The sequence below is a fragment of the Zingiber officinale genome, chromosome 7B, assembly GCF_018446385.1.
Source record: "Zingiber officinale cultivar Zhangliang chromosome 7B, Zo_v1.1, whole genome shotgun sequence".
Lineage (NCBI taxonomy): Eukaryota > Viridiplantae > Streptophyta > Magnoliopsida > Zingiberales > Zingiberaceae > Zingiber > Zingiber officinale.
In genome coordinates this window covers 28,957,573-29,029,661 of record NC_055999.1, presented here as the reverse complement: position 1 = coordinate 29,029,661, position 72,089 = coordinate 28,957,573, and the positions used below count along the sequence as shown (strand labels likewise).

At 35.3% G+C, this 72,089-nt stretch overlaps 4 protein-coding genes and 1 pseudogene across 8 annotated transcripts; 4 read left to right on the top strand and 1 right to left on the bottom strand.

Moving 5' to 3' along the window:
* Nucleotides 1-23,577: 23,577 nt before the first annotated feature.
* On the top strand, nucleotides 23,578-26,246 carry LOC122005616 (probable receptor-like protein kinase At1g49730). 2 transcript variants are annotated; one of them, XM_042560724.1, is made up of 7 exons: nucleotides 23,580-23,885; nucleotides 24,822-25,074; nucleotides 25,173-25,225; nucleotides 25,291-25,358; nucleotides 25,487-25,576; nucleotides 25,695-25,764; nucleotides 25,845-26,246. In XM_042560724.1, exons 1-7 carry the CDS (start codon nucleotides 23,819-23,821, stop codon nucleotides 26,144-26,146), a joined length of 903 nt encoding a protein of 300 aa, XP_042416658.1. In that variant the 5' UTR covers nucleotides 23,580-23,818; the 3' UTR covers nucleotides 26,147-26,246. The 2 variants fall into 2 exon arrangements, with proteins under 2 accessions (XP_042416659.1, XP_042416658.1); XM_042560725.1 differs by lacking the exon at nucleotides 25,695-25,764 and having other exon boundaries at nucleotides 23,578-23,885.
* Nucleotides 26,247-27,052: 806 nt separating this feature from the next.
* LOC122005615 lies at nucleotides 27,053-37,893 on the top strand (annotated as a pseudogene).
* A 696-nt stretch (nucleotides 37,894-38,589) lies between these two features.
* On the top strand, nucleotides 38,590-47,324 carry LOC122005614 (putative hydrolase C777.06c). Of its 3 annotated transcripts, none has more exons than XR_006118441.1 (9): nucleotides 38,591-38,952; nucleotides 39,481-39,613; nucleotides 39,763-39,875; nucleotides 40,144-40,291; nucleotides 40,374-40,479; nucleotides 41,123-41,187; nucleotides 46,539-46,574; nucleotides 46,667-46,891; nucleotides 46,967-47,324. XR_006118441.1 is itself a non-coding variant. In XM_042560722.1 (9 exons), exons 1-9 carry the CDS (start codon nucleotides 38,744-38,746, stop codon nucleotides 47,022-47,024), a joined length of 978 nt encoding a protein of 325 aa, XP_042416656.1. In that variant the 5' UTR covers nucleotides 38,593-38,743; the 3' UTR covers nucleotides 47,025-47,324. The 3 variants fall into 3 exon arrangements, 2 of the variants coding, with proteins under 2 accessions (XP_042416657.1, XP_042416656.1); XM_042560722.1 differs by having other exon boundaries at nucleotides 38,593-38,952; nucleotides 46,667-46,776; XM_042560723.1 differs by lacking the exon at nucleotides 46,967-47,324 and having other exon boundaries at nucleotides 38,590-38,952; nucleotides 46,520-46,574; nucleotides 46,667-46,777.
* A 351-nt stretch (nucleotides 47,325-47,675) lies between these two features.
* On the top strand, nucleotides 47,676-61,697 carry LOC122005613 (putative hydrolase C777.06c). Its single transcript, XM_042560721.1, has 10 exons — nucleotides 47,676-47,915; nucleotides 52,784-52,919; nucleotides 53,127-53,254; nucleotides 55,897-56,044; nucleotides 56,125-56,230; nucleotides 59,112-59,170; nucleotides 60,552-60,587; nucleotides 60,670-60,779; nucleotides 60,978-61,039; nucleotides 61,476-61,697. The coding sequence occupies exons 1-9, from the start codon at nucleotides 47,698-47,700 to the stop codon at nucleotides 61,033-61,035; spliced, it is 999 nt and encodes a 332-aa protein (XP_042416655.1). The 5' UTR covers nucleotides 47,676-47,697; the 3' UTR covers nucleotides 61,036-61,039; nucleotides 61,476-61,697.
* A 1,700-nt stretch (nucleotides 61,698-63,397) lies between these two features.
* Nucleotides 63,398-71,293, bottom strand: LOC122005612. 2 transcript variants are annotated; one of them, XM_042560719.1, is made up of 6 exons: nucleotides 71,095-71,293; nucleotides 70,539-70,704; nucleotides 69,649-70,383; nucleotides 68,829-69,267; nucleotides 67,475-67,556; nucleotides 63,398-63,839 (listed from the first exon to the last, which is right to left on the bottom strand). In XM_042560719.1, the coding sequence occupies exons 1-6, from the start codon at nucleotides 71,122-71,124 to the stop codon at nucleotides 63,633-63,635; spliced, it is 1,659 nt and encodes a 552-aa protein (XP_042416653.1). In that variant the 5' UTR covers nucleotides 71,125-71,293; the 3' UTR covers nucleotides 63,398-63,632. The 2 variants fall into 2 exon arrangements, with proteins under 2 accessions (XP_042416653.1, XP_042416652.1); XM_042560718.1 differs by lacking the exon at nucleotides 71,095-71,293 and adding an exon at nucleotides 70,837-70,992.
* Between the last annotated feature and the right edge of the window lie 796 nt (nucleotides 71,294-72,089).

Genomic DNA, 72,089 nt, shown 5'->3' with positions numbered 1-72,089 from the left:
TACTAAGCTTCTATGGTGGAGTCCAGATAAACACCTATGCCTATCACTCTTCCATAGTTATGACTTTACCTCCTAAAGTAAACACAAAACCCCGAGGTTGACTTAATATTGTCCCTGTCCGATTGGAAGTCAAAATCCATGCAACCCATAGGGACCAAAATAACTGCCTTGTAAACTAGCATATAATCTCTAGTGCCTCTAAGGTACTTATATGCTTTATTGCAGTCCAATGTCCTTGTCTAGGGTTACTTTGATATCTACTAACTATGCCCTTGGCAAAATAGATTTCTGATCTCGTGCATAGCATACATTAGGTTGTCTAACTGCCGAAGCATAAAGAACTGCCTACATGTCCTCAATCTCCTTTGATGTCATCGAAGACATCCCTTTAGATAAAGACACTCCATGCTTAAAAGGTAAGAAACCTTTCTAGGAGTCTTGCATGCTAAAAATGAGCAAGGATTTTTTTGATGTATTAAACTTGGGATATATCTATATATATATTTTTCTTGCGATCCCTTATTACTTTGATCACAAAAATATATATATTCTCCCAAGTCCTTTATATTGAATTATTTGGACAACCATACCCTTACTTCTGACAACATTTTGATATTGTTTCCAACTACCAAAATTGTTATCTACGTATAGTACAAGAATCACCACCACGTTTCCATCACACCATTTGTATACACAAGACTTATCCGTTTACTCAATAAATCCAAAGGTCTGGATTACTTTGATAAACTGGATGTTCCAAGACCTTGAAGCTTTGCCTCAGTCCATAGACTGATTGAGCTTTCACACAAGATGCTCTTAGCCCTTTGTAATGAACCCTTCTGGTTTGCTTTATGTGGATGCTATCTTCAAGACTTCCATTAAGGAATGCTGTCTTGACATCCACTTGCCAAATAGATAAAAGAATCTGGATAGACTTAAACATGGCTACCAGTGAAAAGTTTCCTTTTTCATCAAGCCTTGCTTTTGAAAGTTTCCACCTTCCTGTCTATCCCTCTTTTCCTATTATAGACCTTTTTACACCCAAAGGCTTTTACACCATTTGGTGTTTCTACAAGCTTCCAGATTTTATTAGAATACATATATTCTAATTCTGTTATTCATTACTCTTTGCCAAGATGTTGCATTTTTATCTTGGAGTGCTTCGTCATATGTCCGGAGATCAGGTTCATGTCCTCCAGGGATCAAGTCAAAAAACTCTCCCAAAACATGAATCCTTTTAGGTTGCTTATCAACCCTCCCACTACGACAAGGCACTTTCTGCAATTGTGTATCATTTGTGATACGTGTTGCAGTTTCCTTGTGGTATCTCATCTTGTACAGTTGGTACTAGATTAGACATGTCTTCTATTATTTCCTTAAGAACAAATTTTCTTATGAGCACGTGGTTCATTATATAGTCCTTTTCTAAAAATCAGTCATTGTTGCTAACAATGACTTTCTGATTTTTAAGACTATAAACCTACTTTTGTTTATCTAGGATAACTTACAAACAAGTGGACTCCTATCCAACTTTATCATTGTCTCTCATATGTGCTGGATTACCCGAATCCGAATATGCTTCAAAATAGGTTTTCACCTATTCAGCAATTCTATATGAGTAGAGAGTTCTATCTTGGAAGGTACTATGTTCACTTTCGTTTTCAGAGTTTATCCTTAAAACAAATTTGGTAATTTTCTGAATAACTCATCATCTATCTAATTATTCCATAAGAGTCCTTTACCTTCTTTCTACTACACCATTCTGTTGGAGTGTACCAGCTGTAGTTAGTTGGGATTGAATCCCTACTTCTGATAAATGACTCCTAAATTCTCCCAAGAGGTACTTGCCACTACGATCTTCAGTAGTGTCTTGATATTTTACTTTGTCGTTTCTCCACATCACCTCGTACTCTTTGAACTAATCAAAGCACTTAGACTTCGGCACATCAAGTAAATATATCCGTATCTCAAATAGTTATCTATAAAATAGATAAAATATTTGAAACAACCTCTTGCCTGGATGCTCATAGGATCACACAAATCAGAATGAACCAATTCCTATATATCTTTGGTTCCATTCCCCTTAGACTTAAAAGCTCCTTGGTTATTTTCCTTCCAAGTAAGACTCGCAGGTTGGAAAGATTTCCACTACTAATGAACCCAAAAATTCATCAGCTACCAATGAATCCTACTCAAGTATAACCTAGCTTTTAGATGTCAAAGATATAATTGGTTCATTTCCGAAGGTTACTTTCTCTTAAAATTAGAAGATGTGTTACTAATTTCCATTTGTTGCATCGTGGGAGTTATTGGATTATAAATTGTCAACTACCATACCAGAATAGATAACTTCCCTATTTTTCTTGATAACAACTTTGTTATCAAAATAGACACAATATCTATAATAGTTTAGAAACTGAAGTCAGGTTCTTTCTAAACTTGGTACGTAAAGACAATTACTTAAAATCCATATTTTATTCTTATCAAAGGATAAACATCTCCCACTACAACAGTTACCACTTTTACAGTAGTGCCCATGTGGACGGTGATTTACCTTTCATTTAGTTGTCGGGTTTCCTGGAACCCTGCAATGAATTGCAGACATGATTAATGGCATCTTGTATCTACACTCCAGGTTCTGGTAGATAACACCACTAGACATGTTTCAACTAATGAATTAAATACACCTAAATTGTTCTTAGTTCTAAGAAGTCTACCTTAATGTCCAAGTCCTATTTCCAATCATTACAATTGGGACTACTAAGTCTTTTTCTATAGTATGACTACTAGGGATTGACAAACATCCTAAGAATCACAAAAACATTTGGTCAAGATCAACTCCTTAAAATCTCCATGAATTTTGTGTATACAAAATCGAAGAGGAGATTTTATTCATTAATTTTATTATCTCGTCAACTTTACTTTATGAATAAAATTAATAGTTGATCATCTTTGATCAAATATTTGGTCAAAACTCTTTGAATTTAAAATAACATTGATTCCTCAAACAATATTATTTAAATTTACCAACACCTCAAACACCGTGAATTTTGCATGCCACGTTAGTGTGGACGTATACACATTCAACATTTGGAAAGAGGGTTTCACCCATTAACTATCTTGTCAACGTATCTTTATGACAAATAAAATTATCTCAAACACCGTTAATTTTGTATGCCACGTTAGTGTGGACGTATACAAAATCAATCATTTGTAAGAGGGGTTTTAACCCTTTAATTTTATTATCTTGTCAACCTAGTTTTATGACAAATTAATAGTTGGTTTCATTTGGTCACACAAATAATAGCAGTGACTCCGATGGGGAGGATACTATTAGATATGTCTAAGTGTATACCATTACTTGACACTAAGTCCATTAATAAGATTATGCCCCTTCCGTTGGGGAAGATCACACGCTCTTAATTAACTTCCTATAGTCATCCAAAAATGGAAGTCTGTTCTAGTGATCCACAAACAAGCTCATCCGTTATGGAGGAAGGCACTCAGAGCCAACGCGCAAGCTTGTTTGCATCACTTACAAACCAGTAATGGAGACCATGGGATTTACTTAAAAATCCCTCTCCCACTTAGTTATTTATAAATGAGGAATTTTAACTATGCTAGCCTACTAAATATGTGTAACGACCACCCTTCATACTGCTACTACACTCTAAGGATGACCATTACTTGACTACTAACTCTACTTAACCGGTACGCTACTTAACTACGAGGAATCCCTACCGAAAAATTTCGACAGAATCTCCCCTGTACCGGTGACCAAATCAGCAATACAAACAAATAATAAACCATCAGCCACATGCGGCTGGTATAAACACTTCACAACCACGCAGTAATAATGTCACAATAACTAAAAGGAAACTATTCTAGCAATAGTAAACAAATAGAACTCCAACGATAAGGCATACCAAGCTACAAGTGCGGAATAGACTCAATTACAATCTCAACTTCATCATAGCATTAAAAGAGAACTAAAATAACTAAACAGAAAAGTCTTGGCAATTTGCCAGCTCATTCTGGATCTCTCCATAGTCCAGTCATCACACACCTTCATCACCACCACCTTGTCGCCTTCCTTGCTAAATCTTTTCCTTTCCTTTATCTGCAGTAGGAGGAAGGTAGTATCTATAAGCATAAAGCTTAGTGAGCGCTATCTACTCACAAAAACTCGATATGCATGTATATAAATAAAAACATGCTAAAACTGAATGCTAACATGTAAAGCTACTCATGCTCATACATAGCAAAGGAATCATGCTAACTGAAATACTGAACATGTATAGTTAATCATGCTCATAAGAATGAAACTATAAAAGAAGCATACTAAACATGTAAAGCTACTAACATGTAAAGCTAAACATGTAAAGCTACTAAACATGTAAACTACTAAACATGTAAAACTACTAAACATGTAAAGCTAAACATGTTGAATAATCTAGTAGCAAGGAAACAATTGAAACTACTACTGCATGCTTACTAAGAACAGCAAGTAAGTATAACTAACTGAAATACTAACATGTGAAGCTAGTCATGCTCATAAATAGCAGTAGAAAGTCTCAATGGCATGCTAATATAAAAGAACTAACTTGCTGAATTTTTAGAGATAGAAATGACTATCTTGCTGAAATAAAACTAAGACAGTTAACTTGCTGAAATTGAAACAAAAGAACTATCTTGCTGATTTCTGAACTTAAATTAAGTTTATTTCTTTTGTTCTAAAAGCTTATATATATATATGTATATATATATACTTCAAAATAGATAATAAACTTCTTTTGGGCCCGGCATTGTACCACTTTGCGCGCATTCTTAGTAAGAATCGAGGTAGCTAATCCCGAAACTACTAAGATACTTCTAGGCCATGTGCCTAGGGGCAACTTGGAGCCCATCCCTTCTAGGCCATGTGCCTAGGGGCAACTTGGAGCCCATCCCTTGGATCTTGTGTCCGGTACATGCCATTTAAAAGTAAAATACTTTTTATCTTTAAATACTTCTTATAATAAAATGCCTTGGCATTTAATAAGCACCTTGTGTGCTAAAATCCCTAAAGTCTTGAATTCGGGATTTTACTTAAGGCCTTAGCCTTTTCCCTTTCTTTTCTTTATCTTCCTTTTACTTGTTAATACTTCTAAAAGTATTTAATAGGATTCTTATTTTTCCATTAGAATACATGGCTGTTCATGCTTGTTAAAATAGCAAATGGAAATAACTTTGAGCTTACTAATCATGCTATAAAATAGAGCTAAAGAAAGCAACTTTAAGCTTACTAATCATGCTATAAAATAGAGCAAAGAAAGCAACTTTAAGCTTACTAATCATGCTGTAAAAATAGAGCAAAGAAAAGCAACTTGAGCTTACTAATCATGCTGTAAAATAGAGCAAAGAAAAGCAACTTGAGCTTACTAATCATGCTGTAAAAATAGAGCAAAAGAAAGCAACTTTAAACTTACTAATCATGCTATAAAAATAGAACAAAGAAAGCAACTTTGAACTTACTAATCATGCTATAAAATAGAGCTAAAGAAAGCAACTTTAAGCTTACTAATCATGCTATAAAATAGAGCAAAGAAAGCAACTTTAAGCTTACTAATCATGCTGTAAAAATAGAGCAAAGAAAAGCAACTTGAGCTTACTAATCATGCTGTAAAAATAGAGCAAAAGAAAGCTAACTTGGACTTACTAAACATGCTGTAAGATAGAGCAAAAGAAAGCTAACTTTGGGCTTTCTAAGTATGCTGTAATAAAAGCAATATATGTCACTCTACACTTTCTATCATGCTGTAGAAACAGAGCATGGAATGCTACTTTAAGGGCTTCTAAACCTGCTATTAAAACATGACAAAGAATACTACTTTAAGGCCTTTAAACATGCTGTACCAAAATAAGGTAACATGCTACTTTAAACTTCTTAAACATGCTATATACGAAGCATAAAGGAAACTAATTTCTTGGCCTTCTAAGTATGCTGTAATGGAAGCAAAGGAATGCGACTCAGGTTTTATAAGCATGCTGTCCAAAATATTTACTTATCAAACTTAAGTATGTACAACATGACCCTAAAGCAAAGAGGTTCATGAACAACATACACTCAAGAATAAAAATGCATACAATTCTAATTAGCACTAAACCATTCTACTTGCTCAATTAGCCTAGATGATGCTTGGAGTTCCCTGTGCAGGTCACAGCATAAACCCAAACTTCATGTGCAGGTCACGGCAAGTATCAAGGTTTCCTGTGTAGGTCTCGGAAGCACTAGGATGGCACCAAAAATCCACCCACTTCAACCCCGCAAGCTCAAATCATGCTATACTTAGGCTTAAAACCGAGATCTACCAACCCTAATGTTAAAGGATGTTGTTCGGCTATAAACAGGGCATGGAAAGGAAAACAAAACCGAGCTTACAATTCTACACGGCAAGCAAAAATCCGAAAGCAAGGAAAGCAAATCGAAGCTCGGAGCAACTCCTACTGCAGGTGAGAAGCAACTCACCCCTTGCTCTTGCACTTACAACCGACGGAGGAAGCTTTAGGGCTTCGGTTAGCTTGGATCTTCAACCTCCCTTGCGCCCGCAGACCTTCTCGACGAGGGAATCACCACCGCAGGTGAAGATCGGCCAGAAAAAGCCTTCGCCGGCCACCGGAGGGAGGAAATCCTAGCTCCGTCGTCTTCTTCGCCCAAGCACAGCGCCGTCGCGAGAGAGAAAGAAATCGTGAGATTAGGTCACGGGAATAATTCCTTTCTCCTCTTAACTTATCCCATTTATAACCTAGGTCTAACTTTGCCATTTACTATAACTTATATATATCCCGCTTCATACTTATTAACAAATCACGCGCAGCCCAGTTGGTTAGCTGCTTTTGACCGGAACCCTTGGTCACGGGTTCAAATCCTGCTGCAACCCGTTTTTCCCTCTTTTATTTAAAATGTTCCGACTATAGCTTAAATCTATTTCTCTCCATATAAAGTTAACAAAAACCGTGTAGCTCAGCTGGTTGCGTCGGTTTTGCTTGGGTCAGTCCGACCCGAGATCGTGGGTTCGAATCTCACCTTCAACGTTTTTTTTTTTTTTTTTTTAAACTTCTTTCTTTTTGTAACCCTACTAAACGACCTCCAAAAATTACGTAAAAATACTCTAAAAATTCCTAAAAATCTCTAGAATATTTTAAAAGTATTTTCAAATATTTTTATGGACTTTTAAAACTTGAAATAGGGAAAATTGGGTCGTTACAATATGTAAACCAACATGCACACACAGCACAATATAAAAGCAATAAATAGAAAATCTAATTTTCAACTATTATGGCTTTTATCTCTAGTTGTCCTCCGTGTGTTGTCATCCCAAGCTGCTGCCATATTTGGCCACCGCTACCGGGTCTAGCTGTCGCATCCATCTTGCTCCTAGTTCCGCTGCGCCTCTGGTCCTCAGAAGGTTCCACGCTTTGCAAGATTAGATCCGCGACATAAATAGAATTTTACATTTTTGATCCTATATTCCATAAAAGGAATGTACATGTATCTAGATCAAAAATAAAATCCTAATAAAACTAAATACAGCTCCTGCTGTATTTTATAATACAATCATGCACACACAATAAAATGCCCTTGACATGTCCAAGGGTCCAATCACACACATAATAACTATAAGCCATAATAGTTGGATCCTGCATCCACAAAGTTAGCACATCCTACTATTAACCTGCCTAAATTATGTATGACATGTGCATAATTAAACTAATACCAAATACAGAGGCAAAACCCTAGCTCTGATACCAATTGTTGGTTGCTACTCGGAAAACCTATAGGTTCCACTATACAAAAATTTTGTACAAAGGTCTGAACCTTTTCCTAGCTACCATGTGTTCTTTTAAATTAAATTTTGGATCGCCTGCGGAACTTAACACGTTTGATCCAAAACTTAATCTATTTGTTCTTTTAGGTTTTGACTTGGATCTCCTGCGGAACTTAACACGTTCGACCCAAGTCTCCTTAAGTTATTAATTCCATTAAATATTAATTTCCATAAAAGGTTCCCAGTACTGACGTGGCGAGGCACATGGCCTTCTTGGATATGGGAGCAACCACCACCGACTAGACAAAACCTTTAATAGAAAGCTAATATTTAATTTCCTAAAATAACTTTAGGTTAACCAAAGAGAACAATCAAATCACAAGGAAAAGAAAGAAACAAAAGAACACAACTTCGAAAAACCATATTCGAAACACTAGAACGTAAGCCTCTTGTATTTGGTATTATTTCCAAAAATAACTAGTATGATGCGGAAAGAAAAATTACTAGTTAAACCTTTTAGAAAAACCTCTTGATCTTCTACCGTATTCCTCTTCTTATCCCGGACGTCGTGTGGGCGACGATCTTCCGAAACGAGAACCACCAATACTCCAAGGGATCTTCAAGATGAGGCTTCCTCCTCTTCTTCTTCTCCTTCCTAGGTCCGGCCACCAACAAGAGCTCCAAGAGATGTATGGTTCGGCCACCAAAAGAGAAGAAAGGAGAAAGGCTAGGGCCGGCCACAAGAAGAAGAAAAGAGGGAGAGAAAAATAGAATAGATTCGTTAGCTATGAAGCCTCCTCTACCCCCTCTTTTATAATCCTTGATCTTGGCAAATAAGGAAATTTTAATAAAAACTTCCTTAATTCTTTTGCCATTGAAAAGGAAAATTTATTTAATTAAAAATAATTTCCTTTCTCAATTTTATAATGGCCGGCCACAAGAAAAAAAACTCCAAGCAAATAAAATTTTAAACACCAATTAAAACTTCCTTATTTGCTTCCGAAATTTTATAAAAATTTCTCAATAATTTTTATCCCTTCATGATTGGTTTATAAAAAGGAAATTTAATAAATTAAAATCTTTCTTTTAAACATGTGGATAAAAAGAAAGTTATCTCTAAAAATTAAAATCTCTTTTAATCTACAAATAAGGAAAGATATCAAATCTTTTCTTAATCTCTTGTAGAAACTTATAAAAGAGAAGATTTAATTTTAAACTTTCTTTAAATCATGAATATGTTTAAAAGGAAAGTTTTCTTAAAATTTAAAATCCTCCTTTAATCAACAAATAAGGAAAGATTTCAAATTTCAAACTCTCTTTTAAACATATAGATGATTTACAAATAAGGAAAGTTTTACCAAAATTAAAACCATCCTTTTAAACTACAAATAAGGAAAGAGATTAATCTCTTCTCTTAATCTTTTGTAGAAAGCTATAAAAGGAAATTTTTAATTTTTAAACTCTCTTTTAAAAACATGATATCCACATGAGAAATAATTTTAATAAAAATCCTTTTTAATATTCTAGTGGCCGGCCACCTAAGCTTGGGACCCAAGCTTTGGCCGGCCACCAACTTAACTCATCCACTTGGTCTTGGCCGACCCTAGCTTGGGTTCCAAGCTAGCTTGGCCGGCCCCATTGGATGGGTAAGAAGGTGGGTATGCGGTGGGTATAAATCTCTATATACTAGAGGCTACGATAGGGACCGAGAGGAGGAATTGATTTTGGTCTCCCGATAAAATTAAGCATCCCGTGTTCGCCCCGAACACGCAACTTAATTTTATCAATAATAATTTATTCCACTAGAGAACTATTATTGAACTACCGCACCAATCCCAAATTACATTTTGGGCTCCTTCTTATTATGAGTGTGTTAGTCTCCCTGTGTTTAAGATATCAAATGTCCACTAATTAAGTGAGTTACTGACAACTCATTTAATTAATATCTAAGTCCAAGAGTAGTACCACTCAACCTTATCGTCATGTCGGACTAAGTCCACCTGCAGGGTTTAACATGACAATCCTTATGAGCTCCTCTTGGGGACATTATCAACCTAGTATCTCTAGGACACAGTTTCCTTCTATAATCAACAACACACACTATAAGTGATACCATTTCCCAACTTATCGGGTTTATTGATTTATCGAACTAAATCTCACCCATTGATAAATTAAAGAAATAAATATCAAACATATGTGCTTGTTATTATATTAGGATTAAGAGCACACACTTCCATAATAACTGAGGTCTTTGTTTCTTTATAAAGTCAGTATAAAAAAACGACCTCTAATGGTCCTACTCAATACACTCTGAGTGTACTAGTGTAATTATATAGTCAAGATAAACTAATACATAATTACACTACGACCTTCCAATGGTTTGTCCCTTTCCATTTTAGTCGTGAGCTACTGTTTATAATTTATAAGGAAACTGATAACATGATCTTCTGTGTGTGACACCACACACCATGTTATCTACAATATAAATTAATTGAACAACTGCATTTATCATAAATGTAGACATTTGACCAATGTGATTCTTATTTCTAGATAAATGTTTATACCAAAAGCTAGGCTTTTAGTATACACTCTAACAGTAATATCCAACTGAGTTCTGATTTCTATATTCGAAAAGTTTTATTGGTCAATTATGTGACTCTGGGTACTTAGTCACATTTTCAAACTCTGATTGCTTAATTAAAAGTGTTAAGAATCCTAAAATTACACTTAATGAAATTAGGAAAAAGAACATCTATACAATTGACATACCAACCTCCTCACTAAAGTATCTATTGACACAATAAGAGGAAACTACATTGTGGCACAGAAGACTGGGTCACACTCATACCAGACTCATTTCAAAAATGAGTCAAAATGGCTTAGTCAGAGGTTTATTAAAATTAAAATTTATAGAAAATACAATCCATAATGCTTGCCAACAGGGTAAACAAACAAAATCAACAAATAAGTTAACTAACTTAAATAGAACCAACTCAATACTTGAGCTCCTACACTTAGACCTGTTTGATTCACATAGAGCCAAGTCACTAAGCAAAAACTAATATTGCTTAGTTATAATTGATGACTACTCAAGATTTACCTGGGTAAACTTTTTAAAGACTAAAGATGAAACCTTTGAAATCTTTAATAATTTTTGCAAGTTAATAGAAAATGAAAAAGATACTAAAATTAAAAGAATCAGAAGTGATCATGGTGGGGAATTTGAAAATCATAAATTTATTGAATTTTGTAAAATTAATGGATATAAGCACAAATTTTCATATCCTAGAACTCCTCAACAAAATGGACTAGTAGAATGGAAAAATAGAACACTACAAGAAGCTGCTAGAACCATGTTAAATGAATACAACTTAAACAACCAATTTTGGGTTGAGGCAGTAAATACTGCAGGTTATATTCAAAATAGAATACTAATTAACAAATTTCACAATAAAACCCCTTATGAAATTTATTACAATAAATTACCCAACCTAAATTATCTAAAGGTGTTTGGATATATAGTCCACATTCTAAACATTAAAGACTACCTAGGAAAATTCACATCAAAATCAACCCCTGTAATCTTTTTAGGGTATTGCACAACCAGTAGGGTTTATAGAGTCTATAACAAAGAAACCCTAAAAGTTAAAGAAACCACTAATGTAATTTTTGATGAAGAAAATAACTCAATAAATGAAAATGTTAATCAAAATATAGAAAATATTAATTCAAGAAACATACAAGATGATGAAGATGTTCAAATTAAACCTAATGAATCACAAGAACCAATTGTTGACCTTAATATAAGACCATCTAGAATAAATATCAATAATCCATCTGATTAAATTTTGGGTGATCCAACTCTAGGAGTTCGAACTAGATCATCTTATAGAAACCTAAGTCAGATATCCCTTATTTCTAAAATTGAACTCAAGACTATAGAAGAAGCCCTACCAGACCTAGACTGGACATTAGCCATTCAAGAGGAGTTAGCCCAATTTGAAATAAACTAGGTCTAAGAACTAATACCTAAACCTATTAATAAAACCATAGTTGACACTAAATGGGTATTTAGAAATAAATTGGACGATAAGGGCGAACTAGTAAGAAACAAAGCTAGACTAGTAGCAAAAGGGTTCAGCCAAGTAGAAGGGTTAGACTATGATGAAACCTATGCTCCCGTAGCCAGACTTGAATGATGTTGGCCTATGTAGCACATAAAGGATTCAAGTTATATCAAATGGATATAAAATCTGTATTTTTAAATGGATTCATCATGGAAGAAGTGTATGTAAGTCAACCCCTAGGATTTGAAGACTTGAACCACCTAAACCATGTCTTTAGATTAAAGAAAGCTCTATATGGACTAAAATAAGCACATAGGACTTGATATGAATACCTATCAACTTATCTAATAACTAAAGGGTTTAAACAAGGTCAAATAGATCAAATTTTATTTGTAAAAACCCTAAAAAAAGATTTCTTCATAGCCCAAATTTACGTAGATGACATAATTTTTGGCTAAACTAATACTAAGTTTTTGAAAGAATTTATCAAATTAATGGAAAGTGAATTTAAAATGAGCTTAGTTGGGAAACTTAACTTCTTTTTAGGTTTACAAATTAAACAAACCAAAGAAGGAATTTATATCTTTCAAACAAAATATGCTAAGGAATTAATTAGAAAATTTGGCATGGAAAATTCTAAAAATATTAATACCCCAAGGGAAACTAATTTTAAAATTGACTCTGACTTAGAAGAAAAACCAGTAGACTTAAAATACTATCTAAGTGTGATAGGGAGTCTACTCTACCTAACTGCAAGTTGACCTGACATTTTGTTTGTAGTAGGTATATGTGCAAGATACTAATCTTGTGCTAAAGAGTCACACCTAACAAATGTTAAAAGAATACTTAGATATATTAAGGGAATCCTAAATGTAGGACTTTGGTACCCTAGGTCTTGCACCTTTGACCTAATTGGCTATTCTGACTTATACTATGTTGGGTGCAAACTAGATAGAAAAAGCACAAGTGGTAGCTATCAATTTCTAGGTTAGTGCCTAGTAAGTTAGTCAAGCAGAAAGCAACACTGTGTTGCTTTATCCACTACTGAAGCTGAGTACATAGCCCTAGGAGAATGTGCATCTCAACTATTATGGATGATGCATACCTTAAAGGACTATCAATTAGAATATAAAAATATAAAAAAGTTAATTGATAACATAAGTTCAATTAACTTAACCAAGAATCTGATTCATCACTCAAGGACTAAACACATAGAAGTGAAACATCACTTTGTAAGGGATCATGTAGCTAAGGGTGACATTGTACTTAACTATGTTGAGTCCAAGTCAAACATGTCTGACATTTTCACAAAACCCTTACCTGAACTTGAGTTCAGTGTACTTAAAAGGCAAATAGGGATGTGTTTAGTAGAATAGAGTCTATTTTAAAAATATTTTCCTCTTTACTATTACTATTTCAAAGTTTTATAAAACTTTTAGGAAAAATATTTTTAAAATTTTAATTTTATTAGTGTTTCAAAATTTGGACTTAGCCTATGTTTCTACCTCCTAGAAAGCATGTACCCTTAGGTTTTAGCCAGAGGCATCTCACAAGCACACTAGGATTACCTTGCTTGTGCATGAAAAATACTTAGAATTGTGTGAGATGCATAGGGTATTGCCTAGACTTCAGAATGCTTATGTATGTGCATCAATATAAGTCTGGACAATAAATATCAAATTCACATTAATCAAATTAAGTTATCCAAGCTTAGTCAGACTAACTAGAATACTTACTTAATTTGACTAACCAAGTGAAAGCTACTACCTTATGATAAACAGTTAGGAACTAAATGTTAGACATTTGTTTAAAGGTAAATGTTTTGTTACTCATGCTTGGACTTTAGAAAATTGGCTGACATTAATCAGGGGAAGTAAAAGAAGTCAAATTAAAGTCTTTTTACTTTTCAAACCTTTAGTTTTTTAAGTTTAATGTTTAAACAATTTTTTTAAGCTCAGTCCAAAAAATTATTTTTAAGCTTAATGTTTAAAACAAAATTTATTTTTAAGCTTAGTTTTAAACAAAAATATTATTTTAAGCTTATTTTCAAAAATATGTTTAAGCTTAATGTTTAAACAAAAATTATTTTTTAAAGCTTAGTTTCAAAAAATTATTTTTAAGCTTAGTTTTAAACAAAACATTTTTTGTGTTAAAACAAAAATCACTTTTAAACAATCTTTTAAGCTTGACATTGAAACAAAAATTAGGTTTCACACTTAGTGTTTTAACAAAAATTATTTTTAGTGTTGAAACAAAAATTATTTTTAAGTTTGATGTTTAAGCAATCTTTTTAAGCTTATTTAAACAATCTTTTTAAGCTGGGTGTTTAATCTTGGTGCTGAAACAAAAATCATACTTCTAAAGCTTAGTATTTAAACAAAGTTTTTTTAACTAAGTGTTTAAACAAAGTAATTCTTTTATAAAATTTTTACCTTAAGCTTTCTATAATTTGTTTAAATTACTTCACTCAGCTTTTATCCACATTTATTTTAAAAAAAAAGGGTACTTGGCTAAATTTTAAATTTTTAGTAAGTCATTTTTCAAAGCTAAGTCACTTTCTCTCTATTTTTATTTTTGATATATGACAAAGGGGAGGAAAAAGTGAGAGTTAAGTAATTAAGGGGAAGGAAAAAGTGAATAAGTGATTAAGGGGGAGATACATTTCCATTTAAATATTTTTAATGCACTTGATTTCTTGAAACTTGCTGTTACATCTTTTTGTCTTATCAAATTATGATTTACTTAACTTTGAATTTTGTTGCCATAATCAAAAAGGAGAAAATTATTGGTGCAGGAAAGCATTCGACTATCGAACCTGAGTTTTGATAATGACAAAGGGTTCAAAGTTAAAGTTATTTGTGATCTAACGAGTTTGAATAAGATTGCAGGAAAGTCCTAAGTGTATTTAGGCAAAAGTCCTAGCTGCGGTTAGATAGGTGAAAATGTTAGCTAGAGCCCTAGAGCCAATCATTTGATGATTGTATTTTGGACTTGTTGTATCATATTCTATATATAAATAAAGGCATTTGGTTTTTTGTTATTATACTTACTTGTATTGGTGCCAAATAAACTAAGTATAATAACGTCCTTGAGTAGAAGGTTCTTACCTATATCAATCGATTGGTTGAATCGATAGTGAGATGATATAGGGAACACTACTCTTAATCATTCCTAGTCGAGTATTAACATTTAGGGACAATGTTAATGCAATAAGATTAGCATGTATGTCAACTCGATGACTTGATCTCACAAGTCATGGATATAGAGATATCAAGTTGACACATGGGTATACATTAGAGAATGTATACTGAATGACCCGCCATGAGAAAGTATCATGGATCGTTATATGAGTGTCATATACTTTCTCATGTGGCTATTAGTATGACTACTAGTCCTTAGATCTGAAGTCACCATGGATCCCTACATAAGGAGTTATGTACTTTGGTTTCGTCAAACGTCACCCGTAACTGGGTGGACTATAAAGGTGATTACTGGGTATGTAACGAATTATGCAGAGGGATGTGAGTGATGTAGATGAGATCTATCCCTCCTATATGACGGGCGCGACATCGATATTCTTGATAGAGTGAGACCACGAAGTGCATGACCATGCCCAAATGAGTCAATATGAGATATTGAGCTCATTTGATTTAGTGAGTATACTTGGAGATCAAGATTTAGATTGGTCAGAGGATGACACAGTCTATGCCTCACATTGATCAATTTAGATGTCTAAGATAGAAAGACATTTGTCATATTTTGTGAGGAGTCACAATTAGTAGTTACAAGGTGATGTTGGATATCAACATTCTTGTAACTTGGGTAGTAATGATGTGTTGCTAGATACCGCTCATTACTTATGCTCCTAAATAGGTTTAGGGGCATTGCCAACGTTACAAGAACCTATAGGGTCACACACTAAGGACAATTAGATGAAGATTAGGTTCATATGATGAACCAAGAGGATTAGATTCATTTGATGAATCAAATTGGATTAAGAGTAATCCTAATTGGACTAACTTGAGTTGGACTCAAGTTGATTTATGTATTCAATGAGTCTAATTTAGATTATGACTCATTAGATCAACTTAATTTAATGAATTAGATTCATTATATTAAGTTGGCTTGAATCAAATGGTTAGATTAGATCAACCATGGAAGAGATTTGGTCAAGTTTGACTTGACTTAAGAGGAAGATAAAAGTCAAGTTTGACTTGACTTTATGCCACCTCATTGGTGAGTTGGCATTGATGTGGACTAATGATGTTACTCCACATCATCATGGGGTGCCACCTCATGGAAGTTACAAAGCCATTCTCTTTAATGGCTTCACATTAATTGCACTTAATGCAAAATTTGGGGGTTACACTTGGGCAGTGGCCGACCACTTTTGAAGGTGAAGTGAATTCATTTTTCTCATAAAAGTGCATTCACATCTTCTTCCTCTTGGAGCTCTTTCTTCTCCCTCTCCTCCTCTCTTGGCCGAACAAGACAAGGTGCTAGCACACCTTTGTTTGGTCTTCTCCATTAAGGATTGTTCGTGTGGATACTTCTAGAGGACCGTACGCTTGACGGTCTAGAGATCCGGCACCTTGGACGAGCGGGATTCGCGAAGGGCGCGCTTAAAGGTATAACATTTTCTTCATGTAGATCTAGAAGTAGATCTAAGTAGAAACTCGTACATGTAAATTTTTGAAATCTATCCTTCGCACGAGATCCAGTGGCATGGGTGATTCGGGGTTTCCGCGACGCGAAAACGCGATTTTGGTAGGGTACGGAGGGACAATTTTGGTCGATCGCATGTTGTTGTTGAATCTGCCAAAGCAGAGCAACACATACTATCTTGGTAGGGTACGGAGGGACAATTTTGGTCCCGCCTATCAACGCATGGGTGAGTACAACTCAATTAGATTGAGTAACTAGTTAACTCAATTGGATAAAGTTTAACTATAGGCATTATCCAATGGTTGGTAGATAGGTCAAAATCATGTTTATATTAACTCTTGGGCGTATTAGCCAAAGCTAACTCGAGTTTTAATATAAATGTGGATTTTGATCCTATAAACAAGAGTTGCATAGAGATGTAATTGGTAATCGTTACCTACCGATTATACTAAGTCTTGGGCGTATTAGCCAAAGCTAACTCAAGGGTTAGTATGATGTGGATCTTGTTCCACATGAATTCTAGAATTCAGTGGGAGCATCATTTAGTTAAAGGCCTAATTAAATGATTAAGAATATGATATTTATTTCTGCTTTTATTTTTGTTGTAGATTACCATGGCGTCGAACACGAACACCTTCTCCCTGCGATCTGTCCTCGAGAAGGACAAGCTCAACAGAACAAACTTCTTGGACTGGTACAAGAACCTAAGAATAGTTCTCACCCAAGAACGTAAACTGTACGTTCTGGAGCAGCCCATTCCGGAGGCTCCTCCTGCCACTGCCCCACGAGCAAACCGAGATGCTTTCAAGAAGCATCAAGATGACGGATTAGATGTGTCTTTTCTAATGCTCGCGACCATGAACTCTGAGCTTTAGAAGCAACATGAGTTAATGGGCGCTTACGATATGGTTGAACATCTTCGTCAACTTTATCAAGGACAAGCGAGGCATGAGAGATTTGAGATCTCAAGGGCACTGTTTCAGTGCAAGATGTCAGACGGGGCTCCAGTGGGCCCATATGTACTCAAAATGATTGGGTACATAGAGAACCTACAAAGGTTGGGGTTCCCACTTGGCCAAGAGCTGGCCATTGACATGATCTTGCAATCCTTGCCGGATAGCTACAGTCAATTCGTTCTAAACTACAATATGAACGAGATTGACAAGCCACTGCCCGAGCTGCTTAGTATGTTGTGAACTGCTGAGCTGAACCTTAAGAAGGCTAAGCCCAACACTGTTCTGATGGTTCAGAAACATAAGGGCAAGGGCAAGCCCAAAGGCAAGGGAAAGTCCCAAGCCAAGGGCAAAGGCAAGGCACTGAAGCCTAAAGGAGGGGTCGCCAAGGATGCTACCTGCTTCCACTGCGGTCAGACCGGGCACTGGAAGAGGAACTGCAAGGTATACTTGGAGGATCTTAAGAAGAAGCGAAGTGAGACTTCCACTTCAGGTATATATGTTATAGAAGTCAATCTATCTATTTCTACATCATGGGTATTAGATACTGGATGTGCTTCTCACATTTGTACTGATGTGCAGGCGCTGAGAAATAGCAGGGCATTGACAAAGGGCGAGGTGGACCTACGAGTAGGCAATGGAGCACGGGTTGCTGTTGTTGCTGTAGGGACTTACTTTCTATCTCTGCCCTCTGGGCTTGTACTAGAGTTAGTCGATTGTTGTTATGTGCCTGCATTAACTAAAAACATTATATCAGTTTCTTGTTTGGACAAGAAAGGTTTCTCGTTTACAATAAAGAACAAATGTTGTTCCGTTTATTTAAACAATATGTTCTATTGTAGTACACCTCTGATAAACGGACTCTATATTCTAGACCTTGAGAGCCCTATCTATAACATAAATACCAAGAGGTTCAAGTCAAATGACATGAACCAAACCTACCTCTGGCATTGTCGCTTAGGTCATATAAATGACAAGCGCTTATCCCAGCTTCATAAGGATGGTTTGCTGGACTCATTTGATTTTGAATCATATAAGATATGCAAGTCATGCCTACGAGGATGGTTTGCTCTTCTAAGGATGGTTTGCTCTTCTAATGGACCTTACTGGAGAGAGGCAATTACATATGAGATAGACTCTATCTTGCAAAATCACACTTGAGAACTTCTGGGTCTTCCTCCTAAAAGCAAACCACTAGGTTACAAGTGGATCTTTAAGAAACAAATGAAATCAAATGGCGCAATTGATAAGGCCAGATTGGTAATCAAAGGATACCAACAACTAAAAGACCTCGATTACTTTGATACGTATTCTTCGGTGTCGAGAATAACTTCTATTAGATATTGTTGGCTATCGTGGCTCTATGAAATCTCAAAAATACATCAGATGGATATAAAGACAACTTTTCTAAATGGAGATTTAAAAGAGGAAATCTACATGGAGTAACCTGAGGGGGTTTCTGTGTCAGGACAGAAAAATAAGATTTGTAGATTGGTGAATACATTATATGACTTGAAATAAGTACAGAAGCAGCGACATGAGAAACTTGATAATGCCATAAAGGACTGTAGATTCAGGATTAATGAATATGATAAATGTGTCTACATAAAAGTCATAGAGAGTGAATATATCATCTTGTGTTTCTATGTAGATGACATACTTATCATTAGAACTAATGATAAGATAATCAAATCCACTAAAGATATGTTGAACTCAAGATTTGATATGAAAAACATGGGTCTAGCTGATGTGATTCTAGAAATCAAAATTCTTTGAACCACAGAAGGACTTGTTCTTAGTCAGTCCCATTATGTGGATAAAATTCTTGAGAAATTCACTAAGGGTGATACTACGTTGGCACAAACGTCGATAGATAGGAGTCAACATCTATCGAAAAATCAAGGTGAAAGTATCTCTCAGCTAGAGTACTCTCGAGTGATTAGAAGTTTGTTGTATTTAATGAGTTGTACACGACCAGACTTAGCCTACGCAGTAAGTAAATTAAGTATATACACGAGTAATCGCAGTGTTGAGCACTGGAAAGGGATAACAAGAGTACTGAGGTACTTGAGATATACTCATGAATATGGACTGCACTATATGAGATATCCTACTGTGATCGAAGGATACAATGATGCGAGTTGGATATCTGATATAAAAGACTCTAAATATATGAGTGGATATGTATTCACTCTTGGAGATGCAATCATATCCTAGAAATCTTCTAAGCAAACGGTAATAACTAAATCTACGATGGAATCTGAGTTTGTAGCTCTTAACAAATGCGGTGAAGAGGCTGAATGACTACGACAATTCTCAGGAGATATTCCTAGATGACCAAAACCTGTGCCGACGATTTGCATATATTGCGATAGTCAATCAGCAATCGGTCAGGCACAGAGGCATCTATATAATGGTAAGTCTAGGCATATACGTCATAGACATAATGCCATTAGACAACTACTCTCAACGAGAATTATCACAGTTGGCTATGTGAAGTCAAAGGATAACCTAACGGATCCGCTCACCAAAGGGTTAAATCGAGAGTTAGTTGCAAGCTTATCACGAGGAATTAGTTTAATGTTGTTGTCAACGATCAGTGCAGAGGGTGCCCAACCTATGCTGACTGAAGATCATAAGAACTAGGTTCAAAGAGACAACTAATATGCACTGACTAGACATACTATGGGGATAGCCCAATGAAATAATGACTAGAGCAGGATAAGCCGATGTGCTTTTAATAATCAAGAAGAGTAGATGACATCTCTTGAGGGATCACCTATGTGAGAAAAAAGTTGGGCCGCTTTGAAGAGAATTAGAGGCACAATTCTTAGAGCTTCTCACAGAACCAAGCGTGTCCATAGCCAAGAACGAATATACTCATGAGAACTGAGTTGTATCAAAGAGAGTCTTGGGTGAGATTTGTCAATACTTACACAGATGGCAGTATAGTTCAAGGATATCGTGTCTACTATCAGCCAGTAAGCAACCAAATCTTCACAAGGAAAGGTTCAAAGGGTAAAACCTACCTATCATATACTTGACTCAACTGTTGAATGCTATCACATACCCTATCTCCATTCATGTGGGGGATTGTTGAATATGTGTGAATGGAGAAGAGGTGGAAGATGATAGAAACTTTATTGTGAATGAGATTTTAGTCTCACATTGGGAGCTTCAAGGCATGTTGGTTAGTTTATATCAATTCACATGCATTGAGAATGTGAACAAATGCATGGGGAGAGACTCTCTCTCACGCGTGGATGCGCAGGGAGGGTGCAAATCCAAGGTCCAGATTGCACTGAACCATGTTAACTCGTGTGCGGGCATGACCTACACGCCAAATATTGGATTGGTCGGGGCAAAATTTGCCTAAGTAGAACAACCAATATTTTGCCACATATACCTTTTGTTGCCGTGTAACGAATGCATTAAATTTGAAATTAATGTAAAATTAAAACGGTCGAGTGATAATGAGTGAAACGATGGACGTTTCACTGCTTGACGAATAATGATCATTAACACTGTCATTGATCTGAGCTCCTATATAAGGAGGTTGTGATCACGATCATAGACAGGGGGCACACAACAACACAAGTAGTGACTCTCCACCTTCATTCCCTCCTCCTCTGTCGTGCAACTCCTGCTCGACAGAGTGCCCGTGATGATAATCGGGTGCCACTCAGTTCGCCGTGACCACCAGTGTTTGGTGGGGATCACAGTCAATCGTTGTATCCTGAGAAACAAATGACCCAAGTAATTCTCGAAGCACAACCGGAGGTGGGCGAATATGTTTCAAGGAAACTGTGTCAATCGCAAGCCTCGGTCAGCTCGCCCGGCCTCTTCGTCTGCCTAGTCAGCATCTCCACTTGCCCGGTCGGTCTCTTCGACCACCCGACCAACCTCTCTGACCGCTCGGCCTGTATGCTTCGCTGAGCATGCCTACTTCGCTCGACCGACCACTTGCTCGGCCTGTCTCCTCTCCCGGTCGGCTTGTCTCCTCACCCCGCCAACTTATCTGCTTCGCCCGACCGACCACTCGCTCGACCCGCCTGTCTGTTTGCCTGACCTGCCTTTATCTAGGCCTGCCTACTTGCCCGGTCGACTCTCTGTTTGGTCGAGCTTGCTGGCCTTACTGCCCGGTCGGTCTCTCTCTGTCCACCTGGTCGACCTTTCTGCCCGCCCGATAGTACTGCTCGGTCAGCCTCTCTGATCAGATGGATGTTCTGCCCTATCGAACTCTGTGCTCTCGACTACTCGACAACACAGGCCTGCATCTCAGCCGATCTACCCGCTCGACAACACAAGCCTGCATCTCAACCGATCTACCCATTCGACAATACAGACTTGCTGCTCAGCCTATCTGCCCACTCAATGACTCAGTCCAATCTGTCGCTCTTCGGTACGTAGCAGAAACCTGCCCTTGCCGGCAGCATGAGATTATCCACTCATGTCATCTCGACTGTAAGTTGAATTTAATTCAGTGTAGTTTAAATTCAACTAATACCCCATAAATCTTTGACAACATATTGTTTCTTCCAACAATATATAGCCAAATTGATACTTGAGTGACATAGTTGATTCATTGGATAAGAGGCAATTCATGTGGGGTTCATTCCTCTAAGGATTAAATGCCTTCTCACTTAGGAGGTCGCTCAATACGTGATTTACCTCCCTTCATTTTGTTGTGAGACTGGCAATGAGATCCTCTCGAGATGAACATTTGGCTAGTGTATGAGTATTATCATCATGAGGTCTGGAGGTCAATTCCTAAGTTCTCCCATGCATTAGTCACTGCTCCAGCTAGTTACCACATGTGATTTACCTGCTTTTACATAATCTGGGGACGGATTATAAGAATATTTGGGATGAACGTTATCACCTTTTATCATCGGATTGACGATGAGGAATATTTGGAGTGAGCAAAATTAATTATTAAAAATTACTTAATCGATCTGTTTCACACAAAATACCCTTCTTGGATCTTATAAAAGCATAAAATTCATTACCTTTCATATATATATATATATAATTTTTTTTTCTAGATTTTCTAAAGTCAGTATATCATTTTCTAATTAAAATTTATTTAGAAGATTGTTCAAATTTGTTATATGATTTTAAAGAAGTAAAATAAAGTGAGGTCATAATCTACTTATTTTGAATTTTCTTGAGCATAAAGGGCTTTAAAATATTTATATGAACATGGGAAAAAATAGAGAAAAAAAATAAAACCGAATGATAATATAAATCAAACAATAAAGCAATAGGTGATTGTGTTGATGTTAGACGTCTCTCAGTTCAACCTCACCAGGACACTAGAGTAGGAGAAATACACTCTTATAACTTTAGAGGTGGCTGGTTCTACTTATCTACTATGTAAAGGAAATAAATTAGAAAAAAAAATTTATAGTAGGTTACAGTTAAAATTTAAACTTTACATATTTGATTAATCACACGAATGATCGGCCATTGTACTATAGCTCAGGAACATGGATATCCTTTTTTAATTATTATTTTTAATTGACACTTAAGTTTTAAGTTAAATTAATTTTAAGATGATTAATTTAATTCTATAGAAGTTTCTCATTGATTATCCAGGTAAATTGAGGAAATACATGTGGAGATCATCCTTATTGTCAATGTTCTCATATTAACTATCCATTGAGAAGAAAATCTCTCATAATATATCATGATTAAATTTCAAACTCCAAATGCTTAATCTATCATTGGAAGGTCAACCATGACACTTATTATTATTATTATTGATAATTTATATATTTAAATTTCATATCTATAGAAATGGTGCAGAGACCATAAAAAATAAATTCAAAAGCGTTTATAAAATTCCATCCAAACGATCAGTTTCGTATTTGAGGGAAGAATCCCCTACTACGCACCTTATTTTTATGGTTTTATGAAGAAAGAGCATCGTCCTCTTGATTTTTGTTTTTTTTTGTCAATGCTAATGAGCTATAAAGGCATCTTATTTTTTTTCAAATAAGAAAAAAAATTATTAGAGATGATTTTAATTTAAAAACGATAAATTGTAGGCAAAATGAAAGTATGGTGAAGGAGTGGCTAAAGAAGTAAAAGTAGAACGTGGGTTGGCTGGCGGTTAAAGCAAAGAAGATCCTCATCCTCTCTCTCGTTTGATCCCTCTCTCTGGTGGAGAAGAAATAAATGGTGGACCAAATCGATCTTGATTGGCCTTGGAGCCTTCCCTTTGTCCTTCTCCTCCTCCTCCTTTCCTGCTCTCTCTCCCAACTCGCTTCGCTGTGTCACTCCGAATCATTTTGGGAAAACTCTGGCCTGGGATCTATCCGTGATGGAGCACCGATTGCTCCGACGGATGATGGCCCTAATCTTGCGGTGGCGCCGCCTGTCGAGGTCAGGTAAAGTTCCGATTTTTCCTGGCGCTTTGCTTCCCGTGGTTGGAATTTGGTGGAAATTGCGGGCGAGAATTGTTGGATTTTGCCGAAATTGTGCGCATCCTTTCTCGTAGATATCCTTGGAGGAGTTGCTTTTTTTTTATGCCGACGGAGTTTTCCAAATTAGTATTTTCTTTTCTTTTCCTTTTGAAAAAAATCGCCATTTCTTCTTTTTTTTTTTAGTTCCATTTTAGCAGCTTTTGCTGCCGCTACAGGCTTTGGCTGTTCCTTGATGTATCGGAATAATTCATAGGACGTGTGTGGAGGATGGGTAATAAATGATTAGTACAACTTCAAAAGCTGGATTTTGTGCTTACATATTCGAGATATCAGTCATTGTACACCTGGTCTCATAAGATTAATTTCAAACCATATAACTTTATAGAATTTGTTGTATTCTCACTCTTCTTCAATACACCGAGTTGTAAGGTTCAGAGTGTCTACGTAATACTAATAGTTTAATCAATTTCTAACTGGTTTTCAAAAACATTGTAGAGACTTGAGTATCAGGGTTTCTGTATACACTAATACCGCATACTGGTAGTATACTTGATGAATTCTTTCCTCTCTTTTATTCTTCTGGACATGCTGTTTTTCAGAATTGTTGAAGGCATACAATATCAGAGGGAACCAATTTCCAATATAATGATTCTTACTCCAAGTTATCCAAGTTTGCATTATTAGGAAGTGATTTGGAGTAGTATTATGTTATTAGGAGAATACAGGACAAATTGCTTCCTAAAGACCTTTTCCTGTTAGATAATTGTCACTTAAATAGTTCCGTTAAGCGCAAATCAAATGGTAGCTGATTTAATCATTGCTCTGAATTCACTATCTATTGTACCTGTATTATTTGTAGACTGATAGAAAGCTAGGTAATGATTTATCTTCTTAATGAAGGCATACCATTTGTGAAGAGTTTCACATACAAGCAGATCAACAAGGCAACTAGTGGTTTCGGTGTGATTCTTGAAAGTGGTCCTCAGGGAACAATTTACAAAGCTCAATTTCCTAATGGACTTGTTGGTGCTGTTAGAAGAGTAAGATCACACCAACTACAGAATAATTCCTTCTTGAAAAATGTCCAACTCTTGGGGCGCTTGCATCATCGTCATCTTGTCAAGCTTAAAGGGTTCTGTGAAGGCAAAGACAGGTATGAGTACTTAGCATAGGTTTGGTCGAATCTCTCAATTAATCCAATAAGGTGAGTATACTAAAGTTTCTCATTGTACCGTGCCACATTTTGCTTAGGTTTCTTGTTTTTGACTATATGGAAAATGGAAGGCTGAAGGATTACCTTCATGGTAAGATTATGTCCAGTTAAATCTACAGCATTGCCTGTAATTTCTCACAATTTTACTCCTGACAGACCCACTGAAAACACCCTTGGACTGGAGAACTAGATTACAGATTGCTATTGACATAGCGGCTGCTCTGGTGGGTATCTGATCAGAATGACATTTTTTTTTACGGGATATGCTCAGCAGCCATACTTGGGAGTGAAGATCTTCAATCACTAATTTACTTTCACTGAAACAAAATTTTACCTTCCCTTAATTATGCAGGAGTACCTTCAGTATTTCTGTGAACCTCCTATATACAATGTGTCCATCAGCTCAAACAACATTTTCTTGGATGAGAACTTTGTTGCGAAGGTAAATTTTTTCACCCACACCTCTATTGGAAAGGCATATTTTCTCATGTGAGTTTATGTACCTTTTATCTAAGTAGAAAAAGAACTCTGTAGTAGCTACTACTGAACTTTTGTTTCAGTTATCTGATGTGGGCTTTGTTGATTGTGATTTAATCTGCAATGGTGAATCAAATATCACTTGTTCTGAAGGCCAGTCTCTTACACTTATAGCTTTGCTGTGTTTACATACAAATACTAGTACTAATAGTAGGAATTGAAGTTTCTGACAGATAACACTGAACAGAGAAATAGAAGACTTGTTTTCCAGTTCGGAATGCTACTTCTCGAGCTTATCACTGGGCAATCATTGCTTAATGAAGCTGAAATTGTCCATTGGATCCAAGAATCTGGATTTGCCTATTCAATCCACAAGATGGTGGACACTGATCTCGGTGATAGTTATGATTCCAAAGAACTTGGAAATTTACTTGTCGTGGCAAGATTGTGTACCAAGGCTGAGAATGATACATCAATCTCTATTCCCCAAATATTACGGTTTCTGCAGGGACATACAGGACATTCTACATTGTAATAGTGTGCGCCATACCGATATAATTTGACTTGCGAATTTGTATGCCCTTGAAGAGTGTAACTTTGGCTAATAAAGTTGAGAAGTTAGTGGGTTTTTTTAAGTGTGTTTCTTTAAATCTGAAAATCAGTTAAAAAAATTAGTGATTTTATGTTGAAGTGTGTAACTAGGCAATTTGGTTTCTGTTACATCAAAGAGTCAGTTAAGAATGCTCTTTTGCCTCATGTTTTAGTTTGTTAATAGAAGCAAATGAAAGAGAAGGTTGATTATTATTTTCAATAAGAAATATTTCCTGTGGTTGTCATCAGAGTCTTATTTTTCTCAATCATGTTGTGCCTGCTGCTAAAGCTGATTCTCAATCTTGTTATTGTAGATTTTAAGTACTTTAGGACCTCTTATTCGTGTCTCCATAAGAACGATTTCGAATGTCGACCATTTTTTTTATTTTTTTTTATTTTTTTATTTTATGTTTTGAAGGCCAACAACATAAACTGTGCCTAAATAAATCAAAAAGAAAATAGTCTACCTCCGATATTAATCAGGTGAAACTCGAACACCGCCTGGATTATGAAGAAAAAAATGACATTTTTAACTTCATTCAATATGATGATTTCAAGAACATTGTTGCTTCTCATTTCGTCAAAAGTTTTTAAAGTTTTAAAAAACAAATATATTAAATAAAATTAAAATTTCAAAAAAAATTATATTAGTAAAATTATTCTGATTAATAATTTAAATTTACCTCTCACTATATGTTTTCGAATTTAATAGCTCAACGGCGTCCATCTCCACCGTTTATTCTACTCATCCGACGGCGCAGAGGAACCATGACAATTGGAAGGACCAGATTCCACCTTAACGCCGTTAGCTTTGTTGGCTATAAAAGGGTGCTCGAGGAAAGTGAGGTGAAGCGACTTTTTTCCTTTCGTGTTTTATTTTTCGTTTCTCAGAGGGAGGCAGAGAGAGAGAGAGGCGGATGCGGGAAGAGGTGATTAGTTCAGGGACGGCGGACGTCGTCGCGCTCGCTAGATCTTCTTCTCCTCCTCCGACACCAGCAGCGAGGTCTTCTTTTTCTACGTCATCTTTATGGCTTGCTCTTTTACCACCTAGGGTTTCGCAGTTCGATTTTCGGTATCTTGTCAATTTTGTCTTCTTGTGCAATAACTCTCCGATCTGAAGCACTAGGATTCCACCCATGGCTAAAAGCCCAAATTTTAGCTTCTTATTCAAGCTCAAAATCCATACCTGAAACTTGTTTTTGCTAATGTTGGCTCGTTTTCCTTCCTCTGGCAAAGAGAATGCGTAGGTCTGTTGTTCTTGCTGTTGAAGTTCTATAATTTTAGATCAAACGTTGGCGTTCATGGTACAAAGTTTGACTAACGTAGCCACTTCATGCTCTGCTTATAGGTTTTGTTTTAAAGAGATAATAATTCTGATGAAGTCGCCTTTTTCAATATAGGCAGAACTAGAAGGCTCAACTGCAGATGAATAACCATTAACCACTCTTAAATGACAAAGTGCTACTTTTTCTGTCATGCTATTTCAGGAAAAAATATGTAAACTCGAAAATAAAATTTCAACTCTCATCACTTCTGGATTTTGAGAAGAGGGGATCTCTGCATTTAAGCTCAAAGGGAATTTATTAAAGGAAACAATTGTTATGCTGCTTTATTGTACAATCTTTCACTCTTTTTTTTGCCATTATTGTCAAAATAACTTTTTAAAATTTCTTCTTTTTTTTCTAGCAAAGATATCAAACTATCAACATTTGACAAGGTACACAATTTTAAACTTTTCAATATTAAATATGGTTTAGAATCCTAACTGCACTAGAAAGTCATTTCACAGCTATCGATCTAGAATTGTTGAACCTAACAACTTGGTTCTGAAAATTGTTTAGACAACTTATGGGATTCTAACAAAAATTTGTGGTGTTCCTTTATCAGCTGTGGAGCATCATGCACAAGCTGCTGACATAATTAAGACTTGTGAGCGCTTAAAGTGGTTCTTCAATCTAATTGAATCCCACCTTGCAGTCTAGAAGCCACTTACAATTTATAGAGGCACCTCAACTAACCTTCATGCAACAATCTTGTTTGCACATCCTCACATTATTGCCTTGCTTTCTCATAAGCACAACCTTCTAATTCGCATCAGTATTCTTGCTTGTTTATGATAACAATATATCATCCTGCTTATCCGAGCTTTCTTTTATAATATTGCTTTGCCTTGAGGCTGGAGCCACCACATCATTTGCGCACAACAACCATTAGGACTATGTGGTTGACTCATGTGCACATGTCGGATGGCTTGTTGTTGCTTTAATTGCAAACAACATAATGCTGAGCTGCACCACCATCCTATTCTTATGAAGAGGGTCTAATTCATTTTATCTATAGCTTTGAACAATTGTATTTGAAATTTCCTCATTAGAAAACAATGATGCTTCTCTCATTTTCTTGAGCCATTGACACAATAATTACTATCACCAATTGAGATGCACTTGGTTGGTATCCACTTCATTAAGGAATGTTGTCAACTTTGATTTGGTCCATCCATATCAGGGAGCAATTTTTGTGAACTTGTCAAATCATGCTAAGTTGAAGCTGTTGATATTTGTCACTCACAATTTGAAATGCTCTTTCCTTAATATTCTCCTTATCAAAAGATGGACTTGTTCATTAGCGGTTTGCATCCCAAGATACAAATTGAAGTTCAAATCAACCATGAGATCTTAATGACGGGTGGATTCCACAAGGTTATATGAGTGCCATGCAAACCACTATTGTGTTCTCACAACAATGACCATACGCTCTGTCCTTACTTTTAGTAATATGGTCTATCAGATCTAAGAAGGCCCACAAGGGTGAAATGTCAGAGCAAAAAGGAAATGCTTATGTTTTAATATTTTTGCTATATTTCCACTCCTATGAAGTAGGCCTTTGATCACATGTCTATCGAAACCATTGGGATTATCATTTCTCCAATTTTTACAGCATTGATAATAATTGTGGAATCATGTAAAACATCAATTATTCCTACATGGATGCAGTTCGTTCATATTCAATTGGTATACTCATGTTGATCTGAGTTCAGTCAATCAAATAGTTGGATTTATTTATATCTTTTTTTCAATCCATTAAGGAATCTTATTTGTAGTATGTAACATATCCCAATGTAATTGTCGATTCTTTGAACTCATTGGAATCTAACTGCATTTTTGAATAGGACAGCCCAATTTATATATTTGTTTTTGAGCTAAACGTTTAGGTATTAAATGCTAGTAGCTAATTCTGTCTCATTCTTTAACTTGTTTAGCTTGGTCAATCTACATCTTGTGTTAAGTTTGATTCTAGGATTCTTCATTGTACCACTAATTGTCTTAGGATTTCAGGCAACTTATGTTTTGTCAACTTTTATTGAGTGGAAATTAGGACTTCTCTTATATCAAGGTTGGAAAGATGACATTTACAAGTGCAACTACAGATTTCATTAACACTTCTGGCAATAGTTGCTTCAGTACCAAACTATTTTCTTAGAAACTTGCATGCTTGTGGAAATAATTATATTATTTAACTACTCATATCCTAGTGCTATTTAGTAAAGAGAATTTGTATAAACATACACGCCCTTTGAAGTGCTCTTACATATCATAACTTATTCCAAACTTGTTTGTGGGAGCAGTTATGCCTTGGTTAGGAAAGAAGCATGCAGATTATTTTGTGCTTGGAGAAACTACTTCTTAAGTTTAGGAGAGATTCAAATGATGGATTACTTACTATATGTGATTGTAAGTAATCCATATTAAAGCAGAACCTCCATATGAGAGATTCAATTGACTGTTTGTTGTCCCTTTAAAGCAGTCATTAGCAGAACCTTTCATATTCTATTCTGAATAGGTTGAATGTCTGTTTTCATAGGATTGGGTATTCCTATTTTTCTTTTCCCTGTATAATTACACATCTTATAGATAGGGAACAATAAATACACATTTCTTTGGCATCATCAATTCTATTTTAATAAGCAATGCTGTTTGAATGAACCTTTAGTTTGACATGGATATTGAACAGATTATATTTTATACTGAAGCATTTCAGAAATGAAATGTAGCTATCTTCTTCTCAAGCATATTGCCACTTCTTATAGTTCTGTTGGGGCATCCTCTCCTGCTGCTCCAACAAATGCAACCAGCATTGATTGGCTTGGTAGCGTCCAGGGTTCCAAGGTTGGGTCTATATCTCGTGTTGGCCCCCAACTGCCTCGTACTTCAATGAGCACAAGTGCTTCTGGCTCTGCTCTGGGAACTTCAGAACCTTCATGCCGACCCTGGGAACGGGGGGACCTACTTCGTCGTCTTGCCACGTTCAGGCCTTCAAATTGGTCTGCAAAACCAAAGGCTAGTAATCAAGGCTTTCTGAACTTTTCGATTGACTTTCGATCTAGTTGTTGAGTTTGTTCAATATTTATGTGCTAATCTTTGTCTTTTTTATGTTCTTCCTTGCAAAACTCAATAGTGAAAATTTATGTATATGTGTTGTGAAAAATTTTATATAACACCATCACCCTTTCTTTCTTGACATTTATTGTAGAAATTGGCTTCTTTGGTTCATGTATTTTTGGATTTGATGCTGCAAAAAATTGGCTAGCGGTTGATTTGAAACAATATCATGTGATGATTTTTAATAAATAAAATAATATGATAAGGTGAAAGTACACTCCAAATGCTAGAAAGAAGCTATTGAGCACATGACCATCCACAATCACCTGTTATATGTCAATGAAATCTATCTCTTATGTTAATTTGATTTTAGGACAATTAGTTGACTTAATTTATCTTTGATGTTATTGAACTATTCAAATCAGTTTCATCTCTGTTAAATCTTGTCCTGTTATCTCAATCCCGGCAATGAAATTTGTGATTTTTTATCCAGGTTAGTCTATTCATATTACATGCATTCGATTTTCAAACAAGTTTAAAATATCTTTGGGAATTCCAGTGAGGAATATGTATCACATTCATTTATCAGTTTTATACATACAAAATAATATCATAATATTTTGCAGTCCTTTTTCTACCCTAAAATCCTTGTCTTTCTGATCTCCAAATATGTTTCCCTTCTATTTGATATTGAATTTTTTTATTCTGATAGAAGAACAATTATTGATGTCCTGTTGCTCAGTATAAACGCATGTTACATGCTAAATCTGCAGGGATCAAGTTCACTATCTTGTGCTCGGAGAGGATGGATTAATGTTGACACGGATGTGATTGAATGTGAATCTTGTGGTGCCCAACTCACCTTTACCGTATTAGCATCTTGGACTTCTACAGAAGGTAATTTTCAGAAAAATATTTATTAAAATTTCATAATATTTACTCATATTGACTACTATCTCTTTTATCGTTCTAAATATTCTTTTACATTGATAATTTCGTTTTCTAATACTGTCTGATTTCCACTTATTTTCATTTGGTTTGGTTTATTATAGAATGATTTACACTGGATTTGAGCATGTAACAAAATAGTGTCTGATATTAGCATTTTTGTTTTGACTTGTCTTGATGTCTTTAACTTTTGCTTTTATTGCACAGCAGAATGGTAGTTTCTATCAGTTTTCCACGTTGAGCCTACATCTAAACTCTCTTGTATACTGCATGATCCTTTCAACTTCATGTATATTTTCTTTGTACTAGTTGACCAGGCTGTGGAAACATTTGCTGAGCAACTTGATGCTGGCCACAAAGATTCTTGTTCTTGGAGAGGAAATTGCTGCGCTGACAGTTTGGTGCAATTTCCTCCCATGCTTCCATCAGCAATTATTGGTGGTTATAAAGACCGTTGTGATGGCCTTTTGCAGTTTCCCTTCCTTCCAGTGGTAGCTTCATCTGCTATTGAGACTATGAGGCTCACCAGGAGCTCAAAGATTGATCACATGTTAGCTCAACCTAGTGGTTTTTTTTCTGGGGAGTTAGGTTGTAAAGATGATAACAATACAAGCAGAAAGTATCTCGTATTTAAGACTATTCCTCTTGTGGTCATTTGCATGTAAGTTATTCAATTGTCCAAACATTTCTTAGTGTAGCAACACATTTAATAGATTCTTATATGCTCTCCATCTCCATTTACTTGACTTTCTTCTTATGGTAGGCACAAAAACTTATAAGTCTCTGTGGATGGGAACCTAGATGGCTTCCAAATATTCAAGATTGTGAGGAAAACTCCGCTGAATCTGCTAAAAATGCACACTCAGTTCATCGTGCTGAAGATGAATACGATCGTGCTGATTTTCGTGTCCTTAGTAAGAATGCATTGATTGCTTCCAAAAATCAAGAAAAAGGAAAGGGGAAGGCCTCCATTGAAGAACCAAAGTTCAACACAAGGTCACCTTTACTTGATTGCAGCTTATGTGGTGCAACTGTCAGAATTTGCGATTTTTGTACAGTGCCTCGTTCCGCTCGATTTGGTGCCAACAATACTGATAACCCTGATGTTGGTAAAAAGTTAACTTTGACGCGAGGTGTAAGTGCTGCTAGTGGTATCAATGGATGGGTTGCTGCAGATGCTATGGGAAAGGAGCATATTGAGGAACGAGATGAAGCAGCAATCGCAGATGACGATAAATCACAGTCAGTTGTTGGTGTGGATTTGAATCTGACTATAGCAGCAGGTTTGCCATCCCATAATAATGACTTGCCAGTAATGCCTGAGCGTTTTGATGATGGAAGTATGGGAAGGGATCTGATAATTGGTCAGCCTACTGGAAGTGAGGTTGGAGATCGGGCAGCATCTTATGAGTCATGTGGTCCAAGTTCAAGGAAGTGTAGCTTGGAGGATGGTGGGAGCACTGTTGACAGGCCACAAGACAGAATTTTGCATGCTGACAGTATAGAAGGAACTGTTATTGATCGAGATGGAGATGAAGTTGATGATGACACACAATATTCAGGCGGACCTAACAAACGGGCTCGTGGGTTTGATATTTTTGATACATATCATCCTTTATCTAGGATGGGTTCATCTGGTGCTGGCCCCAGCCGCAATTTATGCTTTGATATTGTTGATGCCAACAGAGTTGAATCCAAAGAAGAGAGTGACATGGGTGTTGGCCTCCCGTCTCACAGAGATTCTGCCCGTGCTTCGTCTGTTATCGCAATGGACGTCATTTGTAGTGGTGAAGAAGATTCCATGGAAAGTGTTGAAAATTACCCTGGAGATGTTGCAGATATCCAATTTCCTTCACCTACCATGCATAGGAATCTTGATATGAATGATGCTTTGGATTCTGGTAATCAAATTCAGCAAAATGCATACATGCAACATGCTGCTGCAAGTGTTGCTAGGGAAGTTGGGGGTAGCAGTACTGTTGAAGGGGAAGAAATTGTAAATGCAGAAACTGTCACTGCTTATGCGCGGGATAGGATAAGTCTAGGCATTAGTGCTGGAAGTGTTGGTATGGGTGCAAGTCATGAAGCTGAAATTCATGGAACTGATATTTCTGTGCATAGGCCAGAGAGTATTGTAGGTGATGCAGAACCCATTGCGGAAGTTACGGAGAATTTAGGGCAAACTGGTGAGTCCACCCCAGGACCTGCACTGGTGGATGATTCTCTTCGACAGCCAGTCATTAGAGAAGATCCTCATGGCTATAGCCAGGAGATGATGTCTCAATCAGTTGGAAGAGCTGACAGTGGCTCAAAGGTTTATGGTTCACATAAAGCTGACTCAGTTGAAAGTGGGGAGAAGGTAAGTCACACCTTAGGTCCAGAGAACAGTGCACATCCTTCACTTTCTTGCAATGCTATGATATACTCAGCATATGAAGTATCTAAAGAAGAGGTAAATCAGAGGGGCAATGTGCCAATTACTGATGAATATGGACTCATGATGTCTGGCAATATTCCTGGAAATAGGATAGGTATATCATCTTGGTTTTTATTTATCCTTTTTTATTCCCATATATCATTATATCTTAGCTTTTACCTTATAGTTGTACTTGATATCTAATTCCTATATCTTTGGTATGTTTTTTTTCGACAAGTATAAATAAAACAAGTTAGTTGTAGTTGCATCTTAACTTGCAGTGCTATAATTCTCAAAATTTATAATTTTAGTCTGTGTACCTTGTGTGCTTTATTTTTACTTGCCTTGCTTTTAATCTGTGTATCTTAAGAATGTTGCTGAGTCTTGTTCTAACTGCCTCAGTGAACATATCAATTTCAGTTAAACCCCATTGCATCCCACCTCAGAAAATTAATACTAGATTTTGGTTGAAACCCCTATCTATATCATATGAAACACAAACGAGTCTACGTTTTAGTACAAGGTTCTTTCCTTCCATGTGAATCTTGCTTGAGAAAATTTATCTACAAGTGACTCTAGAACTTACGAGATAACTTCTAGCAGCTTGGCCATTCTATTCTTATGATGTTTATAATCAAAATAAATAGCAGAAACTAAAATTACTGAAACCTGATATGACACTGGCAGAAATGTCGAAAGGACAAATTCATCCTCCACATTTTGTAGGTCTTCTTCAGTTTTACTTCACTTATATAAATTAATATTTGACTTGTGCCAACTTGGAGATCGATATTAAAAATATTGCTTTCAGTTTACTCTAGCATTCACAAAAAATCAGAGAAATACTCTGAATCTTTCAGCCAATATTATAATTTTCACAATTTATTTTTGGCATATTGTGCTTATGGTAACTTTTGGTGATCTTATGCTTGCACCACTTGTTATTGAGCTATCTTATTTCAGTTCATCAAGCACTGTTGTTTTTTTGTTGCTTCAGGAACATCTAATGGAGAAAATGGATATTATGTGGAAAATGAAGAGTTTGATCCACTTAAGCACCACAACTGCTATTGCCCATGGGTCAATGGAAATGTAGCTGCTGCTGGTTGTAGCAGTGACACTGGATCTGCATCAAATAATTCAGAAGTTGCCTGTGGTTGGGAACTTACTCTGGATGCCGTGGATACTTTCCAGTCTCTTGGTCATTTACCAAACCAAATGATGCAATCTGAATCAGCTGCTTCTCTAAATAAGGTGAGTTCACTAGTTTGATTAATTACTTGTATGTGCTTTCCAAACCCTTAATTTTTTTTTAACTTGTTATTGTTCTTTTTGAACAGTTTGTGCCTCCTTGTTATTTGAATACTCATATGTAGCATGATAGATTTTTGAGTATATATTTCATCTCACCACACCCAAATATAGAGTTTGGATGATGACATAGGAGTGGTGCACATAAAGTTGGTGAGGCAAAAGTTTAGTTTCTTGTTTTGAAGTGGACTTATAGTTGTGAAAAAGATGGTTACATAAGAATTAATCTTTTGAAGGGAGAGAGCTATTCTATTTGCAATATTGCATTTTGGATTCAAAACGCTATAGCTCTTGTTTCTTGGATGTAGACCTTGTAATATGGACTCTAACTAACACTTTATTGGTAGTGAATCCTTGGAGGGCTTATCTATCTATGAATGTATAGATGGAGACAAAAAGTGAGAGCAAATTCAGTGAATTTCACCTTCCAATTAACCTTCTGTTTTGATGTCAAAGTTTTCAGGTCTCCATGATATAGGTGCTTATGTTGACTCCTCGAACATCAAAGAGGTTTTAAATTCTTGTGTAATAAATATACAAGTCATAGGCACATAGATAGTGCCTAGAACATAAAATGCTCAAATCGGTAAAGATAATTGCTAAATGCTGAGAAAACATATGCAAGTTTGTTTTTTTAGTTCGACCATAACTTTCATAGATGACAACAACAAATACTTACATTGTAGTTTTTTTATCATACTTTCATGGATGACCCTTGAACAAGCTAGGTTTCTTTCCCATAAATATTTTGGATGTTGTTGCCTTATCAATCAAACTACATAAATAAAAAAAAATCAAAAATTAAACATTCTATCAATATCTGCAACGAGCTAAAATGTATGAAGAAAAGCTGCTTCCGCAATGTTATTCATCTTTGCTTCTATGATATGTTTAAGCACATAAAATAAATGGTCTAAAGTTATCTTGTTAAATGATACTGCATAGAGTCTCAGTCATCTTCAACTAAAAACCAAACAAGTATTCTTTTGTTGCTCCTAACAGTAATTTATGGAAATTATGCAGCTGATAAAGAAAAGTGCATGCTTTGGAACTTAGCCGATTGCCTAAGCTTTTGCCAGATATTAGCCATTTGTAAGAACTTTGAAAAATTAGCAGCTCATCATTTGGCACTCAGGTGATTGTCTATGATAGCTGTTCCAGCGAAACAGAGAACAATGAAAATATGTTCTATATCCCAACTAACTTTGGGTTACCTAAATTTGTTTAGGGTGCCTGGAGATAATTCACTACCAGTCTCCGTAGCTGCCATGCTGACTAGTTTATCTACATATCATTTTATGACATCTACATGAAACTGTGTGGAAAGTTAGGTTATTGTGATATCTAAAACTTCACCAAATCATCGTTAGGGAAATTGTAGGTGCTCCAGTTAATGTTCAATCTCCATGCTATTGCTCAATTAATTGATGTTTGTTCAGATTATTAGTTAGAATAGATGGTATTTTATATTTCATTTTGCTCTCCCTCTCTGTCGTATTCATTCACCGTGAAGGCATTATCATTCATTTGTTTGATGATATAGTTACTATATGCGTGAAGGATGGTATTTTTTAGCTCTATTTCACTGGAGTAACTCTTAGGATATTAAGGCTAAACTCTTAAAATTGTTATCCTTATATTACAGTGACATTCATTTACACTTGGTGGGTTTATACTGACACTTGAACTACTTCTCAATCATACAGTTTTTTGTTTCTATAGTGTTGTCTTTATTGTTACTTACAAGTTGCAATACTATAACACTTGATGTTATAGTGTTTTTGTTTCTACTTCTCAATCAACAAAATTCCTTCCACAGTAGCAGGAAATTTAGCCTAGAGAATGTTGAGCTTGTAATTCATTCTTTGACTTATAATCCTTCTGAAGTTGTGTATGGGTATTCTTCTGTGCTATTGCTAACTTGATCTTTTCATTTTGTTGTTTAAATTGACTTTTAAGATGCTAGTCAAAAAGCACCTGTATTGTAGTAAGTTCTCACATTCCTCATTCTCACAGGATGATCATGTTACTCCTAATCCGAAACTTTTGACACACCATTCTGCAAATAAAAGGCAAGGAAAGCATTGATCATTCATTCCCCTGGACTGGTATGCTAATATTATTCAAGTATCTTTTCATGTAATGTATACCAATACTTGATTTAGTTGCATTACCTCTTTCTCAAACCATAAATGTTTATGGTTAAGAAATGGTACAAATTTTCTAAAAGAACGTACATATTTGGTCACATTAACTCTGGAACAATTTTCTAAAAGAACGTACATATTTTTCTTTTTTATATGAAGAATTAAACTAAGGACCAATTATCATGTTATAATATTTTAAAGTAAATAGTTTATTTCTTCATTCTTCTGTTATTTATTTACAGGTCTGCACGGCAGGATATTCCAGTTGGCTTTTGCAGACACGAATTTGAATCGATTATTACGGGTGCTGAACTCTTTAGCATGATCTCTAAGATATTGTACTTTATGTGATATAGTGGTAGTCATAATTGTTACGTTATAATTTTCAAGGATCTAATATAGCTTCTCGAGTAGAGTCTGGCATTGAATTTAAGGACTTGTGTTGTATTCTTAGATTGTGACTTTAATAATTAAATGGGTAGTTCTGATCCTTGTTCCATTCTCAAAATGGAAATTTGATTTAATTGATGTTTTTTTTTGCTTCATTAAGTATTTTTCTTACTATGTATCGAAAAGGAATATTTGGTCAGTGATGAATTTGTTGCTCGAAGAGCTTGCTTTGTAAGTGCAAATTAAATAGACCTTTCCAGAAGTTAGATCTCTATTCTTTATTAAGGGTATCCGTGTGCACCTTATTATTTTATAGGGAATTGTTTCTATATCATCTACGGTTCTTTAAATTGTGTACTAATCTCTTTCTTTAAATTTTATACTATACTTATAAGAGCAATGAGAGGATTACGGTTTGAATAGTTTGTAGGTTGACTTTAAAAGTGTGAATTTGGATTTTTTTTTATGATATTTCGATCCTACATGCTGAATAATTTTGGAGATAATATATGTAAGTTTTTTACTTTATCATCAGAGTAAATTTGAAAATGTTAGTAACGGACGGTGGTCTAATAATATCTGATATCTGAAGTTTGCATTTTATTACAAGAAAATGTTTTCCAGTGCGTCGATCTTTGAGATTTCTTAATGGCTTGCCAAAGCAAAATATATAATTGCTTTAAAGGAAATTTTTTTATTTTACTCTATATTTTATCCTACTTTTTAGAAATGCTCTTTAGAATTTTAAAATCATTATATTATATTGTGTAGTTCTTTTTGAAGATTTCTTACCTTAATATTCGTCCAGTTCACGGTTCAAATGGCTCGTTCTAACTTCTAATTACTGTAATGGAGCTAGGCGGAGTTCGGGTGAAGACTGAAGAGGAGGACGACGCCGTGGCCCCTCCACTTCCTACTGCACTGACATAGACTCGTATAGTGGGGAGGTGATGGGATCGTCGATCGGTTTTGGGGGTGGAGCCCTTGCTGACGGAGGTGGGTCGGATGTCGTAGCAGGTCGCTCCTCTCTCATTTTTCTCGGGACCGGTTGTTCCGGCACCGTCCCTAACGCGAGATGCTTGATCCACGCTACGGATCCTCCTTGCCCCGTCTGCACCCGGGCCCTCTCCGTTCCTCCTGAGAGAAACCCTAATTACAGGTCTTCGTTAACCGCTGAAGCTCAAGCTTTGTTCTTCTGCATAATTTGTATATCCTAGCGGTTATATTGTGTGAATGGGAACTCTACAGTGTCCTGTCACCATGTTAGTTCATTATTTGGATGATAGACTTAAATATCGTCTTTTTCTATTTTTTTCCCCTTCTTAAATCATGTCTTTTTGGCCGACCTGTTTGTAACCATGAAACCTCAATGGTAATCTTATCCTTGGATATTATCGTCCAAGAATTAACTCTTAGAATACTATTGTATAAAAAAGGATCAAATTGTACCTGGAAACTCAAAATATGGAGATAAACTAAGATATAGAAAATTCATAAGTAAACTGAGAAAAAGAGTGAAATCTCTAAAAGCAAACTAGCATTTTGCGATATGTATCAAACTGACAATTTCTTAACATGTTTTGAAATTGTCTGCTAATTGATAGAAGATATAAATCAATTACTATAGTATACTCTGTAGTGTTTAGTCAGATAATGCTATTGCTTACTCTGTGCATAAGTTCTACAGGTGCAACACTTCTCTTTTGATTGATTATTGTCAAGATGGAGTACACAATTACATAATAATTGATGTGGGAAAGACGTTCAGAGAACAAGTTTTGTGGTGGTTCACTCACCATAAGATTTCTCGAATAGATTCTGTTAGTATTTCTTCTTGTGAATCTTTTTCCATTTTCATGAGGAAGTTTATGGTTTATGCAATCACTATACTCCGTTTTGTGTGTTGATGGTTGCTTAGTATTGCATCTGAAAGAATACTGAATTTTTTCTTCCCTTTCTTTTCTTGTAGATTATTCTGACTCACGAACATGCAGATGCAGTTCTTGGTCTTGATGATGCCCGGGTGGTTCAACATGATCTTAATTCAATTCCGATATACTGTACCCAATTTACAATGGACAGGTATATCTACTCATGTAGACCAGTGTTTACAGCATGACATGCATGTTTAGTTTGTTGGCTTCTGTTAAGTTTCTTTTCCCTGTTCCTATCTGTAGCCGTTATTAATATTTTATGTTTTTGTTAACTTCTTGTTGACTATGTTATTAATTACCTGCAACAATATTCTAGATACATCATTGCCTTTGTTGTTTGTTAATTATAAATTTACATTGTGCAACTAGTCTTAGTATTTCAGTTTGACTAACGTGGGTTTACTTTTTGTAAACAGTGTTACAAAAAGGTTTCCATATTTAGTGAAGAGAAATTTGAAAGAAGGTCATGTATTCATGTTTACTAGTCATTTGGATTGGAAAATTTTTGTTGATGATATTGAGAAGCCTTTTATAGCATCAGGCCTAAAGTTGATTCCTTTGCCAGTTAGTACTTACTGTTCATTCCACCCTTGACAATACCTTAGATTGTTTCATTTGATACGCATCCATATTTGTCTTCATGCAGGTGATGCATGGTGAAGATTATGTTTGTTTAGGCTTCTTCTTTGGGCAAAAGACAAGGATTGCATATATATCTGATGTTTCACGCTTCCCTGTTGCCAGTGAATATAGTATGTATCCCTTATAATTATACAGTTGTCTGTGTTTGCGATATTTAGATTTTAGATAGAGTTACCTGACATGTTATCTTGATTGCGCCGATACTTCCATTCTGAGTTGTTTTAGTTCCTTGATTGCATCTTGTTGATTAGATGGTTTGTAGGTGGGCTTATGTTTTAATGTAAAATACTAAAAAAAATAACCAAATTGAGAACAATGTTGAATCAGCAATTTTTAAAGATGATATTCATTTTCCCATGAACCCTCGCTTATCTACACGTATACTGACCATAAAGGTTTTCAATTTTTATTTACTTTATTGAAGGAACATGAGGCCTATCTGTTAGATTTAGTGGCAACAAATGGGCAATATGATAGTCAACTGGGCATGCCTACTGTAGCTATTTTATTTTGTAAGTTCATTGAAAGTATTAAAACCCTTACTGTGTATGGACCCATATGAAATCTTCAAGAAACATCTAGACTCTGGCCAATAGTCAGTTTCCTTTTGACATTGATCAAGAAACTATTTTTCAATAGATAAAGAGTGATTACTGACCACGTACTATCAAAATTTTCTTCTTGTTTGGTTTGGTGACATAGACTGTAACTTTGCTTACATCCATTCACATTTTTTTTGCTTTCTACTTGCAGCTATCTCAAAATCTGGAGCTGGACAGCTGGACCTTCTGATTCTAGAGGCTAATTCAATTCGCAAGGTAGTTGATTTTGTCATCCGTGTTTTTCTCTATTTGCACTTCTTAAAAATCATTAATTCTACCTTGTTCCCTTATAGTTAGATGTGTAATTATTTGGAGTTGCAATTACCAAATCAGTAATTAGGATCTCATCTCATTCTTATAAAAGCACTCGAATAAATGTAGACAGAATTTTCAGTTTATGCTACCATGTGAACCACTGCTCTAAATTCTAAGCCTCCATGTGCCACTTTAAGGATAATATAGACACATTATTGCAGGTCTGAATCATAAATTACTAAAAAGTATAGTTAAAATATAGTAAAGGGTTGTATTGTGCCCAAGTACATAACATGTTATTAGTGTACCACGTAAAAATCATTCTTAGCGTGAATGCTGCTTTAATCCCATGGAAAAACTTTTTGATTTTAAAATACATAATTGAATTAAAAGTTTGTGTGAATAACTTACATGAGTGTAGATAACCACTCAAGGTTAGTCCAGAACAGAACAACATAGTTTATAGTGAATTAAAGCCAGCTGAAGTAGTGCAATACTGTGTAAGCAATAGTTGTATATACAATTTATTAAAACTTCTGATCCGTATTGGTTTCATTGAACTTCAAACCAAACAAATCATATGATAATGCCTTTTGGTTGTTTCACTGGCTAATGCTGTTCTATAGCAGGTTTATAATAGTCCGTATAGTTGGTAGAGGCATATCATTGTGGATGAAGAAGAAATTTTAACCGTACAAAGGATTTCTCATAAAATGATTATTTGCTTACCAAATGGGGCAGATTATTTAAAGAATACTCAATCGTTAAGAGGTTAATGCAATTCTTTCTTCTCTATCTATTGACGGTACATTTGTAGCCGTTAAAATTGATTACAACAACAACCAATCCTTATTCCACTAGGTGGGGTCCGTTATATGGATCTTTTTACGCCATTGAGTTATATCTCCTACTATATCATCATCTATACTTAAATAAATTTTATCTTATTTTATTATTCGTAGCCAAGTCTTTTTTGGTCTTTCTCTTCTTCGTCTGATATGCGTGTTTGTCATAGTTTCGCATCATCTAACTGGAGCATTTATTGGTCGTCTAAGTACATGCTTGTATCATCTTAAACGCGTCTCTTAGAGTTTTTCCTCAATAGATGCGACTCTGATTTTCTTTCTAATTCTCTCATTTCTTATTCTGCCTATCCTCGTATGCCCCCATATTTACTTTAACATTTTCATCTCTACAACTCGTATCTTCTGCTCATGTGCTCGAGTCATAGTCCAACATTCAACTCCATACAATATAATAGGTCTAACTACGATTTTATATAATTTTTCTTTAAGTTTTAGAGGTACATTATGGTCACATAACATACCCGATGCTCTCCTCCATTTCAACAATCATGCTTTTATTCTATGTAAGACATCTCTCTCAATCTCTCCATCGTTTTGCAAAAATGATCCTAAATATTTAAACCTCTCCGTTCCGAGCAACTCGTCATCTCTTATGATAACAATTGTTTCATTACGCCTAATATTGTTAAACTTAAATTTCATATATTCTGTCTTTATTTTACTAAGCCTAAAATCTTTCCCTAAAATTTAGTGTTTCCAGCCAATATTCTAGTTTAGCATGTACTTCTTCATGTGTTTTATCTACCAAAATAATATCATCTGCAAACAACATGTATTACTGTATTATGTCTTGAATATGTGCAGCGAGTTCATCCATAATTAGTGTAAAAAGATAGGGGCGCTGATCTTTGATGTAACCCTATATTTATTGGAAATGTTTTAGTTACTCTACCTAAAGTCTTTACTCTGGTTATTATATTCTCGTACATATCCTTAATTAGTTTAATATATGTTACACTAACATTTCTCTTTTCTTGAATTCTCCATGGGACTCTATCATAAATTTTTTCTAAGAATGAATACCATGTGTAGATCTTATTTTTGCGCTCGATTTTTTGAATTAGTTGTCTAAGAAGATGTATAATTTTTATTGTAGACCTTGCAGACATAAATCTAAATTGATTTTCGGTCACCGTGTCTCCTTCCTTAATCTTTTTCCATTATTTTTTTTTCCAAAGTTTCATGGTATGACTCATTAGTTTAATACCCCTATAGTTTGCAGAATTTCGCACGTCTCCCTTATTCTTATATAAGGGAACTAGAGTATTTATCCAACATTGATAATACATTTTTTTTCATTTTTAATATCGTGTTAAATAATTTTATAAGTCATTTAATACCTTGTTTCCCTAGGCATTTTCATACCTCTATCGAAATATCATCTGGTCCAACTACTTTTCCATTGTGCATCCCATAAGTTTGAATTCTACAATAAAAATTTAAATTTCTATACTCATTTGACCTACTTAAATGACCTAAGTTGGTCATCTAAACATTCATTACAAAGTTGATGAAAATACCTCTTCTATCGCTCTTTTATTTCTCCACGTTTACTAGTACCCTATTATATTCATTTTTAATATATTTTATTTGGATAAAATCTTTTCTCTTCTTTTTTCTCACTTTAGCTATTCTATAAATGTTTCTTTTCCCATCTTTTGTATCCAATTTTTTGATATAATCATTTAAAAATTTCATTCTTTACTTTATTCACTACTTTCTTAGCCTCTTTCTTGACTATTATATATTTTTTAAAATTTTCTTCGTTCTTACAAATATATAATTCTTTATAAGCTGTGTTGTTTTTCTTTCACTTTTTCTTATACTTTCTCATTCCACCACCAAGATTCCTTTGGTGCAAGTCCCTTCTCTTATACCTTCTCAACTTCCATCATTTAATTCTAGGAGTCGTATATATTTTCTTTCTATTGCTACTATGCTTGAGATGATCCAACACTACTAACCTATGTTGGATAGTTAAGCTTTCTGGATGACCTTGCAACCTTTACAAATCTTTCTATCCTTTTTCTTAACCAAAGGCAATTTACGATTTATTATTCTCACTTTTGAACTTGACTAGTGTTCATATTTTTTTCTTGAAAATGTATTAGCTAATATAGTCATATGCTATTGCAAAATTTAATATAGTTGTCCCTTCTTCATTTCTCGTTCCAAACACATGACCCCTATTTACCCTCTCATATTTCCCATTTTTCACTTCGACATGTTCATTTAGATCACCTCCTATTAAAATTATTTCATTTGACGGAATATTTTTTAGTACTTTATCTAAGTCGTCTTAAAATTTTGATTTGGTAGCTTCTATCTAATCCTACTTACGGTACATATACATTAATTATGTTCATAGTTTCTTTCGCCAATATTATCTTAAGGGCTATAATTCTATCCTCTTTTCTAACTACTCACACAACTTTATCCTTTAACAAACTATCTACAAAAATGTTCACTCCATTTCTTGCTTTACTTTTTCCCGTATACCATAACTTAAAACCCGAGTTCTCTATCATCTTTGCCTTCTGCCTACTCATTTTGTCTCTTGTACATATAAAATACTAATTCTTCTTCTAATAATCGTATCTACTACCTCCATTGATTTACCAGTGATGTTCCTAATTCCATGATCCAAATCGTAGATTATTAGTTTTCCTATCATATTTATTCTTATCCAACTAGTGATGTAAGAATTCTTGCATATTTAACACTACACCCAAGTTCTCATGGAGATGTAGCGATCCTTGCCGATACGTTACAGTCAGATTCTGCAATGTGAACTCTTGCATATTTAGCATTACACCCGAGTTCTGGTGATGTAGCGGTACTTGTCGAGACGTTACAGTCGGACCCTACAACGTGTTCCTTCCGGGGAACATCCTAGTAATAGCACAATAGTTTAATGGATCCATTCATTGAACCCATAGTTTTAACGTTAGTTGACAAACCTAACGCAACCTTTTTTCATCGGGGTTTGGGACTGGTCATGATTGGTTCGTCATGGGCAGAGTTAGCCGTTAAAATTGATTGATACATATATTAATTACCTGAGTTGAATGAATATCAACTTAGGTGGTTCCCATCTTTCTTGAAAAATCAGTCGAAAGTCAACCATCTCATATAGATCGATGGTTAAGTTAAAAGAACACAGAGATATGAAGAGATTACTTGGAAACAAGTTAGTTCCACTGGAAAAATAGATTAAATTAATTGAAATCTTATCGGATCATGAATAATAGGATGGAATAGGTTGAAATTTTTATCAAATTAAATTGATTTTGATGAACTCAACCAATCTAGCCAATTCTTTCTTGACCTTCACTTGAATATTAGTGAATGCATATAGTAGAGGGAGAAATAGTTCTTGTGAATTCTAGTGTAAATCTCTCATTTCCTTGCCTTCCTAAGATTTGCTGTTTGATTAACAGAACAAATTTATTCTTGTATGTGATCTATCATTATATAGACAAAGCATCTCATCAATTTCTTCCTATGCTCTACTGTTGATTGAGAGTTGTTGTACTTCTCTCCATCGATAATTCCTCAAAATAAGGGTGTTAATTCTGATGGGTCGGATTCTAGTCGGGTTGAAAAACAAAATTAAAAAAAATTCCTATCCGAATCCGACCCGAACCCGAATACAACTTGAAACCCCTAAACTCGAACCCGATCAATCACTTATCTTAGTACTCCATTATTATCATACTAATATTAATATTAATATACATCTTAATTTTCAAAATAAATTTTGATTTAACTTCAAAAACCCACTAAAACCTAAATTTAGTCAACTCGAGTCAATCCGAATCTAACCCTGAAAATCTCCAACCCGAAAACCCTCTAATCCGAATCCGACCCTAACCTGAAAAACCTCCAACCCGAGCTTGATTTTTTTTAGATCGACTCGGATCGGGTCATTGGGTTGGGTTCATTTTCGACACCCCTACTTCAAAACACCTTTCTCAAATAAACTAATATGGACATTAAATTATAATCTACTATAGTAAATAATATATTAAATCTAATATTATTTAATTACTTTTTGTTAATAAATGTGATAATATTTATGAATAAATTTTTAATTATTGACTCTATATTATTAATATATTATTTATTATCTCTCAATAATCTAATGTAAATAAATTTAGTTTAGTATAATAATAATTGAAAATTTTTTAATACTATTTTATTCAAATAATGACAATAGCAATATGACATTGTTAAACTAATAATAATGATAATCTAATTAATTAAATTTCAAATATTTATTTATTATTTATACATCTTTGTTGCTATGATTGAACATTGCTTGCCTTTTATATCAAATTATTTTAGTTTGAAAGGTTTCTAATGCAGTTATTGTCTGCATGAACTGGCTGTGGTATTGGCTTTGAAATGTATGCTTTATAATGCAGTCACCGTCTTGCTTCACAGGTAGTCTCTAGGAGTACCCACCTTTCCTTTCCCGAGGTTTGTTTTAGTTTGCAACCTATAGAAAAAGGGGGATTTTAAAACTTTAAATGCATAAATCAGAATGGTTTAATGACTTTATGCTTGTTTAGACCCTTGAAACATTGAAGAGAATGCGTCCCAAGCAAGCACTTCTAGTCGGAATGACACACGACTATGACCATGACAGCTATAACAAACTACTTGAAGAATGGTCTAGCAGGTAACGAATTCTTTCTCGAGAGAAATTCCGCAGTCTTTGAGGAGGCCTTAAACATCATTATCTGAAATTGGTGCCGGCATTGGCTGTTTTAATATGATAGCAACAAGAGTTTTTTGTAAGTTCAATTATGTTCGAGGATGTATGTTACGCGACTGCCACTGGCTATCATCTGTTGATTTATTTTCTGCAGAGAAGGGATCTCAGTGCAGCTTGCTCGTGATGGTTTACAAGTGTATGCTGATTTGTGAATACCTGGTGCACATGAAGCATGCTTCCTTGCCAGGTTTAGTAGAATCCTTTCGTCAGTGTGGCAAAGCTATCGCGGCTTTCATTGACGATCCAACATCTCTAGTACTGATCCTGCACTCGTACCGTATGGTGAACATATATTAGATATTCTTATTTTTTGTAAATTAATCTTCTTCTTTTTGTTTGGGTTTTGATGATTGTTCTCAAAACATTTTAGAGACAAATGGGCATTGTATGTGTTCCCTGTATGTGTAACTAAAATCATCAGAAATATTTGTTCGAATGCGCCGATTCAAGTCTATTGTCTAAAGAGAACTTAATCAGATTTTGATAAGCACATAATATAATTAATCAATGCAATACAAGAATTATATTCTTTCTCGATGTCAAGACACGTAATATTATGAGTTATAATTTGATAATTTTAAATAAATCAAATATTTTTTTCGACCTATTCGAAAAGTTGTGAACAGACTCGATTTGATTTGCACCGGTAATCGCCCTGGATAATAAGGCGAGCAAACGCTATTCGGAATTGTACATTTAAAGATGGGCCAACTTGTGTCTTGAGATGGGCCGACTCGACCCTTGTATTGACAAGCCCATTTAAATGTCTACATAAAGTGCTGGCTGCCTACATTTTTGACGCGGTCGTGCGAGTGCGGAGAAGGCATGGGATCTCAGCACGAAGAACTCGAGAACGGAACCCCTCCGGAGAGATCCGTGGCCATCAATGGCGTCGGCGCCGGTCGTTCTTCGCTCATCTTTCTTGGCACGGGTTGCTCCACTGCCGTCCCCAACGCTAGGTGCTTGATCCGCCCCACCGACCCTCCCTGCTCCGTCTGCTTCCAATCGCTCTCCGTCCCTCCGGAGCGCAATCCCAACTACAGGTACACACTCTTAGACTTCCTTGGTTGCTGATCCCGTGCCTTCTCCTCTGTATCTGGATCCACGATCTTGGGCTTCTGTACGAAGCTTGGATGCCAGATTTTTCATTTACGCTATCTCGAACTATTAGCTGCTATATTGACTTGGGAACACGTGAAATGATGGGCGTGTAGTAAATGGTGAAACTAAACCCCAAAGGGAATAGGGAAACGAGGAAATCTCTCAACAATCGGGACGTGATGTGATGCGGACGATGATTGTGTATGGGTTAATCTGATTGATTAATTTTGTTCTTACATATTATAAAAGATGAAAGATTCGGTTACCAAGAGTATTTGAATGATTGGATAGTTGTGATGGAGTAGATGGAAAAATTTCTTCAATTATATGACCTTTTATCTTCTGTGTTGTGGTCTTGTCATATTAGATTTTCATTAAATTCTTCTTGTTTTCTTAATCAAATTTTATATTTTTTGACAATAGGTATCATCATTCACAGAGATAAAAAATTAGATAGTTCACTATGTAGACCTGTAAATCTTGGTTTTGCGGAGCCACAATCGTGCTCCCCTTGGCTAATAGATCTGGGATCTTATTCATTACCAGCATTTCCTATTGCCGCATGTTGTGGGTAAAAAAATCTTCATCCACAGTAAAGCTTGGGTTGATACTCAAAGGTCATTTTGTTTGGCGTGATATGCCAAACTTGATTTCATGGTTCTACAATACATGATCTAAAATGTCTGAGACTTCATTATCTTTGGCATTCTAAGTAAAACAATAATGCCTTAATGCCTTGATGCCTAAATATTGGAATCATTTTCTTCTATTATTCTAAATTTCTTAGATGATCTGTTTTTTACATCCAGGACCATGATCCTCGCTCTCAATTATTGACATTTGGAATGTTCCATTTTTGATCCTAGGTAACAGTCAAGCTCAGTAAGCTGGTTAATTAATTAGATTCCTCCCCTCTCACCTTCAGACAATAAATGAGGCAAAGTAGAATATTCTCTTTGCTTTTCTGTATGCTTTATTGACTATGGAAATGCAAGTGGTATCTAGATGCGAAAATTTAGCAATTACCCGTTCCACTAAAGATGATGGTACTCTACCTGCTCCTTTTGTGGATTATACTTCTGATTAGATGTTTTATGAGTGTAATTTTTATAAATAGACACACTACTTATACGATTGATTGTTGAGGATTGTGTTTGCCTTTATAAAAACTGTATTCCAATCAGGATCAGTGACACATTTTCATTGCATAATAAATAATGATCCTTCCCAGTCAGCTTCTCGACATGGAAGGCATTATAGAAAGAAAAACTTGTAAATTTTAATCGTATGGCTTTTGAGCTCGTCAACTTGGTTGGCTGTGCGAACAACAATATTTCTTATGCACATGCAATCTTATACATTGATGCACTGGTGCTCATGTTTAATATAAATGTTTGATGGTGCCTTTGCAGGTACTAACTTTTCTCCATCTACCTACCCCAATATATTTTGTCTGCTTCTTTGTTCACCGCTTTTTTCCGTTTCCTTTTTTCTGGGGTTTTTATCTTTAATGTACATGGTGCAATCTTAAAATGAATATTTTTTTGAAGGGTTTGTAGGATCAAATGACTGGCTAGATGGTGGAGAATAGAAGTATATATATATTTTTTTGCTAATTCAATACTTAAATAAAATATTAGCCAAAGGTGTATGCACATTACAATTTACGAATCATGATAGCCAAAGTGGTTAGCCAGCATGCCGAAACACGAAATCAAAATTAATGCTATTCTAATACAAGAATATAACATGCTTTGGAGGTGAAACTTTTACTCAGCTTCCCCACGAACAAAAAAGTGATTCAAATATTCCTTTGTATTCCGGCAATGGAGCTACAAATTTGTCCAAGAGTGGACTGGAGCAAGAAAACTCTTTATAATGTACAAAATAAGAATGAAATAGTTCCTAGAATTCTAGAAAGAAACCCTCTCAATGAGATCAAAAAGAAAAGCAAGAGGCTTAATCAAATGTCACAAATTTTCCCTAAGAGGAAATGAAGCATAAGGAAAGGAAGAGAAAAAGGGTTACTGATAGTGCTTGAAGTTGACAATAGAAGCCTTGAGCTTGATCCAAACTTTGATTTCGGCACTTGAAAGCAGTAAGTTACAGCCAAATTTTATCTTTAAAGGATGTAACATCAGTGCCCAAATTCGCATTGAAAAGCCTTTTAAATCACATTTGAATCATGGTCTCAAGTTCATTTACATTTCAATATGGTTGAAAGTTATTGATCTGTTAAACTGCTAACATGGTCAAGTTGACTGACCCATTCAAAAATCAGATTTGGCTGCTGGATCCATTGATATTATTCACAGTTAACTAAAAGAGTATTTCCTGTCATAATACACACACACACACACAAACACACAAACACACACATATATGTATATATATAAGTTGATTTATCAAGTTATTTAGATAATTGATGAGTCGACTGATGCTCAATTAGTAATATTTTGTTCCCTAAAACTTAGATTTTGATTTTAGTTGATTGGACCAACTTTCCAGTTGAGTCGACTGGATGACTAGTCGATTAGATCAGTGCATAAGGTTGAGCAATTCAATAGTTGCTTATGAGCTCCATAAGCTATTCTAAGGTTTGAGGTCTAAGCTATTGATGAAAGTAATACAATTCAGGAACACTCTTAAATCAATTTTATGTTTAACTATTCCATTAATTGAGATGCCAATATTTGACTCCATTATGAAAGAAATTGTAGGTAGTCAGCCCACTTTCAAAATGAAAGCTCATGAGAGGATTTGACACAACAACACTGCAAGTCACAAGAGACTGAAAAGTAAATACTAGATAACACTAAATTCTACCTAGGCTATCTTATGCCAACACATAATGCAATATCATAATTCAATATAGGATTCACATAGAATCTCTGCATTTGATATGCTTATAACTTTAATGGCAGCTTTACACAGCTTCACTCACATTCAAATCCATATCAAGCAATACATACACATGTGCATGACGAAACCTAAAGATCTCTTTATCTGAACAATCATATTCAAGCTCGTCAAACCACAACTACTAGCTTATACTAGCTTAAATGTATTGATAATAAATAAAAATAAATGTGACAATAGTCATGAGGGAGGCACTAGGGGCTTCTAGTTTATCAAAAAGGAAAGTATGTGGTTTTATTGAATGTGTTGACGTTTTTTATTTGGTATCATAATGCAGGAAATATGGCTCCAGTTGATGTGCCTCATAGCTTGAAATCTGTATTCATCAGGTGGTTAGGTATGGTAGGGTACATGAAATCGAAAGATAGAAATGAGTAGTCTTGAGGTAATGTTGAAGATGGTGATTATGTATGAAAATTTTGAATAGTAAACAATCAGGAACATATGTTTTGTGAGTGAGATGCGTGACTAATCTAATTTCTCCTGATATGGTGGGACTTTCAGGAAGATTGATAAAAGAATCAATTTAATGCTAGATTTTTCTATAAATAGGATGGGGATGCCAAATATTAGATGAAATCAGTTAAAAGTCGGTCAAATCAATCATTTTCTGCATAATCAGCTAGATCGACTGATTTTCCTCTATTCTGAGCTTGGATCTCTGAATAAGTTGAAGTGATGATAATTAACCTGCTCAATCTTTTTTTATTTTCTGACATAAGTAGTCTGACTGCAGGAGTTTTTTACTTAATAGAGTGTTTGACCTTTTAATAGGGAAGATGCATTCAATTGCATTTAGAGAGATGTGTTGTGAACACTTGCACCTCCAATTGGAGAGAGACATATTATGGATCATTAATTAGTATCAAGTAGAAATCATGTTTGACCTTTTGCTAATTAATAACTTGTGTTTTAAACATACTATTGGTAACTTAATTAGTGTCTTGGTCAACTACGTATAGGGTTGTAAATGAACAAGCATTCGTGAACAAGTTTGGTGTTCGGCTTGGTAAGAGCTTGTTTATGTTCGTTGAATATATACAAGACTAATTAAACAAACAAGGTTGAACAACTCGTTAAGTTCGTGAACAACGTTCGTGAACAATGTTCATGAACCATATTCATTAATAAAACTCTTATCAATATGCTAAATAAATAATAAAGTAAAATAAAATATTTAAATAAATAAGTTTGAATTATCAAGCTGAGTAACTAATCAAATAACTAAAAGTTTGAAACAATCACACAAACTTAAATTGAGAACTCGATAGTATCTAAACGAACCAAGCTGAAACCTAGCTTAAGCCAAGCTTCAAACAAGCTCAAGCTCATAAAAAATAAACTAAGCCAAGTTTGAACAATTATTTCAAAAGCTTGGTTCATTTTAAGCTCGGCTTGACTCAGTTACCTTATTAAACAAAGCTTGAACACCCCAAAGTTCGGCTCGACTCAGCTCGTTTACAGCCCTAACTACATACCATCATCATCTATCATCAAGTTGTGTTAGTCTCAGCTATTTAGGGATAGAATACATGGATCTTATATCTTTATTAACATTTAAGATCCATGTTCACAAGGTTTAGTCGTTTTATGCAGCTAACTATCATGGCCTAACACCGCTAACCTTTTTTGTCTGGGTGAGGCTGAGATTAGCAGTATTAACTGTAAATAGTCATTTTATGCAGCTAACTATCATGGCTCAACACCCCTAACCTTTTTCATCTGTCCAATTTTATTTATTTATTTGATATTATGAGGCTGGTTAAAGAAAGTAATGCTACATGCTATTAGTCAATGGGGTGCTTTTTTTGAATGTTGAATGCCAGGTTAAAGTTCTCAGCATTATACTTCTATTATTGTTTACTAATAATCGTGCATCATATTGGTTCAGGTGTAATACATCCCTTTTGATTGATTACTGCCAGGATGATGGTATACACAACTATATACTGATTGATGTTGGAAAGACCTTCAGAGAGCAAGTTTTGCGGTGGTTCACCTACCATAAGATTCCTCAAGTAGATTCTGTGGGTATTAAATGCTGTGAATTTTGTCCATGTATTTTTTTTTAAAAAAATTTCTGGTAAAGGTAATTTATTATCCATACACGGAGCAACATTCCTTGATCATTGTTCTTCTGCTAGTTATTGTTATATCTGGATTTAATCATATTATGATGTGTGAGTGGATTAGTATGCTTCTCTTGCATAAACTGAAACCTGTATTTGCTGCAGATTATTTTGACCCATGAACATGCAGATGCAACTCTTGGCCTTGACGATATTCGCGTAGTTCAACCATTCAGTCATACAAATGATATTGATCCAACACCTGTTTATCTTACCCAATATGCGATGGACAGGTACTTTTATACCCTTCGAAATACCCGACTTTTTAAAATTTTTGCATCTACTGTAGGCATAATATATTCTGGCATTGCCTATTTTATATTTGGTACTGCCTCTTTGCATAATCATTCTTTACAACTATTTGAGATAAACTACACGAACCTTTTCATCATTTCATCTGACTTTCAAATCACCTTTGACGGTTAAGTAGATTTTTTGTTTTTACTGTCTTCCTTATTCAATTCCAATTATTTCTAATTGATCACTCATTTTAAAATCTCCACACCATCTTAATATGTTTTCTTTCATCTCTATGTATCCAAACTACTACTACCTTCTCGTTGATGGTAACATTCTTATTTTTTCTAGAGAAACTCATTCTTAGCTCTTCTATGCTAACTTTTGCAATGAGTTGATTACCCAACATAAAGTATGAATATTTGCACTGATATTGTAATATGTACCTTTTAAGCGAAGGGAAATATAATCATCTCACTAAAATCTAGAAAGTCTTATTTATTTTATCTAGACAAACTTTGTCCTTTTTATGGTACCTTCATCAACCTTTCCTTGTTAACTATAAATTCAATATATCTATAATCTAACTTAGTGGGATAAGATTTTGTTGTTGTTGTTGTATAATCTAACTTAGTTGTTGTTTTTTTTTTCATTATTGAATCTATGTCAACAATTTTAATTCTAAACCTTTTGTTTTTAAAACTCATTTTTATGGTTTTGAATTAATTAGTACCAACATTCCACTCCCATAAAGTTGGACTTCTTTTGAACAATATAACAACAATATTGCCCGAGGAAAAACCAAATGAAGTTTTGCTAATGCGATACTAAAATTAAATCAATTAAAGGAAAAAATCATGGAATGAATACGGACGCTACAATTGAAAATTTTCATTTTGGCATGCAGCCTGGACATGGTATGGGGCCATGCAGCTACAATGTTGCCTTGTACCATCCATGTTGTTCCCTTGTCCTGTTGTACTTTATACTCACTCAATTGACACAAGAATTCATTTAGTTGACAAAAGAGCAATCACGAGGAGTTAGAGCCATGGGGTTTTGATTCCTTATGCGGATCATGGAAGGAGAAGAGGAGGTGAAGAAATGCCTTGACCCTGATTTCTTATGTTGGTTATGGAAGGAGAAGATGAGGTGAGGAATTATTGAGGGGAGTTTGCTGAGAAGATTGCATACCGGTGAGGAATCAAGATGGAATTGAGGTGGCATAGTGAGATGGAGAGCACTATTTGTTGAAGGAATTAAAGAACTCGATAGATCAATCAATCAAGGAAGAAAAAAAAACCTAGGAGGAAAAAGGTGAGCTCATCAACATCACAATAACAACGTATAGAAAGCAACAGTCATCATAATCGTAGGTGGGCATTCACATCCATAGCGACATTAGGATGGGAAAGGGATGGATGCAAAACTTGATTAATGTAATATATATGTCTACTTTATAACTCAATAATTAGAGTGTGATAAATCTAGTTTAATAAATCTGGTAAAATTTGTAATTAATTCTAAATCAACTTTGATAGATTGTATTAATGATATTAATAAATTTTCATAAATATTAATATGTAGATACTATGTTTTAAAAAGGCTACTCGGTACACAAAGCTCCCGCTAATGAGGGGTTCCGAGAAAGTGTCATACCACATTAGGTCCATTGTATGTAGCCTTATCTTGTATTGCAAGAGGCTATTTTCACGATTCAAATCCATGACCACTAGGTCACATGGCAGTAACTTTACCAAGACCCCCCTTCATGTAAATAAATATTGTACTAAATAATTATTGTATTAATTGATTTTAAGTTGATTAAGATTATAATCAACATTATTTACTATAGGAATATTAATATGTTTTTATCTTCTAAATAGTAAAATTATGAGTGTGTGTACTTGGCGCGGTAGAGTTGGTGTAATGATTTGTTTTCATAATTATTTGACTTTTTTAAAATAATGTGTGGATAGACAAATAGTATTAAAAGATATGTTGGCTTGGAAATAGACCACTTAAAGGATTGATTGTTCTAATCTTGAGCTTTGTAATGCTTAAAAGCCATTGGTTTATTCTTAAGAGTCGTGTGATCTGGAGGTGGGTTCGAGTATCGGAAACAACCTCTTGTAAAGTAGGGTAAGATTGTGTACAATAGACCCTTCCCTGGGACTTCGTATTGGTGGGAGCTTCGTGCATCAGGCTATCCTTTTTTATCTCTTTTTATGGGGATTCCAAGGGTGATATGATCGTTATATTGGGAATGATATCTCCTACCAATGTTTCTAAGGCACTCTTTGGATAAGTTACTCTACAATGTTGAAGTGTGTTGGAGAACAGTTAATTCTCTTCGTTCAGTAAAAGTTCCTTACAAGTGCTCTATTCTTTCTGATTCTATGTTTTTCCTTCTTAGTCTGGAGAAAGTTATGGTAGACAGATCATATGTCTTGTATCCTATTAGCACTTATATAGCATTGCCAGCAAAGAAATTTTTTAGGGTGCCAGTGTTTATAGATATTATATTAGACAGACTGATTTCTAACCTTTTGAACACGTAGCATTTATCACTGTCACTTTGAAAATCATATGCTGTAATTTAACTCGATCCTTCAATTTCTTTTTTTTTTTGAAACAGCCTCGCACAAAAATTTCCTTACTTGATGACGAGAAAGTTGAAAGAAGGTGCAGAAGTGAGGCGTGTTGCCCAGCTTGACTGGAATATAATTGAAAATGACCCCAATGCAAAATTTGTGGCATCTGACCTAGAGTTTACCCCTTTGCCTGTAATAGTCTTGAACCCAGTTTAAAGTGGCAATTTCTTTTCAATTCCACATTATTATTCACCTTTCATTTTTTTGAACAGGTGATGCATGGTGAGGATTATGTTTGTCTGGGCTTCCTTTTTGGACAAAAATCAAGAGTCGCATATATTTCAGATGTTTCACGCTTCCTTCCTAGCACTGAGAAGCGTATGTATTCATTTCCATGCTTCTGAGAACCTCCCTTCTCAAATAGATACAAATAGACCACATTGAAACAAAACAGGTTGCTAAACACAAACAAGGTAGCTCATCATTGGCCATGCTACAAAGTGAAGCATATTGGATAGCCCCAGAAAACCACTACTATTGCAACAACCAACATATTTAACCCAAACAGCATGCTAACTAGAAAGAGCTGAGATCTTCTCAATCAGGTTTGAGATCTATTCAGCTAGATTTGGGTGAGGAGCATTTGATTTGGTTCAACATGGTCTTTAAGAGGTCCCAGTTCCCTGTCATAACCCTCACCTTCCAGCTGCCGAGCATCTGAGTCCATCTTCTTACCAAATTGTAAGCTCTTCCCTTCTGAAAGTCATGTAAACTGTGTAAATCCAGGACTGTACTGCAGTGTTACCCCCTCTGGCCTGTAAGTCTGGAGCTAGAGAGGTTCTAATTGACCCAAAAGTTTGGTGAGGAGACATTAGGCCCTTTGCATTTAAGGTATCTACAAATAATGTCCCATCCTATTGTGGCTACATTGAATAATAGATGATTTGGAGTCTCCTATAGTGCAGGGCTTGCAACGGGAACTGGATGTATCCAAGACTAGACGGGTTGGGTAAAGGAAAGCCCTGAATTCCCTGTGAGAAATCTATCTCCTTAACCAAAATATCTTTCTCAACCCAAATCTCAAATAAGCAGGGAAATTTAAGTTTCAGTGCGCAACCATCAGGCCATATGAAGTGCTAGACATCTATTGAGTTGCATGAGTTGCTCCTGACCACATGTAACAAGATACTGGAAAAATAAATTTCTCAGACATTCCACATGCCCCTCCAAATAGCAGACCACTTGTGGTTGAGGGCATAAATCATCTAAGTACTACAGTTCAGATTGCATTCATGGAGAAGTTTTGTCCAAATCAAATATGGTTTGATGAACCAGTTCCACCTCCATAGCCCAAGTTGATTGAGTAGGTAGAGCTGATAGAAAAGGCACCCTTGCTTGCTAATCAGAATATCCCTCCAGTGGGGGTGAGGGGGATATCATGCTGGGCTGCAACACTAGCTGGATATGTTCGACCAGGAATGGACTAGGAAAAAAGGAAAAGCCTTGAATTCCCTGTGGGAAAGCTAGCTCCCTAACCAAAATATCCTTCGCAACATAAATCTCAAGTACGCAGAGAAATTGAGTTTCAGAACACTCACCATCAAACCATCTGAAGTGCCTGATGCCAATGAGTTGCAACTGACTAAGAGATGAGATATTGGAGAGACAAATGCCACAGACTTTCCATATGCCCCTCCGAAAAGAGAACCACTTGTTGTCAGTGGCATAAATCATCTACTTATTATAATCCTGATCCAATTCATGAAGAAGTTTTGTCCAAATCAAATATGGTTCAATGAACCAGTTCCACCACCATTTACATAGAAGAGCTTGATTGAAGACTTTCAAATTCAAGAACCCCAACCCTCTTAACTGATTTGGTCTGCAAACGAGATCCCATGAGACCAGATGCCTCATAATAAATCCCTCGTTCATCCTGTATCTCCATAGAGAGTTCTACCACCTAAGAGGGTAAGATATAGATTTGGGATGGACAAATTGTAATGCAGGTTAGAACACTGTTCAAAAGAATTAGCCTCCCTCCAATAGATAATAGTCTTCTGCCAAGGTCGAGCCTTCTTTGCATACACACTGCAAGGGAATCAAATGTTCCTTGTTTGGTTTGTGAGTTTATTTCTGGTATCCCAAATACTTGATTAGCAAGTTCACGAGCTTAAATTTGAACACTTGAGCTAACAAGCTTGTTTTAGGAGAAAAAGGCCCCAAATAATAAGGAAGTGAAGATTTGTCGAAGTTGATACTTCCTTAGTTCCTTTTGCTCGATTTGTAGGATACTGTGCAAAACATCAACAATCAAAATGAACATATAAGGGGATAAGGTTTACCTGTTTCATTAAGCCCTTTTTTGCAAGCAAACATCCTCCCTTAGTGGTCACCAGTTCTGAGCCTCTTGCTGAATTAGAATAGTCATGATACATGAAATCCAACCAGTAGGGAAACCAAAACAGATTGGAACATCCTGCAAGCTGCCCAACTAATATTATCAAAAGCTTTGGTGTAATCTATGTTGAGCATGACAAACTTCTTCCTATGTTTTCTACACCAGTTATAGTCTCAGAAGCGTTCATGAAGCAATCGGCAGCCTTACACCTTTACAAAAGCAAATTGCTGGGTCCCAATAGGATGATCTGGAACGAAGGGATGGAGCCTCTTGGCCAATAGTGTGGAAATGACTTTAAAAATTTGATTCTCTAAAGCTATTGGTTAAAACTCCGAGGCAGAAACAGCATCTTCCACCTTATAGATAAGGAAGATGAAGAAATGGTTCAGTGAATCAAAACCTGAAAAACCTCTATGGAAATCTATGAAGAACAGCAAAGCATCTTCTTTAATTGAGTCCCACATAGAGAGAGGAAATATGGCGTTGACTCATCAGGCCCAGGCTCTTGTTTTCCCCTAGGCTGTTAATAACTGATAAAAAGGGTGCCACCAGTGCAATGAGCTGATCGGGAATAATGGGGTCTATCATAGCTCAAAGGAGGAAATTGAGCTTAACATGACAGCAGTCAGGGATTCCTACTTAGGAAGAGAGGTGATCAGACAAGCTTTGAATAATAGTAGCCTCCTCGTGAATAATATTCTCATCATAAGCAAGAGAGTGTATCAAGTTTCTTTTCTTCCGTCCATTGGCTATGACCTGAATATGCTTACTTTCCTTTCTTGCTTCTTTGTCTTCTTTTTTTTTACCCCTGCTTTGCAAGGCTGCTCATCGTTCTCACAACCATCTTATCTTGTGCAGTTATTTCAAAATCTGAAGGCAGGCAGCTTGATCTTTTAATTTTGGATACACTATACAGGGTCAGTTGATTTCTTAGAGCACACGTATTTCTATATTCTTGTATGAATTTTCTTATGTAGGCTTGTTTATTTTTGTTTTTATTTGATTTCCTTTTGAGTGTTTTGGAAAGTTTTCCTTTTCTTCGCTGAGTTCATTTTATCTTTATAATAAGCTCATTTCTTAGACAGTTTTTGTACCAGGACCAATGGACAATATGGCCAAGGGACAATTGAAAAAATAATAATAATAAAGTTCAACTTTAAACTCCCATCATTTGGACTGCTTCCTCTTCGCTTGACCAATTTCACATGGCTTACTAGTTCTACCTGAAGTTCTAATTAAGTTCTTAATCAAGTGGTTACATTATAAGAGTAGGGAGTTGCATAGTGAATGTGATCTATAAAGGGCAGCCCGGTGCATGAAGCTCTTACTAATGTAGGGTCCTAGTGAAGGGTCTATTGCATGCAGCCTTACCCTGCTTTGAAAGAGGTTGTTTATGAGACTCGAACCCGTGACTCTATTGGTCACACGACAGTGAATGTGGTTGGCATAGTTATTAAAGTCATTTGCCTGGCTGCACCTAGGTGCAAGGCACAAACAAGCGAGCCTCTTGCACCTAGTCACCTTAAGTTAGCGCCTTGTGAGTCAATTATACAAATCTGAATATCTGGTGATGATGATAATGATATGATTGAGGAAGTTGATGAAGATTTAGATATTTGAAGTTTTTTAATTTAAATTATGCGTATAACATATTTATTTGCTATGAATTTTATATTTACATTATTATTTAATATTTTATGATTATAATTTTGTTAGTAAAATGTTTTGACATAAATTTTCTATATATGTTTGAATTGTAAAAATTTATAGCTAGAGCGCTTTATTTCGGTAAGGCGTGTGCCTCATGCCCCACAGCATCCATGCGCTTTTGGGCGCCTCACTCCTTGAATAATTATGGTGGTTGATACTATTACAAAATTCAATTGCCTCTAACAGCAAGTCATTAGTTGGTTGAAGCCTATCTTAATATATGCAAGAATAGATGATCTAGTTTTTGTTTGTGTACATTATACATATGCAAGAATAGATGGTCTAGTTTATGTTTGTGTTCTTTTTATATATATTCAAGAATATATTATGGAGTTTATGCTTGTGTATCTTTTAACATATATATAGTTAACTTCTCATTTAAGCCGGGATCAAGCCTCTATGAGGTTTGTCTAGATCACTTGGTCTTACCTTGGTCGTGGACTGTGCATGTACAAACTTGTTTTAGCCTAGCCGGTCATACCACTCCAAATATGCTCTCCTGTCTGTTTTTTTTTTCCATTTTTTTGAAATTGAATCAACAATCTTAGTGTTTCTCTAATGTGTGTGGTTATTTTATTGTCTTTACAGAAGAATTCTCACAATGTTCACCTTTGCCTTCCCCAGGTGTGGTTCAGTTTGCAATTTTTCATAAAATTAGTTGATTTGTTATTATCTAAACACGTAATCATGCTTTTTTAATGTTCAGACTCTCGATGCCTTGAAGAGAATATGTCCCAAGCAGGCCCTGCTGATTGGGATGACACATGAGTTTGATCACCACCAGGATAACATGTTTCTTACAGAATGGTCAAAACGGTAGAAAATCTTTAATTTGTCAAATAGGCGTTTTGTAGCTCTTTCACATAAGAACAAGCAAACTGTTAAACCCTTTTATTTGACTAGTTGATTTTAAGCAAGTTATCGTCCAATTAGATTTTATGCTTTCGAATGCCTTCAAGTAGTCAAACAAAATAGTGACTAGCTGATGTTGGAATATTTTATTTTATTTTTCAGAGAAGGGATTCAAGTGCAGCTAGCTCATGATGGTCTGCGAATGTTCATTGATCTGTAATTAGGTACAATCTCTAGCATTGTTTTTTATATTGTTTCATTCCTGGGCAAATATTTTGTTTTGCTTTATCATGGGCACGACACAAGTCCACTCTTACATTGTGCGAAGTTATTAAATGATCAGTTTCACTTCCGTTGGAATTGCTTGTATTTATAATGAACGTTCATTTTAAACATTCGTACTACCTCTTTTAAGTAGGAAAATTAGCCTCTTTACCATCTCGACAGATGTGCGCTAACACAATTTATGCCTCGGCCTATTTCTCACAGTCAATCTATAACTAGGAGGCCCTTGATTTGCATTTTACCTGGTCATTTAATTGCAGCAATTCTTTGTTTAGACAAGACAACGAATGAAAACATATCAAGCAAATTAAGTTCTGATAAACTCATCGAGCTTGATTATTTGAGTTCTGCTTCTTTTTGCTTTTTTATCCCCAGAAATTGAAAGACTCCACGACGTCACGCTGATGCCTCCCGGAAGGAGCTGCAAATGCTGAGACATGGTCCAATGATACATACGTTTCTTTTTGACTAATTTCTTTCTTTACCAGAATTGTATACCCATGAGATATTGTATTGCTAGTCATACTGTTACACCGATACGAATAAAATACAACTATGCTGATAATATTGGAAAGTTATAATTCTTTTTTTTTTCAAGTTATAAATTGACGCTTGTTTATTGCATGATAGTTTTCAAGTATTCAGGGCAATCCAGTGCATACAATCGGAGGCTTTAGGTCCAATATAACCTAGAAATAAAACATGAAGAGAAGGGGGAAAGTCATAATAATATATATATATTTTTCTTTTATCTTCCATTTAAATAACCCAATCTTGAGTTTTAAAATCAAATTAGATTTATTCTTTTTATCCTATTTTTATTCTGATTAGTAGATTGAACTAATTGTTTTGATATGCTTTTAGCTTTACGAATCAATCATGATCATTCAAGTAACAAAAAGATTTGTTGTGGAACCTGTTTCGTTGGAAAATTTTTAAAGTGATTTGAGGATCACTTTTAAATCTAAAACCTAATTCAGCCAATTGAGTTGAAAATCAAATCCAAAAGTGATTTTCATTGGAAATTTTTAAAGTGATTTGAGGAGCACTTTTAAATAAAAAACCTAATTCAGCCAATTGATTTGAAAATGAAAATCCGAAAGTGATTCTGTTCAGTCAATAAAGGCAACCATTTAATGCGACCAAAACGCTAGCAGTGAGTTGATACCAATTAAGAAGATTGATTGAAGATCCAAATCGTAGAGTGTTTAATCACTCATATCATAATAATGGCGTAAAAGAAGACCACAAAAGGAAAGCAAACAACCATTTAATGTGAACCTACACTGAACTGGGTGGTGAGATAGTCTTAGTTGAAAATTCAGTCAGGTATCGTTAGTCTAGGTAGGTCAGTTGGTCCAAAGCAGCTAATTAGTTTTTGTTGGTTGGGTGGATTAGGCGAGACACGAGCTGTGTGAGTCTAATGAACTTGGCAATCTAAGCATGCCATGTAGGTGACCTAGCAAGTCCAGCAAGTGATTCAAGCAGATTGTGGACTAGCAAGCTTGACACGCTGCCAAGTTGGGTGCCCACTGCATGAGCTAGACGTACGTCGGTCAAATCGGTCAAGTCTGGTGAGTTGGATTGTCAAGTATGGTAGATTAGAAAGCCATCTTTCTCAGCAAGCGAGGTGGTTCTGGCAAATCAAGACAATAACAATGAGGTCAACGTTAGAATTGTAAATAAATCAAATGTTCATGGATAAATTTGATATTCAATTTGATAAGAACTTATTTTATTTATATTCATTTAATACATATCAAATCAATTAAATAAATAATTTTAAACAACTCCTTAAATTAAACAAATAAACTTGAACATATATATGTTTAATGTTCATAAACGTTCATGAACAACCTTAATGAAAAATATTCATAAACTATATTCATTAATAAAATTTTCATCGATATGCTAAATAAAAAAAAAAATTAAAATGAACAAGTTTAAATTATCAAACTCAATAACCAATCAAACAAGTAAAAAATTTCAAACAATCAAGTTTACATTGAGAGTCCAATAACATCAAAATGAATCAAGTTCAAGTCAAGAACTCGATAGCATCTAAATGAATCAAGTTCAAACTAAATTTTAACCAAACTCAAACTCATAAAAAATAAATCAAGTTAAACTCAAATAATCAGCTTAGTTTATTTTAAACTCTAACAAAGAGTTTACTAACAAGAACAGAAGATGAAGGGATAGGTGTTAGTTGTTGAAAATGAAAGACAGAAATAAAGTGAAAGAATTTTCTTTCCAATTTTTCAGTCTGTTTTAAGTTTTGTGATGGCTCGTGAACATTGATGAATCCAATGTGCGACTATCAACCAAAAACATATTCCATTATACAACAGATACAATAAAGAGCATCTTTGGAGAACCATGTGGAAAACAAGTTTTCTTGATTTCATTGAGACAATAAGCAGTTGACACCAGACCATAAGTTGAATATGATTAGGCATGCGATACAAGGAGAAAGACGATGCAGTAATCCTATACTTTGTATAACTTAGCTCAGAACTATAGTAGTAGAAATTAGCAAAACCAACTACAGCACCAGAAATGCAGCATTGATATGTGACCGGTTCGACGAATCTGTTCTGCCTGTTTAGCTGTTCTGGTAGCCTGTCGCTTCCTCTTCGCTTCAGCAAGTGCTTGTTTCTGCTCTACCCGTCGATGTGTCACTGCAAGTTTCTTAACCATCTTGCCTTGTGCTTGAGCTTTCATCCATTCAGCTTGGGCCTGAGCAAACAAACAAACAAACAATAGATATAGGAAAAGATAGATCAAGAATATTACTTCTATTATTCAAACAAAATCAATGTTATAATCTTCTAAGGGTAACATCATTAAACTTTTAAGCACTTGAAAGATTAAGAAAGAGCATAGAAGTACCATATTGCTAGCATTTATGTACAAAGTAAGAATTTGAAGTTTCTCAACTTTCAAACGAAGAAACGATAAGCTGACCTTTGCATTTCAATGTCTTATTAAGAAGCATCATCAAAGAGAAAATGAGGGATTCTCAAGTTTAAAAGACTTTACATTCTTTGGAATCATAATCTAAGAGTTGGAATGTATGAACTCTAGGAAACAGGAAGTTGAAAATTTGGTGATTGTGGTGTCCCCCAGCAAGTGGAATCAAAGCAACAAGTGGTATCATAAGTGGATCTTTATATGGAGCCTCTAAAGTTTCCTAGTAGGTAAGGCAAGTAGCACATAGAATAAAATTATATGAAAATGGCAAGGAATTCAGCAAACATCAAAGGATTCATAAGAGGCTCAGTTAACCTTTATGATGATTGAGAATATCAAATCTATTAATGGAACAAGGTTTTGATGAAGAAGAGCGTGGCATCAAACTATAACTTGCAGATATTGTCATTCATATGGCGGTTAATCATATTATGACATACGACGCTATGCAAAAAAGTGGAGGCACATAGCATGACAAACAGTGTCATTAACTGCATCTATCTTAAAAGGTGGTTGTACCTGTTCTATAAACAAATTATGAAAACTTGATGGAGCATCTAAACATTTTCAGGCTATGGTTAGAGATCTCAAATGGTAACTTAGTGCACATATTAATTACTTTACTACTTGAATCATCTACTTTTTTAGTGAAAACTCTTCTAGTCGGCAGGAGAGATAAAGTGACTCTACAGAGACGGTTAAGGGAAGCTATTATATATGTTGCTTAAAGGAAAGAGTTGCTAAGTTAAATTTAAGTCAGAGTTAGTTATATAAGGCAGAGGTGCAATAAAAGAATTACTCAAAAGATAATTTCTATATTGTAGATCTAGATGTGAGCCTAGATCTTCAAAGGATATTTAGTGTTGCAGGTGCAATGCAAAGCATATGGTTTAATCAGAAGAAATTATCTAGAGAAGGCAAAGATTCAGGGTAGTGTGTAAATAGTCAAAACTAAGGGCATTGTTTCTCTTATGTCTCAAAGCAAAAGAATGCACCTTCTATAATATAGTATATAGACTTAGCTTGTGTCGTGATGTTTATAGCAAGAGGGAGAGGGAGTTGTTTCAGATGTTTGATGCAAGTTTTTAACCATGACTATAAATCTAAGATATAAGTCATAGGTGAAGGTACAACAAGTCGATGAAGTCAAACCCGATTAAACTAGAGGAATACGACACATCTTGGGGAGATAAGAGGAATTTAGTTTTACAAGACAGTTACATTAACAAGGTACCAGTACAATGGAACTAGTGAAGTTCTGAAGGTTGATTTGTGGTAAGAAGATCCACATAATGAAAAGGTTATAGAAAGGTTTATATCATCTGAAGACATCTCTAGAATGGATAAGATAGTTTGCATATGTAGAGTGCTCAAGACATACAATGCAACTCAATTGTGGCAAGATGATGAAAAGATAGATATATTGATTATTTACAAGTGTAGGGATTCCTACAATTTTCCTCCACAGTATAGTATCATCGATCGTATCAAATTATATAGAGACTAAATTAAGGTAGAATAAGAAATGTGGATTAGATGACTTTTGGCTCGTATAGTGACAGAGCAGAACCTCTCTTGATTATCACCTTAAGAGTTTCAGACATAGTGGAGTGTTAATGTGGATATAATTGGGTTCAATAACTTATTACACCTAATAAGCCTAGCTATAGGTTAAGTGCCAACAAACACAAGTTTAGGATTTCTTAATGAATTTCAGTATAGTTTTTCATTCAAAGAGACATTTTAGTATTTGAAAAATGCGAAGATGAGTTTTTCATTCATGTTGAGGAAGAGTTTAGGAATGATTGAGAGTCCTCTTGTAAAAAGTTTAGCTGACGAATTTATTGTACTTTTGCTCTCATAGTATTCAGATTTAGATTCTCTTTGAGGATATAAACTTAAGCTAAACCGCATTAAATTGTTTTTTTGTGGTGTTTGTATTATTGTGCCTAGGCAGATAAAGATACACCATGCAACCTTATGATGAGGGTTATTAAGTATTCTAAATGCATCAATATTGATCTATAAATGTGTTCCTTAAGGCAGTCGATTATGCAAGAGGTGCAAGAACACCTCCAACCCCATCTAGTGGAATCAAAGCTTTTGTTATCCCAATAGTTAAACATATAAGAAATTGCACAATTAACTAAAAAGTAGATTCAATGTGATTGAGACTCTTTAAGTGATATAAAAGTTTGAATGCACTGAAAACTTCAGAAGGCTCCATTCTCTAGTGAATAAAGATAAATAATATTATAACAAAGCATTTGATTTTTTTGTTCACTTTTTTTTTTGATAATCCAGCTGTCCGGGCTTCACACAACTAATCTTGGAGGTAGACTACCTTTTCCTTGGTTCACCTAATAGGTAAATCTAAAGCATAACTTATGCACACTTAAAAACCGATCTCCAAGATATTCATTTCATTTTTTTTTTTACTTTTGTTTTATAGAGAAATGTTGTCCTTTTTCATACATATGATAAGGAGGAGCTCCTAAAATGGAAATTGTTGGACAACAATATAAGTGTCACTGCATCGTGGCAAGGTGAGACCCAACACAGGCTAGTTTTGACTAGTTTTTTATGGGTCATGCCACAGCTAGCCTAACTCCAACCCAGTCATGACAAGCACAACTCCAAACATTTTGTGTTGAGCACAACCTAAAATAGGCTTTGGGTGACTCATGTCCATGGTAACATGATAATTTACATTAAATTTTATAAAAAAGAAAAAGATAAAAATTAAATAAAATTATTTTTATAAAGATTAATTAAAATCTTGATATTAAAACATATTTTTATTTTAAAAATATAAAATATTTTAAATAAAAATTAATAATAAATTGACTAAGTTTGGGCTCAAGAATCTGCTAGGTTTGCTAAGCTAGCACAACATGGTCCAAGGTGGGCCATGCCAGATCATGACATGAGTAGCACGACCCAATTCACTCCTCTAAGGAGCATTGATGGCTTGTACTCTACGTAGATGGATCTTATTAGTGTAGGCTAAATTATGTGTATTTCATATTTTATGTACCCTACATCTAGCCTAATTTAATATAAATTATGTACATTATATCAGCCATTGATTTTTGACTTACTTTCGTAAAGGATGAAGAACAAAAATAAAAATTAGATGACGTCCTTAACTTATATCAAATAAGGCCAAACTAATTGTACTATAAAGTGGAGATTTTATCAAAAAAAATATTGCTACATAAATATCAGTGAACTATAAGGGTGTGCATATAGTTTTACTCTTGTTGGTTGTTTGCTTTTATTTCTTTTCTTTCCTGAACTCTTTTCTCTCTCCATATTTCATTTGTGTGACTGCATGAAATAATCCACATTTCCTTTTAGACGAGTAAAATAGAAGCCTTTAAGGTTATCAACAGTCTTACCTCAATTCTCCTCAGTTTCATTTCATATTTTGCTTTCTGATGGTCCTCCCATGCTTGTATTTTAGCCTCTTCACGACTATACCTGAAATAAGTTAGGGATTCAATCTCCTGACCTCAACATGTACAAAGTCATGCTACTAGTTAAAGTCTCCAAGTCATTTTACTGCAATCATTACAAGTGAAATTGAAATTAAGCAATTTACGAACACAACAAGTATCAATGGCAATATGGCCATTCACATTAAGTAATTTGTGTTCACAGTTAGCAAGGTACCTATGGCTCTTACTATGTGAATTGCCTTGTCCCATTCGTTGACTTTAAAAGGACAAAGTAGGCCCAACAACACAGTGGGTTTACTCATTCATGCCACAGGGTTTAGATTTCATTCTGTTTCAATTCAAGGCTGCATATTTTCCGTCTAGTAGAAAACTTGCTAGCAACCAAAATACTCAAAACTCAAAGCTGAACTGCAATCACCTTACATAGCGTTCAATGGATGGATTAGATCTGTGCAATCAATTGAAAATGACATGGTTTAGCTTGATGATGATGATGAGAGAAAAGAAGACTAACTTATGTGCTATGTGCACATACTTAATCAAGTCTATGTCACTAAACAATCTACAATGGGTCCTAGATTTGTCACTCATGCAGAGGATCTAGATGCTATACTAAATAATTCCTAATAGTCAATGCACATTGGTTCCCTGCAAGAATATAGATATGTATTTATAAAACATTGAATTGGCATAATAGAATCACAAATCATTGTGATCCTCACATAAAGATATAAGGGGTATTCTCTTAATAATTGTGAGCATGTGTCATCAAGAAACTTAAAGGAGCTAATTTGAATGAATCGATAAGCAAATAACAAAGAAAATGACAATCAGAAAAAAGCTTTACATTTAATGAATGAGACAAGGAAATTTATGTCTCTTTCCAGATTTAGGTGGCACTCGGGCATGTGTTACGTACATGCTTCCAAAATTTGAAAATGTCCGTTCAAAAATTTAAAAAAGTGGATGGGTGGGGTGGATGGTTCAGCATGGATGTTCCTTGAAGACTAAATGACACCTGGACACATAACACTCTCTAGTTATTAAGGTTCACGTTAACAAATGTTGAATAGATGAATATTATTGAGAACAAAGCAAGAATAAGTAAAATAGCACAAAAGTTGACTGCAAAACTACTTTCTTCATTTACTTTATTACATAAAATGTAGTCTTGGATAAGAATATACTTACCATCTACAAAAGTAACACTCATGTCCGAGAAAACTGTTAACATCCAAAATGGACTATTTCTAGAAATGTTAAAGAGCTAAAAATATGAACTAACAAATAATACCTGAAAGTATATACAGATTTTTGGGATTCCTCCCATGCAACTGCACGGGCTTCGAATTCTGATATTTTTATTCTTTCTGAGTCTAGACTGGAAGAAGTATGCTCTTTGTCATCTTTACTAGCCCAGGAAGCAATGTTCAACTTACCAAGTTGAATTCCAAGGGCGGCTATCTCTCTTCTTGTTTTCAATTGCACATCTTTATCAGACAATTCTATGTTGCTGACATTCTTTTGCATTTTTAACTCATCCTGTGTATTTGAACCAGCAGGGGTCGAGGGTGGTGTTTCTTTTTTTGGACTTGATGGAGTTGAAGAAAGTGGACTTCTGATGGGAGTCGTTGCACCAACAGGTGTTCCAGTCCTCGAAGGGTCCTGGCTTGGAATGGGTGTCATCTCTGTTCCAACATCTCTCATTGAAACAGACTGAAAATCAGGTGTACCTACATAAATGAATCAGAAATTTATCGAAAGCTTTTTAAAAAGAAAAATAAAGCTAAAATAGCTAGTGAATTATGCATTATTTAAATTTAACAGTTAACATTGCAAATATGTATGAAGGATTTCTAAGACTACTCTTGTATAGGTATTTGCTATAGGGTTCTCTGATGTCAATAACTCATTTGTCATCCAAAAAATATTATATTAAATTCATAATAGAATTGAGAGATACAGTGTCAAGTATCATCCTAACAATAAGATCCAAAAGAAACAGGAATCACAGAAAAACCAGTCATTAAGGGCATTTTAGAACTTTTAGGACAATAGTTCATAAAGGTATGAATTTATTAGAAATAACACAAGGTAGTCTAAGTATTTCTTACCAGATATATTAGTTGTAGGGTTTTCTGGGGCATTGGGCTTGCTATAGCAACTGGTAACAGAAGATAAATCTGTCAACCCACTTGCTCCAGTTGTGGAGTTCAAATTGGATGGTGAAGAAGTAGGAGTAAAAGAGAACTTCTCGGTCACAGTTTGTGATGCAGATTTGTTCACGCTGCCATATTTTGAATCTGCTTCCTGTAAGAAAGAATGTCTTTCTACATTCCTATACTCTGGTGCAAGCTTATTGGAAACAACTTCCAGGCACCCCAGGTTTTGCCCAACAACCTTCTTTGGAACATTTGGCTTTAAATGCATAATTTGTCGATGAAGTATCCATCTCTCAGCATCATTCCACTTCGACGGAAGATTCTTCAACAAGGGGCTAGCCACTTGCTGCTGCAGCAGTCTGTCCCCTTTATGAAACTCAAAACTGCGAACGCTACCATTGTCATTAACACCATCATGGGCTATTCCATCTTCTGGTATTTGCACTGGATGGACTGTGTTCAAATTGCTGGTTGAATCAGCCAACATAGGATCAGATTTAACAGCATCTCGAGTCTTATTGCAACAGATATCAACTTTGACTTTGGAAAGAAAATCCTTCCGAAAGGATGGAGTTTGATCTCCCTGAGAATAGCTAAGAACATTCTTGACAGACAACTCCAATCTTGGAACTTCTGAGTTTACAATAGCACTCAGAGAAGTAGCACCCTTGGACTCTTTAAACCCAACTATAACCAAGAGAAAGGCATTATTAACCTTAAGAAAATATGTAGCCTACGAAGTTTTAAACATATGACCATAGAAGTACAAATATTTTCCTCTAAATGCAAACTTAATCTCTCATTGACATTTAATCAAACATCCAAAGCTCACATTGACTGACCTTCTTCCTCAAAATCTTCAGCTAATAGGCTGCTTTTGGAGTGCTCCATTTCCTCAAGCTTGGAAGGAGATGCTCTAGACGGACTATTCCCTCCTTCCTTCTTTTGAGCACCACTGCGAGTGCCTAATAATTTAATCCTGAGCTTACTGGGAGAAATGACTCCCATCTGCAAATACAAATTAACAAACAAACACAGACTGAATAGTGAATACTTAACAGGATTCAACATATTTAGAACTGCAAATCAACAATGAGACGTAATCCGCTAAAGATCTCACTCAAATCCCATTACACTCACACATACTACTAGCTCATGCAAGTAGAAACCCAGATCAAAATGAGCACCAAAAGCTATCACAAATCGCATGCAAGGCCTCTAGAAATCTGTGGCATTGTCAAATGCAGTTACGTGTTCTCGTGCAGGCACAAAGTGACAGGCGCAGCAAAGACAAATCTTTGTGACACATGAAATAGTTGAAAAATCCAGCGGAACAGTGAAAGGCAAGAAAGAGATTTACGACATATTTAATCTCGACAATGAACTTAAAACCAGCACCTGAACTTTGTGAATCCTCTCATACTCCATTTCCTACACTGCTACACACACAGTGCTGTGTTCTTATGAGTTGTCGCCAAAACGCCAGAGTCGAGTTTAAGCAAGGAAGCGAATCGGCGGTGTCTCCGATTCCTCGGGGAGCTTCAAGCACTTTTATTATTTCTCTTGGAAATTACTTTTTTTGCTTTTATTTCGACACCCCTGGAAATTTGAAGCTTTTGGTTAAGGTAGAGGCAAACTTTTTTCATATTCACTTTTATAGTAACACTAACTAATTTAGGCAAACTGATATAAAATCTTTCTCTAACAAAATTAATTAAAAGCATCTTAATTTATGAATTCAAAGAGATTTCTTTTAAAATTTGTTCCCGCTTAATAAATAAAGAATAGTCTCCTTGAAACAGCCTTTTATACTAGTCTTATTTATAATTTAGAATGAGTGTTTTTTTATTCCTAAAAAGATGAAAGATATGCCATAAAGACTAGCCAACCTAATGGGGATTGAATATAAAAAGTAGTGATAATAGAAATCTAGGAATAATGAAAAGAAACGAGGCAGCACCACTTTTGTTTAAATCTCGGGTGGAGTAGATGGAGCCTCCGGGGTTTTATAGAGATTTTTATTATCACGGAATGAATGTTGGATTTTTGGACTCTAAATTTGTCTAGTTCATCAATTGGAGTAGATGATGGATTAAACAAGTCCAAGAAAATGATGGATTGGATTCGAGATCAAACTGTGGCACATCAACAGCCGGATCGGACCTTGAGATTGGTGCTCCATTGGCTTCTCTGTTTGGCATTCAATTTCCATGTTTATTCATTCACTGCAGGGCCAGTCAAAGTTTCTTCTCGGTGACCCAAAAAAATATTACGTGTGGTAGAGAAAGTGCTGTCATGCCCATGCCCTGTGTGTCAGAGCTTAGGGTTCCTGTAAAAGCCGCAATCATCGCTCACAAGAATAAAAAGACAATAAAATTAAAGGTTATAAAAGA

Coding starts and splice junctions, on each gene's coding strand:
- LOC122005614 (XM_042560722.1), top strand. CDS start 38,744: ATGGGATCGTCGATCGGTTTTGGGGGTGGAGCCCTTGCTGACGGAGGT. Junction 40,292..40,373: donor TAAAGTTGATTCCTTTGCCA/GTTAGTACTTAC, acceptor GTCTTCATGCAG/GTGATGCATGGTGAAGATTA. Junction 46,777..46,966: donor CTTGAAGAATGGTCTAGCAG/GTAACGAATTCT, acceptor TATTTTCTGCAG/AGAAGGGATCTCAGTGCAGC.
- LOC122005612 (XM_042560718.1), bottom strand. CDS start 70,905: ATGCGATTTGTGATAGCTTTTGGTGCTCATTTTGATCTGGGTTTCTAC. Junction 69,268..69,648: donor CCCTACAACTAATATATCTG/GTAAGAAATACT, acceptor TCATTTATGTAG/GTACACCTGATTTTCAGTCT. Junction 67,557..68,828: donor AAATCTGTATATACTTTCAG/GTATTATTTGTT, acceptor AACTTATTTCAG/GTATAGTCGTGAAGAGGCTA.
- LOC122005616 (XM_042560724.1), top strand. CDS start 23,819: ATGGAGCACCGATTGCTCCGACGGATGATGGCCCTAATCTTGCGGTGG. Junction 25,075..25,172: donor TTCTGTGAAGGCAAAGACAG/GTATGAGTACTT, acceptor CATTTTGCTTAG/GTTTCTTGTTTTTGACTATA. Junction 25,359..25,486: donor TTGACATAGCGGCTGCTCTG/GTGGGTATCTGA, acceptor TTAATTATGCAG/GAGTACCTTCAGTATTTCTG.
- LOC122005613 (XM_042560721.1), top strand. CDS start 47,698: ATGGGATCTCAGCACGAAGAACTCGAGAACGGAACCCCTCCGGAGAGA. Junction 47,916..52,783: donor GAGCGCAATCCCAACTACAG/GTACACACTCTT, acceptor ATATTGGTTCAG/GTGTAATACATCCCTTTTGA. Junction 56,045..56,124: donor TAGAGTTTACCCCTTTGCCT/GTAATAGTCTTG, acceptor TTTTTTGAACAG/GTGATGCATGGTGAGGATTA.